Here is a 72089-nt window from a genome sequence, read left to right on the forward strand (position 1 = left end):
CACCAACAAATAAGCTAATAAAGGTTTCAAATGTGTGATTATTGTAATTGTTCAAGGATCACATGGACTCCTCTTAATTATCCATTTTAGCCATCTAATCACGGAAAAGCTTCATTTACTTTTAAATTTTCATTTGAACAATACAAATTTGGTGCAACATTCAAGATATTTTTGGTTGAAATAAACCTATCTAGTTTGCACCAATAATTAAAACCACACAGAGAGTAGGTAGTGAAAATCATCTTGCCCAAATGGATTTTAGGAACCACAATCAGCTAGGAAAAATTCTCATTTTGCTTATAATTCAGTTTATTTTCATGCCTTCATGTGCACAATTTTTCAAAGCCTTTTTCTAGATGTAACTCTACTTTAGTTTTGCCCAATTTATATTTTAATTATTATAAGCCAATGAGAAGAAGAAGAAAAATCTCAAATGGGCCAAAAATATCAAAATTAATAAAAATATGGTATATATTAAAATGTAGTAAGCAAATACGTTTAAGCTAATTAGATGATGAAAAATAACTAATTCAAAATAACACTAATTAATTTTTAAAATCACAATAAAGTAAAAGTATTATTGCAAATTCTACTTAATTTAGTTGTAAGATGTGTTTGAATACCACTTATTTTACTGAAACTGAAAAATTATTACTGAAAGTACTACAGATAAAGGTAAAAGTTAGTTGAAATAATACAGTAAGACCTATGAATAGTATCAAAAAGTACAGTGGGACCCATGAATAATAGTAAAAATAAGCTGAATAGTAAAATAATTTTAATTTTTAATCTTAACCCAATCGCACACTAAGTCAAATCTTAGTATGATAGAGAGAAGTTAAAGTCACAGCAATCAAATTCACGAAAAATTCACGACGATACCCAATTTATCTACCACCTTACACACGGTTCAATAAAAAAATTTAAAAAATTGGGTGGTGTTGTGAAATTGTGGTAAACTTTTGTTGTGGCCTAAATTTTATTGAGCATGATATTATTAAGTAATTAAAAATAAGAAAGATCTTATAAAAGAGATTAGGACTTTATTTTTAAATGCTACTCTTCCAAGAATTTGAGAAGTGCACTCTAGTTACACAACACATATTTCATAAATCTAAAAATAAAAAATTTGAGAGGGGAAATAATTAGATGGTGTATCATTGGAAGGTGTTCATCACTCTCTCCTAAAGAGAGATGGAAAAGCTGAACACATATATATCTTGTTGAGAAGTATTAAGTCTAAATCTTGACTTAGAGGTGTTGTCATCACATGCTCATTTCACTCACCTTCAAACACTAATTATTTTGTTCTCCACTTAGGGATGACCCATATATGAGAAAATTTCAAGTGGGAACAAAATTAGAACACAAGTCTAATAAATAAGAAAGATGAACCTTTATATATATATGCAATTCATTCATTCATGGCATGGGTGAATGACTGTTAAGTCAAACACTAGGAGTGCAATGCTGCAGTGTTTTCTGCAGAAAGAATTTAAAAGGATCCATTATATGGGTCCCTTTTCCAATCCCACCCAAAACTTTTTCCTTAACCAATCTTGTTCTCAAGTATGTTCAATTTTTTTCCATCATTCTCTTATGGACCCCCATAGCCCCACTCTTTTACTTTCTATTACACCATTGTTGGATCTCTCTGCTTGGTCCTTTTTCTGCTTTGGGCCTAGTTGGTTTCTAATCTTGTTTGCTTTGCACCTCAGATTATATACACATAGGACCTTAATTATTCATGTGTTTATTTGGAAACCTGTAGCATGTGAGCAATATCTCAAATATTTTAGTGATTTTTTCCCCTTGGTTTAAGAATCAAATTCTATAGTGGAATATTAATATGACCAACAATTGGCTATTTATATATGAACAAGATCAAATGGTCAGTTATCAACTTGTACACTGTCCTTATTAACTAGGTATTTTATCTATGTGGATTTCATTGATTTCATCACGATCAATCGCCAACAAAGTTATTTGATATTATAGTTAAAAAATAAAAAAACCTAATTGGATTAAATGAACCTATCTGCATATGTTGCTATACGTGGATAAAAGAATGAGGTTGCATGGGGTTGGTATAAAGAGACCCAAGTAGGGATTGAGGCTGAGAGTATCATAAAAAATAAAAAATAAAAATAAAATCCGGCAATTGGTTTAGAATTTATTTAAAGTAATGCTGGTATTAGTACCATATATATATATATATATATATATCTTAATAAAATGCTATTATTTTATCCAAGAAAAGTTAGTAATTATATATACAATGCATATTCTGAATTCAAATCCTATTTTGCTTAGCTGAAGTAAGATAATATATCATAAAACTTTAATCTATGTATCATTTAGTTGCATTAATTTGTTCTTTCTTTTAAATTTTTAATTGTTTGAGACAAATTGTAAATATGAAACATCATTTTTTTTTCTTTACACTAAAAGATGTTGGAAAGACATGGTTACTTATAAATGATAACCATCACATATTTGCAAATTGAAAATAGGCAAAAAAATTTGTACAATTTGTACATTTTCTTGAAAGAATGAATGGCTGAATGCATTTGATATGGAAGTGTCTAAATTACATTGTTCTCCCTTACCCTTTCACTCTTCATTCCGCGTTCACTTTTGTTTATAATCATTGTTCTTTTGTTTTTTATTGTGACCAAAGGTAAGAATTCAATGCAGATTTCTCTGTACCAATGTATAGGTTTTTTTTTACTGCTACAATAGAAAGTTATTAACACAGACCACTTTTGATTAGTAATAACTAAGAACACCTTTCAATATTTTCATAATGAATAAAGATATGATAGAAAGATGAAGTGTCGTATTATATTTGTAGGACAATCATTGATTAACATCAACGTAAACAACAAAAATTGAGATCCAACGGTCCTATACTGCTAATTCCTTCGTTGAAGGAATATCCTCTTTGATTTAATAGGCAATCTCCTTCAGTTCTTTTCAGTATATTTGAGATCTTAACAAGAAAACAAAGGTTAAAAGAGATATAAAGTTTGATTAAACAACAAAATTGATGGTGTCACTGCATGCATGTTAACGCGTTATATGTGGGGTATGAGAATGACTATTATGTTAAATGACAAAACTTTAGGTACTGTTCCTTAGGTTCTCCTCTTAAAATTCAGTCATATAGCTACTTAGCTTAAAAATATACTTTTATCCCATAAAAAAAAAATATATATATATATATATAACATAATCTTAAAAATGAAACTTAAGGAACAACACCTAAGTACTGTACTTAAGTCTTGCTCTATGTTAAATATGCTAACCAAAATTCATTATTGGTTTAGAATGATAATTATGCTGAATGATACCAACTAATATCAAATAACAAAGAAACAAAGATGAATGAAAACATAACATATATATGTTTTGAAATCATTCTTAGGATTTATAAATCATTAGAAATCATTCTATAGTTTGCTTATAAAAAAATTATGAATTTCTTATAACCTAATTCGTATTTTCTATTTGTTTAATGCAGACCTCTTTTTAATTTATTTAAAGATGGAAATTAATGCAGACCTCTTTGAGCATTGGATTAATTCACAAAAATGTGCAAGCCCTTGTAATTTTCTATGATTTAACTTTTAATTAAGCTACTCGAATTTAACTTGATAAAGGGTTGACTGAATAACTCATTATACAAACACATTATTTATTTAATTACCAAATTACTACCCCAATCAACTAATCATTTTGTTCTTGAAAAGATCAGCACTCAAGATCGGTTTAATCAAAGGTTTGTTCAACATTATGGTAACGAGTCCAATTGAACAACTCATTCCTGGTCTCCTAGATACATATACTAATTATCAACAATCCCTAAGATTAAAATAGTTTTACAACTTAGGTGCATTTAATATTAGAAAGTCTATGCACAAACTGCATTGCATTGTAAAGCCAAAGCCGCGGGGGATTTGGATTTTTTTTAAGTTAAAGATTATATTGACTAAGATAATTTAAATTTCTTGTGTTAACTCCACTGTGAAGTTCTTAAAATCCTAATTAGAAATGGAAGTTTACATTGAATGTTTATGTTCGTGTTTGTGTCATGTTAGAGTAGGAATATTCGACTCCATGGAACAACTGAACATGACTCATTAAATAATTGTGTCAAACCCCCCCCCCCCCAACCCTAACACGATATGTGTATTAAGTGCCTGTGGTTGATATGATATGATCCACCTAACACGCTAAATAATAAATAAGTCATGTTGAGTTAACACAATCAATGACTCATATCAACCTATTTAATAAACAAGTTGTCTTGGGTTAACATGAACACAAACCATTTCAATTTGTTTTTTTTTTTTTTTTAAATGATAGTTTTGCTAAAATAATCACAATCTAAGCTAATTCTCACATGTCTAACTAACTTCTAATTCAATGCATGGCTAAAATAGTGTTGGCAAATTTTGTGCCAAAGTTTCAAATTTATTTGCATTGTTTTCCATGTAACTTCTTCATTTGAGTTGTAATCAATTGAGTAATCAAGGAAGAAGAATTAAAAGAAAAGATTGAAGTTGATGTTGTAAAGGTCTCGCTTGAGCGAATTCTGAAGTGCTAAGTGAGCTATCAAACGAGTGAATTAAATTAAGTCACCGAGAAGCTTGCTCAACACTTGCCTATCACCTCGGTTGAGCATGCTACCCAGAAACTTGCCATATCAGAATTTCAAAGTCCAAGAGTAGTCATCCAACCCTTGATTTGTACTCACTATAAGAACAAAAACTAAATCTTAATCCCCATAGAATGAAGGTAGAAGTTTTTGTAACCTTAAAGAGAAATTTTCATATTCTCACATACCTTCATCATGTCCCATTGAACATCATCAAGAGGAGGATTTTGCCCAAACACTAATGTGGCGTTTGGTACGGAGGAATCCAAATACTCCTAGCATCCAGATTCCTAGGAATGTGATTCCTTGCAATCTGGTTGCCTAGAAATGTAACTATTCCTATGTTTGGTTTTATTCTAAATCTCTTAAGATTCTTAGGAATGTAAGATGATAATATTTGGTTTATACCCAAGAATCTTAAATGAATTATTTATTTTTCCATTCTATCCTTAAATTTGAATGTGAACTACCAAGTCCTTTAAAAAAAATATTCCTCTAAATAAATAATGAAAAACAAAACATAAACTATTAATAATTTGTTAAGCAACACATACACAACAACAAAAGTGAATACCTGGCAATAATAGAGGGTCCGCTTCAAACTTTTTTTTTTTTCCACACATGAAACCTAAATAGAACTTTGTTAAAGAATATATCAACAGAGTTGTCTATCTTGTTTATGTTATTTTGGCGGGAAAAGATATTGATGAACTGTTTTATATTTTATCTTAATTGCTTAAATGATAAGGAATAAGGGATAAAATTGTCAATATATAAAAAATACAATTTCATTTAAATTTGAAATTCTGGATACTCACCTGTTTTAAAGGGAATCTACATTTCTACTAAGAGGGTTTAAAGGGGGAATCTAGATTCCCCTGGCATCTAATTATCTGGCATGATTTGCAACCAATCATGGAAATTTTTAAACATTCCTGGGAATCTTAAAACATTACCCCGTACCAAACGCCGCATAAGGGTTTCCTTAAGTGCTTTAGTTTGCTGAAAACGATAGAGATAAGCTTAGATCCACAAGAGTCTTTGAAGTGTTTGAGTGATCAAAATTGCGGCCAGTGTCATGACTTGCATTTAGAGACTATGAAGAGATAAACAACTAGTACAGTTTGTTGCTAGCACAGGCTAGAGACTCAAGACTCAAGTACATCTACATTACAATACTTAGGGTTTTGTGAGTCATTGTGGATTATAACTATCTTCTGGTAGGGGGATAAACACCTTGGGGAGCTTCCTTAAGTAATTAATATAACATATAGAGGCACACTTTAACCCAAAAGGTCTAAACCTAATGAGTATGTGCTCAATTATGTTATATTAATTACTCATTCTTCTCATCTTTATTCAATGTGGGACTTCCCTCACATGTGTAACCCAATAATCTCCCCCTCACGTCTGTCCCCGCTGGGTAGGGACCATGGACATCTCACCACCTTTGCCACACATCACCATAGACTCTGATACCACTTGTTGGGGAGATAAATACCTTAAGGAGTTTCCTTGAATAATTAATATAACATATAGAGGCACACTTAAACCCAAAATACCTAATCCCAATGAGTATGTGCTCAATTATGTTATATTAATCACTCATTCTTCTCATCTTTATTCAAATCTTTTCACTCACACATATAACCCAACATCTTCCTAGTGGATTTTGTTTACTAGACTAGAGACCTTCGGTCCATGATGGGTTTGTGTTTATCCCCATAATCACATCTCATCTCTATGTGTGTGCTTTGTTATTATTATTATTTTTTTTAATCATCCATCAATCTTGCAAACTGAATTGGATTAATTTGAACAATTGATTTAACTAGGTTAAAATCAGTAGTAAGCTATACTATAAGTCAAAACATAGCTAACACAAAGTACAGTTAAGGTAAAAATCATAAACTCTAGAGAAACTAAATGTTTCACATTATTAGTTTCTCAGGGAAAAAAAAAATGCTTCACATTATTTTACACACCATTATTTTTCTATTTTTGGTGTTGTGGTGGACTCCAAAACAGATGAATGAGATTTTTTAATGTTGGAGCATGTGAAAGGGAAAATGTTAAAATTATTGCAAACTTTAGCATAAAAGTTTAAAAAAACAAAACAAAAATTGTGATTGATATGGTACTGGTACCATTGGTCCATTTCAATCAAAAATGAAATGAGCATTTGACATTTGACATATTTTTTTTAATAGTTGATGACCCAATAGCTAATAAAACTTATATAGTAAAATGTAGAAATAGTTGGTAAAATAGTGGGCATGGAGATAGATAAGAGTTTTGGTCGTTGAGAAAACTACGTGGGTTTTAGCGTGGGGGCTGTGTAATCATGCAAATTGCAAAGGTGGTAGGGTCAAGCCCGTCACGCGAGCTCTTTTGTGGTCTTTGGCATGAGTGCGTGACCAGGCACGTGCCTAACCTAACCCAAGTAAATGCCAAAACCAAACTACTGGAGTATTTATTTTACAATACAAGCGAGAAGCAGTGTCCGTGTGTGACTGTGAGAGAGTGACTGTAATTTCATTGGGAGAGACAAAGTAAATTGTGGGCCCCAATATACCACTCCTTCCTACAGGGGGCCCACCAAACAGGCCTGGCTCCTTTTTGTTTTTGCCTCTGCGGTTAAAAAAGAGTGAGTTACTCAGGGCCTGCCTGGCCTTTGTGTTGTGCTTGTCCCTTATGTATTTTTTTGCAGTGTCTTTGAAATATTGGGTACTTTTGGTTATTCCAAAAATCATAGACTATACATTACCTACGGTATACCAAGATATATGATAATGATCTATGGTCTTTTCTGTTACAAGTTCTTTTGCTTTTTTTTTTTTTTTTTCTCTATGTTTCGATTTTTAGACCAGATTATGCCTCGAGATTAATTTATATCTAATCCTAGTCATGTTTAGAAATTGATAATAATAATAAAAAAAATTTGTCATGTTTAAGATTTTGTCTATTATATATGTCCTTTTAACTTTGTTTTAGGACCCATTGGCTTTTTTTTTTTTTTTAGGTGATGCTCTTGGAAGAAGAATAAAGGTGAATTTAAAATTTAAATCACATTGCAATTCTGAATTTGCAAAACGTGTGTGTATATATCCAAAAAAATTATATGTTTGAATATAAATCTTGACATGTATAACAGGTTGATAATTGTTAAGATGTTTCTACTTAAAAGCATGAACTAGATTTCAGAACCCAAATTCAAATTTAAGGTACCAACTAATTATGTTGTGGCTTCTAAAACTTTAAAATTAACAAAAAGAAAAGGACCAACATGGACCCAAAAGAAGGGATGATTTTAAGGTGGTCTCTTTTCTTGTTAGTAATATTAAAGTTCACCCTAGTTTGATCTCATTACTGGATGAAATATAAGTGTTTCTTGTGAATTATCAATCATTGGGAAGCCAAGTATAGTTACAAGGAAGCAAATAGGTCCATTGATGCTTTGATAGTCTTGGGAAGATCTCAAGTGAAGGAGTTCTATTTGTATACTTCACCTTCCGCATCAGTCCAAGGACTTCGATTTGTATCAAACTTTATTTAGTTTATATAAAATTTCTTATTATCAAAATAGTCAAGAATCTTGTAACTCAATTGAAATATTTTAATGTTTCTGACAAAGACATTTAAAGTTTAAACCTCTCGCTCTAACAACGATGTATCAAAATCAAAAGCTTTGCTTATAAGAAAATCTTGACTATTCCACACGAGCTCCAGAAGAAAATGGATGAAAAAGGAATAAGTGGAATTCCCATAATGCCCTCACAGAAGGCGACTAGACATACGTGTTCTTCCTTCTAACACCGAAGAAAAACACTTTAATTCTGATTTTATTCTTTGATGTTCTTTTTGTTCCCTATTTCTTTTAGTTGTTCTTTAAAATATTTATTATTCATATTTTATATTAGACAAATAATGTTCATGATCAGTTTAACTTATTATTCATCTTTTTTTTCTTTTTCTTTTTATGGTTCTTAGAGATCTCTTACTACGAAACTGTCCCTCTCACTGTAAGAACATCCACGTGTTAATTTGGCTGGACATATAGAAAACCCCATAACACATCTTGAAGGTTCATTAAATTCTTTGGTTTGTACTTTTCTTCTTTATAGTCCTCTGATCGTGATGGTTCTTCAGTTTGTCTTTTGTCTTCTTGAGAACAAACTCTGAGATCCACCGACTAATAAGAGTTCCAAATTTATGGTCACCTGTCCTATAAAATAATTTCTTAATCAACGAAGTTTGGGTCACTCTGCAAGGTCATGTTTTCTTTGGCAAAATTTGGCATGACATGTCCCCAATTGATAGAACTGAAACTGCAAAAAAAGATAGCCAATTTTGTTGCATTTAACTATTTAAGATGTTAGAACCAACTATCTTTCTTCTCAAAAAAGATGTAAGAGCTAGCCTTGTTCAAAAAAAAAACTAAAATGTAAGAGCCACATTCTCTTCCTTTTAAGAAAAGAGATATTCTCTAATGGTTATAATAAATAATATTTGAAGTGAGGTTCAAATTATATTCCAATAATAATGATATTTATTTGTAGTACCTCATGTCTATAGTTAGAACTTAGAACCCCACCCTCTCTTCCATTATTTATCTATTTTGTAGTAATAAAAACAACAACAAATAATAATTGAAAGAATAAGCAATCTACTAAAAAAAATTTATAAGCAATTGAAACAAACTTACGTGAATTGAAGTTATTGATTTGGCTCGTTAAAAATGCATTTTGTAAAAAACACCATAATTAACATACATCAAAATCCTTTCTATTTGTCTTGAAATTGAGATTTGAAAAGATCAATTTCATGTTCCAAATATAGTTTCGATGAATTCAAAAATATATAAAATATCACGTCATTTAAAATTTTATTCTACAAGATAATAAATTGATATATAATTTTAAACAATACTATGATTTATTCATTTTTAGATCTTTTAACTACGAAATTCTTATCATGAAATTTATCTCTATATTTCAAAACAAATGTAGAAAATTATTTTTTACCATTACTATTTCATTCATCATTTGTTGTCATGACTATCATCACCCCCACATACTTATAACATGATTACCAACATGACAATACCACATAATTATCCAATAAGCTCATAGCTTCAAAATTGGGATACTTGTATAATTAGCAATACAAAAATCATTCTATAGGCAATTGATGCTCTTCCACAGTCCCACCATTGTTGGTGTAACAAAAGTTGCGTGTAACTTTAGTTTGGTTTATCTGGGGAACTTACTTTAACTTATCTAGTTATATACAGTGTTTCAAAACTTCACATTTCCATGTAAAAATTCAAATCAATAATTTAGGTAGAGGTACCAAACTACCAATTAAATGAATTCATTTCACACTTATTATGTGGGTATGTTTTGTTAGGCTTTTTAAGAATTTAAAAGAGCGTTTTTAAAATCCAAAACTCTGTTTTAAAACCATAATTTTTCATATATAACTTTTTTACAAACATTCATTTTAAACTTAAAACATAATTTTCCAACATATTGTTATATTCATATCAATCCCTCCCTAAAATATTATCTCTATGGATAATTACAATTATAATATTGGTAACAGAAGTGAATACATAGGAAATAGCATGAATAATGTAGATAGGCAAAAGATGTCGGATGGAAGCTAGTGCATAAAAAACCAAGATTTAAGTGAATAATAAAATGTGCAAAGATGATTGTGTTTGAAGCTTTATTCTTATCTGATATATACTTTAGTAACACTTAATGATACAAAGTAGATGTCCATCATTGTAAACCTTTAACTGAAGTCAAACTGAGCAGAAAAGCAACAACGATTAGTATATTCTCAGTATAATATTAGTGTAATGTAAATGTAAAGTGTAAACTATAAAAAATATGACCTTATCTTAGTTGGTGAATTTAATAAATTTTTTTTTTTTTTTTACCACTGACACTTTAATTATTGAAGAGAATTTATGAATTTTCTTGAAATTCAAACATCCGCGCCAACATCTTGAAGCTGTGTACTCCAAGAAGCATAATCACAGTGACAGGCCTGCTTGACACAGGTTGTGACAAGCCACTCATATGACTGGCCATTTTTGTTTTCTTGTTTCCTCTCCTTTTTTTTCCTTTTCCTTTTTCTTTTACGAAATCTTTGTTTTTAATGATCCTGATTCTAAAAATCTGAAAGTTCTACAATATCCTAGAATAACTTACACATTATACCCTCCCTCTTCAATCAATATCAGAATTGGTTAACCTTAACAAAAAGAATATACTCGGGGTGACTTAATATTCTTCAAGAATTATCTTTATTTTATATGGGTGATTGACCGTCGTAATCTAATATATAACCTTTCTTTCTCTTGATATATAATTGGAGGTATAGGAATATAGGAGGGTGATAGGGGTTTTAATGTTTTATCCAAGCAAAAATATTATTGATTTAAAATTTATTTACTAAATGTTTTTGTCTCTATAGTTTTAAATGAGAACTATTATTTTATGAAATCTCAGCAACAACAACAACAACAACAACAAAAAATAAGAGAGTTTCAACTTATGACATCTGCTCCTGATAATAACTCTTTATTATCAAACCAAGATACCAATTAGTTTTTGATAAATTACTTTTAGTTTTATGATATTGGTAACAGTAGTGAAAATATTAGTTACTTTTAGTTTTCTTACCAATATATCTAACAAAATAATGACATAATTTGTATTAATAAAATTTGAAGATTTATCACAAGAGAGAACCCATGAAGTGAATTCTTTAAAAAAATAGAACGGTCATAAATTCTCCTATTTATATTTCTTATTAATTTCTTAATTTTTCTTTTTCTTTTAGTAATTCATTCTTTCATATTCGGAATAATTATTTGGTAAAACATTTTAATATGACACAAAATTTGGTACTTTTTTTTTTTAGAAAAAAAAAGTGGTACTTGGAACATGGTAGTCCACCAATTAAGTGAATTCTTCAAACATAAAAAAAATAAATAAAAATAAAAATGGTCCCAATAATATTATTGTTTATATACCCATATCAATGATTTGTAAAAACAGGAAACTGGAGCGGATTAGATCCACCCAAATCGGGTGGTAATGCCAAAATTAAGAGAGTGGTCCAAATACTTACTTTCACCTGAAAATTCTTTGTGACTCGAAAAAATAAAATAAAAGGTGGAAAATAAATAGATAGAGAACAAGTTATTTAAATAAGGGGTCGGGGAATATGGTGGGAAATTGAAATGACTTTCTCGGATCCTGTGACAGACATTGGCACTGTTGGACATATTTTTATCAATTTGATAGCCTGAGATCAAGGAAACAAGGAATGATGAAAAGTAGATGCAAAAGAAAAGGAAAAAAAGAATTCCAAGAAAAAATAAAAGTATCTTGGGCTATCAGGCGAAGGTATAATACAGAAAATGAAGTGAGAGAAACAAGGGAAAAAGAAAGAAAAAGAGAGTTATAGACAGAGATAGATAGAGATAGATATAGAAATAGGAAAACAGTACTATTCTTAACAGTATAGGTATAATAATAATATTAGAAGAAGAAGAATAATGCAAATAACAACATAAAAGAGAGACAAAGACAGTGCTATTCTTATCAGTATAGGGATATTTGAAGACTGAGAAACAAGTACTACTACTACAAGTGGTAGTAGTTACTCTCTCTCTCTCTCTCTCTCTCTTTTTTACTTCATGGCCACCACCAACAAAACCCACTGAAGCAAAAAAAACATAATCATCATCATGAAACACCCTCTGCACCCAGCACTCCAAAAAAGAGCTTCTCTTTCTCATCAAAACCTCACTTCCCTTAAATCTACCACTCTCAACACAGCTCACTTCTCAACCCCAACAACACCACCACCACCACCACCACAACCATGAAAGTCCCACTCTTTTTCTCTCTAACATTCACATTAACACTCACTTCCATAGCTCTCTCTGCCCCATCGCCGCCGCTACCGCCACCGCTCCAACTCGTCTCTCTCCTCTCTCTCAAATCCAAGCTCAACGACCCGCTCAACACGTTCCAAGATTGGAACCCGAACACCAATTTCCAAGACCCAATTTGGTGCACCTGGTCAGGAATCAAATGCCACCCGAACTCGCCGCGGATCAACACGCTAGACCTCTCTCACCGAAACCTTTCCGGCACAATCCCATCCGATATCCGATACTTGACAACCTTGACCCGCTTGAACCTCAGCCGAAACAACCTCGACGGACCATTCCCAGAATCCATTTTCGAACTCTACAACCTCAGATTCCTCGACATCAGCCATAACAACTTCAACTCCACCTTCCCATTTGGGATTTCAAAGCTAAGTTTCCTACGTGGTTTCAACTCTTATAGTAACAGCTTCACCGGTCCACTCCCAGAAGACATAACAAACCTTAAATTCCTCGAAGAACTAAACCTCGGCGGAAGCTACTTCCAAGGTACAATCCCAGAAACCTACGGCAATTTTCCTAGGTTGAAGATTTTGTATTTAGCTGGGAATTTTTTGAACGGTACGATACCGTTTCAATTGGGCTCTTTGACTCAGCTCCAGCGCTTGGAAATTGGGTACAACCAGTTATCGGGTCCATTGCCTATAGAAATCGCTAAGCTATTCAATCTCACGTACTTGGACATTTCTACTGGTAATGTATCGGGCACTCTTGCACCCGAAATCGGAAACTTAACCAAGCTGGAAGGGTTGTTGCTGTTCAAGAACCAGATTTCTGGCGAAATACCGGAAAGTCTCGGGAACTTGAAGGCTTTGAAGGCTTTGGACTTGTCCGATAACCGAATTTCGGGGCCGATTCCTTCCGAGTTAGCGAATTTGAAGGAACTCACACAGTTGAGCTTGATGAATAACTATCTTATCGGTGAAATACCGGAAAAAATCGGGGATTTACCGAACCTCGAAATGTTCAAACTATGGAACAACTCGCTAAACGGCACTTTGCCTCAGAGGCTGGGATCAAACGGCAAGCTACAGTGGATGGACGTGTCGTCGAACTCAATCACCGGTCCGATACCACCAAATCTCTGTCTCGGAAACAAGCTCTTCAAGCTCATTCTCTTCGAGAACCAGCTTTTCGGCGAGTTGCCGAAATCTTTAACCGCTTGCACTTCTTTAATTCGGTTTCGGATCCAAAACAACCGGCTCAACGGTTCAATTCCTCACGGTTTCGGATCCTCACCGAACATAACTTTCATGGACTTGAGCAATAACAATTTTTCGGGTCCGATTCCTGAAGATCTCGGCAATGCAGTGAAGTTGCAGTATTTGAACATCTCGGAGAACCAATTCGACGCCGTTTTGCCCGATAATCTCTGGAACGCGACGAATTTGAATATCTTTTCGGCCGGTTCGGCGAAACTTATCGGAAAAATACCGGACTTTTTGAGTGGTTGTCCGAGTCTGTACAAGCTTGAGCTACAAGGCAATTCTCTCAACGGTTCGATTCCTTGGGATATCGGACACTGCGAAAAGCTCATTTCTTTGAATCTCAGCCGAAATTCACTGACTGGGATTATTCCATGGGAGATCTCCACCATTCCTTCTATCACAGATGTTGATCTCTCTCACAATTATCTCACTGGCACCATTCCTTCAAATTTCGGTAAACCTCATACTAAATCTCTAATCTTTGTTTTATTTTGAATTATGTTAAACGGTTAGACACACATTTTTTGAACTGCAATCGTGAGTTGAAACATGATTTTAGTTTATCATGTTTTAACTTACAATTTCAATTCAAAAAATGAAATGTATAACAGACTGTTCTATCTTGGTATACTTAATGTTTAAAGTTGTTTTCACTTTCAAATATGAGGTTTAGATTTTTCAATATGGTTCACACTTTTGAATTAGGAACTAAACCATTGAAAATGCCTACACAAAATCACAATAAACACACCACCATGCACTGTAATATTAATTATTAACCAATTTGAAAAAGAGAAAAACAAAGGTCAAATATCAACAACAAAAATAAACAAAAGAAACCGAAAATGTCCAACAATGGATCTTCATGATTTTGGATTATCCATATTTTTCAAATGCTAAGATTTTTTTTTTCTTCTAATAATAACATTTTTTTTTTTTTGTCTTAATTGTAATTGACAGGTAATGCGACCACATTGGAGAGCTTTAACGTTGCCTACAATTTGCTAACCGGACCAATTCCTACGACCGGTACGATATTCCCGAACCTCCATCCGTCGTCGTTTTCAGGCAACGAAGGACTCTGCGGTGGAATATTAGCGAAGCCCTGTGCGAGTGACACGTATGCAAATGGTGACGTGGAGGCGAATAATAAGCAACAGCCAAAACGCACAGCGGGAGCGATCGTGTGGATCATAGCTTTGGCATTTGGGATAGGCTTGTTTGTGTTGGCAGCTGGAACCCGTTGTTTCCACGCGAATTACAGCAGTCGATTTAGCAATGGGAGCAACAACGACCGTGAGATTGTTGGACCGTGGAGATTGACTGCATTTCAGAGACTGAATTTCACGGCTGATGATGTGTTGGAGTGTTTGGATGCAACTGATAAGATACTCGGGATGGGGTCCACGGGAACCGTTTACAAGGCTGAGATGCCAGGTGGCGAGATCATAGCCGTGAAGAAGTTGTGGGGCAAACACAAGGTTGAAAATGTGAGAAAAAGGAGAGGCGTGTTGGCTGAGGTGGATGTGTTGGGGAACGTGAGGCATAGAAACATAGTGAGATTGTTAGGGTGTTGTAGCAATAGGGAGTGTACCATGTTGCTCTATGAGTACATGCCTAATGGGAATTTGGATGATTTGTTGCATGCAAAGAACAAGGGTGAGAATTTAGTGGCTGATTGGGTTACAAGGTACAAGATTGCATTAGGTGTGGCTCAAGGGATTTGTTATCTTCACCATGATTGTGACCCTGTGATCGTGCACCGCGATCTTAAGCCGAGTAATATTTTGTTGGACGGTGAGATGGAGGCCAGGGTGGCAGATTTTGGTGTGGCTAAGTTGATCCAGAGCGACGAGTCCATGTCGGTGATTGCTGGGTCTTATGGATACATTGCACCAGGTGAGTTTTTCTATTAAATTTTGAATACAGCTTAGATTTTGTACTTTAATGCACTAGATCTGATGCGATTGATGCGTACATGTAACTGCTACGCGTTTGTTTCTATGTAGTAAAATCTACATGATTATTTGAAACACGAGTAATGCTAGTATCATTGAAATTGACATAATTTTGTGTCACAACTTGCTACATGATCAGTTATGACTGATGAAAGTGTATCCTCATATGACCCACTGACATACTTTCATAAATCAAAACTCGTTATATGACGAATTATAGCATAAAATTATACCAATTTTAGTGGTACTAGCATTACTCTTAAAACACGTCTCATAACAAGCCAAATACTACTAATGTTAATGTTAACACAGTCTTTTCTTTGTTTCTTTTGTTGGATGACGAAAGCTTGCTAGTTGTTATTGTGCGCCAAGGGTGTATGGGATGTTGACTTTTGACTTTTGGTGTACATTAATGAATGAGGGTTTGATAATTCTTAATTACTGTTAGTGTGAATATATATATATATATATATATTTTATTATTATTAATTCTTTGTGTGGTGAGTTTGTTGTTTTCAGAATGTTTGCTTAGTTCTTTTTGTTGGGGGACGAAATAACTGGCTAACTGGCATGCACAATAGCATGTCAAAGTGTCAACTCTGTCTATGTCATTCATAGGATTCGATGTTAAAGTGTGGGTAAAGATAAGGAGAATGTTACATCTAGAAGTGAATGTGTTAAGTTAAATAGAGATAAAGACACAAAGAAAGTAAGTTGTGTTTCCCAACTATTATTTATTACACTAGTTCACACACCAAGAAAAAAGGAAAAGAAAAAAAAAACATACTTGATTGTGTATATATATATATATATATATCCAAAGCTCAATTATTTTAAAAACAAATATCTTTTTGGTTATTATTGGATTAGACTAGTGCCCATTTCTTGTCTGTCTTTCCTACTTGTTCAGGCCCTCAATACTCAACAGAGATGACTCAAGGTCCTCTCCTTGTTTTCTTTTAGCTCCATAAAGTCAAAGTTTCTCTACGCTTATTGTAAATCTGACCTTTTTCTTTTATATGGATTACCCAAATCATGAAGGTTAATCATATACACTTTTTTTTTTGGCTGTAACACTTTCGGTTTCTTTTGTTTGTTTTTGGTTTGTTTTTGTTGCTGAATGCTGATACACACCTCCTTTATAGGCCAAGTTAGTCCAAAATGTAATCCAGTGAGCTAGTGACCCTTGTTTTTCTCTATCAAATCGTGGTTAATAGCTAATACTACAGTGCATGGTTGTGTGTTAAAGCTTTGGTTAATGCTATTTCTGACAGTGGTGCACAATTTGCATTGGCCTGTAGCTGTAAGCCTCTTTTTTTTTTAATACTATTTCTTTATACAGACGCAGAGGTTGAATTTTCTTCTTCTCTGAACTGTTTTCATGGCGCACTATTGCGCGTGGTGTGTGTCACTTTTTCTTTTTGTTTTATTTCCGCTTTTTCTTTTTCACAAGTCGTTTTTGGAAGGGTTTCCTCATAATTACTATGCCCCACCCCCACATAGAATTTTGTCTAATCTTGACTTGACCCGAATATCGTAGCAAATATTCACAAGTCAAAGTATCAATGTTTTCCTCAGGCACAAATAATGCATTTGGAAGTATTAATAGTTTAATACTCGAAGAAGTGATAAGTTATTATTAGTAATTTTCATATAACTTATTCGTTATTGATATTATTTTATTATCTATTAATTTTAAGTCTTAACTTATAATCTTAATATTTGTGAAAAATATTGTATCTATAAATTTATTGATTTGGATATTAAGAACTTTATAGTTGAGCTTAATTATTAAACTAACAATTTTTTTTTCTTGCAGAATATGCTTATACACTTCAAGTTGATGAAAAGAGTGATATCTATAGTTATGGAGTGGTGTTGATGGAGGTTTTAAGTGGTAAAAGATCAGTGGATGCCGAATTTGGTGATGGGAATAGCATTGTGGATTGGGTGAGATCTAAGATAAAGACTAAGGAAGGTGTAATTGACATTTTGGACAAAAATGCTGGGGCAGCTTGTTCACCAGTCAGGGAGGAGATGATGCAAATGCTTAGAATTGCATTGCTTTGTACTAGTAAAAACCCCGCAGACCGGCCTTCCATGAGGGATGTTGTGTTGATGCTGCAAGAAGCTAAGCCAAAGAGGAAATTGCCTGAGAGGGTGGGCGGTGGCGGTCGGGATAATGTTATTAGTTGTGGTGGTGGTGGTGAAATTCCTATGGCAGAAAAACCAGTGGTTGAATGTTAATATATGACTAATTTTACTTGGTTTTCCTCTTTTTCTTTTTTTTCTTTTTTTTTTTGTTACTTCTAAAATTGTGGGGGGATTGGTATAGGAGAAGTGATTTTTCTTTATTTTTTTGGCTTTCAATGTTCATGTTTTCTTACTCTACTTGCTACAATATTGTTATAAATATAACTTTCTGTGTGCTCGAGCTTATAATTAATATCAAGGGTGTAAAGACTTTAAGTGATGGTTACCATGGACTAATGTATGTACCAAATGTAAGAAGATTTAAAGCATTAGAAGCACCATTTGAATAGTGAAAGTAGCAAGTGAATTACATATATATATATATATATATATATATATCTGGAGGACTGGCCGTACCCTGCACTAGCTATAGATTGAACTCAAGTTACCTTCTTGTACTCTATCCTTGTTACAAAACAATGACAAATTTAAATTTCCTATCAAACTAATATGCGAAAGTGAAAGGGATGAAGAAGAAACAACAAGAGTTTGAGGAAAATAACAAAAAGTAGTACATATTTTAACATCACTGGATGCTGGGAGGTCCTAATAAGACAAAATTTAGATATAATATCTTAGGTGTTATTCCTTAGGTTCTCTCCTCTTAAAATTCAACCATGTAACTACTTAACTAAAAAATACACTTCCATTTTATGAGAAAAAATCCATATGACAGAATTTTAAAAGGTATACCTAAAGAACAACACCTAATAAATACTATACCTAAATCTTATTCTAATAATCCTATTTCGATTATTGATAAAAATTAGAGGATGTAAGCCATTGTTCCAATTATTTTATATGGTGGTCAGTCATTCCTGATCGACGTGCATGTTGTACTCGTACTTCTAGAAAGTATGCTGCAAAATTGAAGGACAGTCCTTTAAAGTTCCTACAACCCTCTATGGAAAATCAAATAAGTACCCACAGGTAATTTTATTTATATATATGAGCTGCTGTGATTTGTTCAAATGATTTGATGAATTATGCGGTTTAATACACGTGAGTGGTCTCATATCCATTACGTAATGAGTTATAGAAAATTCCTCCAGTCTGATTTAGTAGAAAACTTTATTTAAAATTAAAAAGAGAAATAAAAAAGGCAGAGTGGTTATAAAACTAACCCAATTCTTAACGAAGAACTTTTAATATGATGAATGGAAGCTGCCTACAAAACATCAATTTTCTATAATACACTTCAGCTACATATGTAAATAGATTATACACCCTTCTTTTCAGAGGCCAAGAATATCAATTTTCTATAATAAACTTCAGCTATATATGTATATAGATTATACACCCTTCTTTTCAGTGACCTTGGCCTCTCCTTGACTCCTTAGCAGCTTGGATGAGATGTACATTTACACTTTCCTCATTTGCCTGTTAAGAGAGACTCAAAAAACAGGAGTGAGACTTTTGAATACAGAAGTACTATGGTCTAAAGATTATTGGATTTTCTAATAAGTTTTGAAAATATTATTTTTAGAGTAGTGCTACTTGTACTACTTTTTTTTTTCTTTTTCTTTTTTTGGCTGAGAAGTGCTACTTGTACTACATATTTTACTACATTGAACTTAATTTAACTATTACCAATGATAAATAGACAATTTAAATATTTATTTACAAAGTGTTTTCAAAAAATATTTATTTATAAGGTGGTTGAAGCGCGCCAATTATATTCAATATTCCCCAATCCACAAGGCTTATCCACCTTTGATTGCTCTTCAAAAAATCTTTTTATAACTTTATAGAAGGACAAAATATATATATTTCAACAAGTTGATAATTAGCCCCCAAGAAAGGTTCAAACAGGTATATATGCATGTGATATTTTTACTTTATATTATTTCATTCTCTCTAGAAGTTGCCTACAGGCAATCCCAAACGCTAATCAAGGTCCTCAAACACTACTAGTGGAACTTGGGGTAATGATAATATTCTTTCATGATTCATCGCTAAGTCTCAGTCAAGCTGGGGTCTCTTGTGTCTTCATAACCCTCCATCCGGGCCATTGAAGTCCCATTTGACCCAGGCCCCAGCAGTACTTAACTTTTATTTTTTTACCCGTGGCCGACGCACACGCTTGCGTGTTTTAAATTGTGATATAATGTATAATTTATTCTTTAAATTTTATTAAAGATAATTATTCATTCTTAAAATTAAAAAAATTAGAAAAGTATTTACTATCTTTCTATTTTTATAAATATATTATTTTATTATTTTTGGAATTTTTCAATTGATATTATTCTTTTTTGAAATATACCGAAATGGACCGAAGTAGTCCGAAATGCTATCATGATGTGGCTCGGAGCTTAGGAATAATAAATACTACATTTTTGCTTTTAAATTATTATTGTATAAATTTTTATTATTATTATTATTACTACTACAAAATTTGAATTTATCTAGGAGACCTATAACTTTAGAGTTTAAACTGTCGAATCTTACTTGTTTCTTTTCATCCCAAAAAAAGAAAAAGAAAAAGAAAAAATCTAGATAACTTATTTCATAATTTTTTTTTCTTAACTTACTAAAATAACAAGTTGTGAGCGGTAGAAAATAAAAATATTTTCAATAATGAGTTTATATAAAAATAATAGTCTACTACTTACAACTTGTCACTTAACAGACGCGAGAAAGTTTGTAAAATAAATTGTTTCTATAGCAATTTTGAATTAAAATCCACATTTTTTTTTATAGTCACTTTATCTTTTTGGCGATTATGGCCTTAGCCCTTAGGTTACACGTTTCAAATGGCAAAAGCCGAGGCTGGTTGTAGGCTTGTAGCCACTCTAGCTGTGCATTATTTCCTCATTTGGGCCTTAATACTCATTTGTTTGCTTATTGATATTTTGATTGGGCCTGCCTTATTGAAATTTTAAAATCAAAAGCGGAACTGGTTGTAGCCCCTATAGCAACGTGGTTTTCCTTATTTGGGCTACAATCGTTGTGGATTTTAACTGGCCAGAACCTCAAATTTTATATCAAAGCCTAATCCAAGCTCTTATTCATTTCTGAGTTCTCTCAGATGGTGCTAAAAAAAGAGAAGAGACTAGGATATGTTTGGTGGTTTGTCTAGCATCTCTATATGGTTGGGTCATTTTATAATTTATATGTACCAAAAAAAAAAAAACCAAAAATAAAGTCTTTGTCCAAGTCTTGGAGAGGATGATTTTGGTTAAAATATCCTTCATATGAATATTAATTAGTATCTTATATAGTTGACAAATGAGTTCATTTCATTAAAAGCTCATAGACAATTATTGTTGCAAATAAAATAAAAGGTATTTTTATATGTTTCCCTATCTTTTATGAAAACTTATCTACCACAAAAAGAACACTCATTGATACCTTCATTGTGGATGGTAAGGAGTAATTATCATAAAATGAAAATAAAAGATTTTAAACCTTATTGTGTATATTAAACATAAATAAAATTGTAATAGCAAAAGTAATGCATTTCTTATGTAACTACTCCTATTTAAATGCACATAGAGACAGACACCTTTGAAAGAAAAAATAAAAAATGTTTGAAGGTAAAAGATTCTAGGCTTACCAATAATGTAGAAACCAAGGCTATAGCCATCTCCAGTTCCTCCAGAAACTCATCTTCTAGTTCAAACGTGCTTCTGAGCTCTGTAAGAATAAAAAGGACAGTCTCAATCTGCTGAAATATAACCGAAACTTATATTAGTTGACCTGTATGTCCAATATTAAACATATGCTATTGAGGATTTCACAGGACCAGTGCATAGAATTTTTTTTAAAATTTATTTGGATAAGATACCAAATTCAATTCCAATGGATTCAGCAGTTAAATTTATTCAAGAAAATATAGCCTCAAAAGATGAAGAAAGTGGGAGTATTTCATGTATTTTGGTACTTAGGATCACAAATGAAAATTGTACCTTTGAGAAGAATTTGGCAATCGTTGCTTCAATGCTGTCCAAAACTCCCACGGCTGTGCTGAAAGCTTGGTAGATAGACCCCTCTTCAGCCTACCATATGATTGGGAATGAAGAAAAGTGTTAAAATTATAATTAAATGATTAAATTTACTAATAGTTTAAATTTTTAGAAAAAATGACAATTTAATTGGAAGGGGGATTGAGGAAGGAATAAAAATAAAATTTCATCAAAAGTCTGCATAGAAATATAAAATGCCATGAGACAGAGACTTCTCCTGTTCAATTATTATTCAAATTCGAAGGAAACAATTAAAAAAAGATTTTGTTTGTAATGATAAATAGCGACACAATTAAGTTCCACGTGATAACTTTTTGTTAATACTTCACTATTCAATAATTTTTTTACTAGATTGATGTTTAAAAATTAGTACTTAGTTAGATTGCACTTTTTTATTATTCTTAACACAAAAACTAAATTTTGTATTTAATTGGATATTATTAACTATGAATCATAAATTCGAGTTTTATTTATAATTTTAAAATAAATAAAAAAATTATTTTTTATATATAATAAGGTAATTTTTGATCTTTGATCTCTTCAAATTTTTTTTGTTAAGTATGAAAGGTACAACAAGAAAATATAATCGAATAATTGGTTTGTTAAGAAATACATCAATTAAAAAATAACTTATAAAATTTTGTTAAGTATGAAAGGTGACATCATATTGGACCTCGAATTATATATTTTACAAATTAAAAAATTTTAAAAATTAAAAAAAAAAAAAATCAAGATCAAATCTTTTATGCTTATGTCAACCCTCCATTCCCCTAACAAAGATTAGAGATTATTTTATTTTTGGTTAAAAGAATGTTATATATATATATATATATATATATATGTAAAAGAAAGAAAGTAGGTGGGAGGGAGAGATGAAAAGGAATATAAATATATATACACACACATAACATATCATAGATACTACCAAAAAATATTAAATAAAAAGGAAGTACCTTAGCGCCTTCGACTAAAGGAAGCCTGACCGATATTCCTGATAATTTTCTTACCACTCTGCTAACTGATTCTTGGTTATTTTTCTCTAACTTTGCCCATTGATTGAGAAGTAAAATCTGTGGGTTGATAATTTGATGTAATTTGATCTCAAGTTTGAACTTTTGCATTTCAATTCGCTTTTCTAATATGGCTTTTCTCAATTTCAAGATTCTAATCCATACAGAAAATATTTTACCCTGAAAAGTATTTTAAAAAGACAAGCTAGTTATAAAGACGTGCCATCCTCAAATAAATTTCTCATTACAAACTGTATTGAAAATTTGAAAATAACCCAATATGATTGTTTTCTAATATGATTGTTTTCGAATTGAGTTTCTCGTATGGGCATTTGTCTTTTAACTTTTGGATCAGCTGGGAAACATTAGAATAGACAATTTCTAGAATCCAAATGATATGAAAAACAATTACAAATATTTTTACTTTGCAATAAAAGAAATATACAATAACTTGAGTTTATAGAGTTACTGATTCAACGAAGTTAAATTTTGACACTACAAAGTATACAGAGCCATTTCATCGTTATCATTGGTGAAGCTGCAATATATCATAATACGGTTGACACAGAAATGATTCAAATAAGGATAATTTTTAGTTAACATTGTACTAACAATTGTAAGATTAATTTACATTGTAGGGTAAATAATGTGTAAAATATCATATACATTTATTTTAATCTTTGATGTACATATATAAGATTTACATTAATAGTACAATATAAATTTATAATTACTTTTCAAATAAAATGGCCTCTGAAATTTTAAATCTTTTCTTGAAGTCTAGGCCTACGAGCACATAATTTAGGTATGGGTTTTTACAACTTAGAAATTGTACTTACTTTTACTCTAGAAAGAATAGTTGAAAAGAAAAGGCATTAGTAGTTTTGTACTTCAATTGGCAAATCTCTTAGTGCATGTTTTGAGCCGAACCACCCTTCCCAACCATAAAAATTAAAAATTAAAAAATAAATTAAAAAATAAAATAAAATAAAGGAGAGAGAGAGAAGCATTAGAGTTCTAATCATTTTTCTTCTGTAAATATGACCATTGACCAAAAACGCTCCAAATAATTATAGCTCGAGGCCAGTTCTAATCATTAGGCAATTGAATATTTGAATAATTATACTTAGCTTATTTTTAAACTTATTTTATTTATTTGGTTAGGTACAACTTATTTATTTATTTATTTATTTATTTTCTTCTAAATATCATTCTAGTTTACACGATATAGTTTTTAAGTACTAATAAACCAATAAAAGTAAGCTGATGCAAATAGACAGCTTACCTCTGCAACTCTCTTTACACCAGCCATGGCAGCCTCAGCTCTTGCATTCACAAACCTCCACTGCAACAATCTATTATGCATAACCCGAAACCTATGAAACTCTTCCTCTTGTAATGTTGAAACTTTCTTCTGCTTGAAGTATTTCAAAACCCCACTAAAACCACCACTTTTAACTCTCTTTCCACTGGACCCTGGTGACTCAGGCCTCATGACCGGACTCCCCAAAGTCCGTCCCGGCGATAAAGCCCACGCAGACGGAGAATTCGTGACTGACCTTGCTCCCTTTGTTGCCCCAATGATATTATTAGTGCGTGGACTAGTACTACCTGCACGCTGCAATAACAACTTATTGCCTAAACCTTCTTTGTTGTTGTTGTTATTCTCTGGCTGCTGCTTCTTTTGGGTGCTTGAAATGGTGATTGAAGAAGTGTTTATGTTCTCTTCGTTTTTGTTGAACAATGTTCTTGATTTTGATGTTGATTTGGGGCGGGGTGTGACGATTGGTAGTACTCTTGGGCTTGACTTTGGTGTGCATGAATTACTAATGTTCTGGTGTAGTGTATATGTGGTGGCTGGAATAGTTGCGGTTGTGCTTGTAGTTGTAGATGTACTTCGGCTTCGTGGAAGGCGAGGCGGAGGCGATGGTGGCAACGAGACTGAGAGGCGGCGGCGAGTTTGAGTGGTTTCCATTTTTTGTGTTTTTGTTTTGTGTTATTGTTTTTTGGTGGGGAGGTTTTGAGGTTAGATTATGTTGGAGATATTGGTAAGAGGGTTTGAAGGAGTATAAAAAGTGGTAATAAGGTCTAAGAAGTGAGAAGTTGAGAGCACGTCTTTGAGCAATTAATATATGACTAACATGTCAACACGTACGCCATGCAAAAATAGTCCCTAGTCAAGGCCTCCACGAAGAGGAAAATTCTATATTTCTTTGGCTTTGTGTTGTTGAATTTGTGAGTATGGATGGGTTCTATATTCAGCAAAAAAAAGTATGGATGGGTTCTTAAAAACAAAAAAAAATAATAGAGAGCATACATAAAAAGCGGAAATTAGCTTGTTATAACGTGTTTTAGAAAATGAGTTATTATTAAGAAAATATTTTTTTTATAAAATTATATTTTTCTTTTTTGGTTTGGTAACGATTTTAAATGAGTTGAAAAATTATCTTTTAATTTCCCTTATTTAACTTGAATTGAGATTAAATTATTTTCCTAAATATTCTATTAGAAACCAACCACTAAAAAATAAGTTATACTTTTTTCGTTGGCTATAAATAATTTTTCTTTGGCCAATTTTTTAGATACTACTAATTAATATTGAAAAATATAGAATACTATTTTTAAATAATATTTTTCATCAAAACAAATGGAGAATATTAAATTATTTTCAATTCCATAATAGGTTATTTTTTGAAGTTTCAAAGATATTAAAGAACTACATTCCCCTCTCTCTATATATATAATATTTTATTTACATATATTATATATTATATTCTTTTTATTATATATTCTATTATCATCTCTCATCACACTCACTTCTTTTACTTTCTCAACATTATCATTGCCAGCACTCCATTTTTTTTTTTTTTTCCCGACGACCCATCTCTCTATCATCAATGTTAGAGTCACCTTATTGAGAATGACAATATGTCTCCACCCAATCCTATTCCTCCCATCTCATACAGGTTTTTCCCATCTTATTAACTTTAATAAGGGAAGGGACACCATGATCTGCTTATTGCCTCACCTTTTCTTATTGTCATATATATCCTTAACTATTTGTAAGAAGGTTATAAGTAGATACAAAGATTAATACGATATGTTTTTATGATTTATCTTAGTATATATTAATTAAGTTTTGTTTGGACGAATGTAGCGGTCATTTTTCAGCCAAATTAAGGGAGAAAAATGAAACAACAGCTGACTAAACTCTGAGGGAGGTTCATGAACTAAAAGTGGCAAACTCAATTCTTTTTTCCTTTTTTTTTGGTGGTTTGCGGAGGGGTTAGGTGGGACAAACAAACAAAACAAGACTTTTTTTAATGTTAATTTAATCCTACACAATCGATAAATGAGGCTTAACAACTCTAAATTGTTATCTTATCACATCTGTGTGTCAGGATTAATTTTTTACTAAAAATTTATTTGTTGAAGATTGATAAAAGTATAGTTGTGTATAAAAAATTATTTTAAAAACTGTATAACAAAAAAAAAAAAAAAAAAAACTAATCCAAACTCATTAGAGCCATCAGTACTGTTTTGGGAATAGCTGCTTCCTTGATTGGAGCCATTCCAAGAGGTACCATCACGGCATCACCATCATGGCCAAATCATCACACTCTCTTTAAATTAAGATATGTCATGCTTATAGTCTTCACCTTGATCACTATTTCTAGGTTCAATAGTGAGGGTTCGGCAATGAGATATACATATAACAAATCAATGAACACAGAAAGAGATGAAGCTTCAATTTTACAAATTCAAGATCCTAGGGTAGTAGAAAATAGACAATGATTTGGATCCACCATATGTATGAGTATGAACCCAATATTTTGACTTGGAAAATTGAATTACTTTATAAACTTTTTTTTTAATATAGATATAATATGGTCTAAATGTGTGTCGTCGGCTCTATAATTATTATTTTTTACCCCCATCAAGTCAGGATATAGTATTTTCTCAACAACCAAAAAGAAAAAAAGAAGAAGAAGAAGTCAAGATACAGTAATTGATTTTAGGTGTAGCTAGGATTCAAACTTAGTCCCTTATTCAAAGACACCAAATTTTATTAACTGGCCCCAACTCACTAATTTAAAAACTTTTGACAACTCAAATTAATCTTTTCTTTCTACACTTTTTAGAGAATGGAAGACACATGAGTATGTATAAGATGAATAGAAAGCTTGTGTAAAGAAAAGATAGTAATAGTTGAGGCCATGTTAATTTTAAGCACTTTAATGTTAAGTAATGCCAAAATGATTATTTTTTTCCCGATAAAAGTCTTGTAACACAATTAGTTAGTGGACCATGCTCATAATGTTTTTAATAGAGATATCTGAGTTTAAATCCTTCCCTTAAGATTGCATAGTAATGAATATGTTGTAAGATTTTGTTATGTAAAAGTAGACTTCATTTTGCCAACTAACTTATAACTTCCTACTTTTGAGGGATTTTGTGATTTCGAAAAGAGATGTGTCACGTATTCAACATTTTTGTAACAAATTATAGGTGGTTAGTTATTTTTTGTTCAAATTTAAACCTAACACTAAGATTACTTTAGATTTGTTGTAAAAATATTGTGAACATATCATTTTTCTTTCAGAAATTAGAGCACGCCCACTGGTTAATAAGAAGACAGTATGTGTTCTTTACTTCTTTTCCCTTTCTTTTATTTCATGGAATACAATATATAGAATATAATCATATATAATACTGTAGTATATATCCGAAACTATTACTAAAGTCCATTAAATTTATTATCATTATTAGGTTCGATTAAAACAACTTGGCATTATCTTAAACACGCCTAGTTGCCCACGCATGAGCACTTATTAAGTCTGTGGCAAGGTCCATCCTTTATCATGTGAGGGCATGCCATGTCATTTTCTTCTGAAATTATCTTAACCCCACACACACACACATATATATATATAACACTTTTAAATTTGTTACATAAAATTTTCTCAAAAAAAAAAAAAAAAAAAATTCGTTACATAAGTCGTAACCAAAGTTTCATAACATGATAACAACAAGAAATACTTCATCTAAATTATATAGTGGTTTGGTCAAAAGCTTTATAACTTAGTGGCGTTACATGTTCTCTTTTATTAATTAGGAGAACTAAAGTTCAAACCTCCCTCTTTAGTTGTTGTAAGTAAATTTGACTAGTTGTCTTGAAAGTAAAAGGTTAGAAGCTAAGATTGAAACAAATTTCTCTCATGGATAAAGATGAACAATGATAAAGATAGTGGCCCAAACCTTCCCCACCTATGTACACCATATCACCTTTGAAGTTCTTGCAAAGGTATGTAACAGCCTTGACTCTCTCAGGAGGAGGTTTTGGTAAGAGGATATTTTTCCATAAAATGTTTTAGAATTGTGTGCATTTGAAATTAGAGTCAAAAGTTTTGTAACTTAATTGATATCTATTGAGGTTCAATAGAAATGTCTAGAGTCCAAATTAATTCTCCTTTCCCTGACTATTGAATTATTAGGAAAAAAGAAAGAAAAGGAATTTCAAATAGAGGAAGGAAGAGTATGAAAATGAGAGAAGCAAGATATGGCATACTGGAAAATCACATAAATATTGGGAAATGTATGAAGAAGGGAGTGCAGGAAAGCCTGAGTAGAGAGAGGGAGGGTTTAGTATTAGCATGGGAAACGAAGTAGAAACTTAAAAAATCAATAGAAAAGCTTTGTGAAAAAATGAACCGCAGTAGGTTATAGAAAGAGGACGGATGCTAGATTATTTTTTGAACAGCTTATAAACTATTTTTATTGTGGGCTATGGGATAATTTTGCAGCAATGATAAAGATTATATCATATAATTAAATAAAAAATATGGCAATCTTACAAAAATTGTGCTTTATGCATGTATTATATATATATATATATATATATATATATATATGTAATATGAATAAGGAAAATATTTAAGAAAAGAATGAAAAGTTGAGCTAATTGGACTATTGAGCCTAAAAAATTAGAGCTATTCTAATAGGGTTTTTTTTTTTCTCTCTCTCTCTCTCTCTCTTTATCTCTCTCTATAAGATTTGCATATTAGGTTTTTTCTTTTGCTCGCATATAATTTGAAAATTTACATATATTTATCAAGTAACAATTTTGGTAAAAGAAATTACTAGAAAACTGAAATCTACCAATTAATGTAAATCAAAGTATTAAAACGAAGAAAAAAAATAAGAAAAGAAAAAAGAAATTAAAGAGAACCCCATCCACTCTAATAAATTATGATGATGACTAATTTATGATTTCCTCCCATTCCATAAGACCATACTTTCTATAGTCATGGTTGGGATTACAGGAACATTAATGTAAGACCAATTAAAATATAGTAATTGAAAACAAATGGTCAAATACTGAAAAAAGTAATTGAAACATAACGTCAAAGTTCTTCACAAATAGATGTTACGGTTCTTATAAGAAAAACTGAAATGGAAATATAGCCATATCGTTTACTAAAATTAGGGAGAATTTGCTGGGATTAAGAAACTAAATTAGTGAGGATTTGCAGGAAAATGTGCAATTAAAGGGGAAACAAGATCAAATGGTATGACACAATTAGTTAGCCAATCTCTATATCCCACAAAATGTTATGACTGGTAGAGGAGGTGACAAAGGTAATTAATGAAAACCATGGATAACAGGTGGTTTGGAAGTACAAAATTAGTGATTCTTGAAAACTGTAGGAAATCATCTATGGGGCTCAAAGTCTCCTTTGTGAAAGGTTGGAGTCACATGAGGACTTGGATACTAGTTATATACTTATCTTATACGAAGTTATTCTATATATTTAACGTATTACACATTTATCTCACTTAAAGGTAGATTTTGTGTAAAAGTTTCATACATTGAATCCACATTTATGTGAAAAGGAAGTGACATAGGGTATAGAAAATAATTTCTAATACTTGATTAGATATATGCTTCTCCTAAACATTTATTATAGAATAATGCTTAAAAAGCATTAAGAAAATGTCTAAATTGGCCATGAGCCAATTAGCTGAATGCAATGGGTCGTGTTTAATGCCATGTTTAATAAAACAATTTAAAACGTGAAAAGCACTTTGGATGACAACACTTTGAATCAATGTTAGATTCTGACACAGATTGGACATGTATAAAAACAAAATATTGTACTCTCAAAAAACCAAAAACAAAAAAGCAAAACAGTATTGTAATATTTCAAGAGAAACATAGGGACCATCTGCTAGACATTAAAAACGGCAACAATTGAAAGGGATGTAAATCAATTTAGCCCAAAATCAATGTCAAAAATTTAGAAAGCCTAATACTCTAGTTGTTGAATAGGATTGTTTTCAAAATATTAGTGTATCAAATGCAATTATGCACATGAATTGAAGGGTGGCTTAGCAATTAGCATATCAAAAAAAGAAGTGTGGGGGTTAGCTTTTTTCTAATATTCTCCCAAGTCTGTCTCTTTCACTTCCTCCCCATAATTGAAGCAAATAAATAACATAAAAATAAAAGAGTAAGATTAATGGATAGGAGTGGGTTTGATGGGCTTGGTTGATGGTTTCTGACTGAGAATGAAATCCTTCAATTGTGATTTGTGACATGACAATATGTGATTGGTCCACAAGTCATGATTGATTGTGGCTGCACTATATAGCGTCAAATTCAGAGATAAAAGAGATAAGAAGGAAAACTAGGAAAGCATATAGAGCTTCGACCTCTTGACTTCTTCATCACCAAGACCCAACTGTACAAAACTATAAAGGGTGTGGTGACAGGTAGGAACTAATCCCATATCCAAACAAAAAACAAAAAGGTTGTCATACAGACTTTCTCTCTCTTTATCTAATAACCTTTTGTTTTTCTTTCTTTTTTTCTACGAGAAAATAATGGAAAACAGTTAGCTTAAACATCTGCACGCAAAAAACAACCGCAAACTCCTCATCTTAAAACCTCTTTCCATGAAACTCCTAAAAAACATAGAAAGTCATGATCTTTATGGCCACTTCTAGCCTTTTTCACACGAACTATCAAATTATCAACATTTTAGATGCAAAAACTTCATGCCCACATTACCAAGTAACAAAGAAATTATTCAGGAATCAAAAAAAAGTAACAAAGGAATTGATAATGGTCTAAAGCAAAACATTTAAATTAAACCAAAAGAAACCCCACTGTATGAAACTGTCAAAATGATCTAAAGAGTTTCAGATCACATATATATATGTATGTACAAACTAAAGGAAATAAAAAAGCATGAAATTATACCTCTAACTTGCTTCATGAACTTTAAACTATTACTTATGCTGCATTGGACACAATTGAGATAACTTCATGCTCATCTACAGGAGCCGGTAAATTAAGATCTATCAACTTGTTTCTAGCAGAACTTCTAGCATTAGCATTGCCATTGCCTAAGTTGGAGAAGTGCACCTTCTTATGCCCACCCAATGCTTGACCAGAATCAAACACTTTGAAACAGAATGGGCATTCAAAAACTTTCTCATCAACCACAAAATTGTCATTATCGTCTTCAAGATCATCCTCATCATTGTTCCGAATTTTCTTGTGACTAGCTCTGTGTCCGCCAAGAGCTTGATAAGATGGAAAAACTTTCCTACAAGTCTCACACCTGAACTTAGTCTGAGAGTGACTTTTCTTGCGAATCTTGGATATTGAATAATCCTCCTTCTCCTCTTCCTCAGCATCATCTTCTTCTTTATCAGTTTCAACTTTTTGTTTAACTTTTTCTTTTCCTTTTGTCCACTTATCTTTAGAGAGCTTTAAAAGCCACATAGCAACTTCTTCAGCAGAAAACTTCACTGGTTCAGTTTCAATTTTACGAGGGCGTTTGGATCTTCTGCGAGTTGTGTTTTTGAGGTGAGAGTCCGAATCACTTTCTCCATGAAAGGTAGCCTCCTCGGTAGACAGCTCAGCACCGTTGATGGATCTGTAAGACTGCATCATATTGTTTCTATGGTGAAAATTAAGAGAGGTGGATGAAGATGGTGAAAGAGTCTGAGCTGACTCAGTTTGGGCTGAGTTTTCATGCTTTGGAGGAAGGGGTAGCTTTGCCAGATGAGATCTCATGTGACCTCCCATGGCTTTCCCATTAGCAAAGCGCTTGTTGCAGATCTTGCAGATTCTATGCTTCTCCATTGTTTGACCAAAAAAAATGAAAACTTTCTCTCTATATAACTCTCACCCTTTATATATATATATATATATATATATCTCTCTCTCTCTAAATCTCAAGGAGAGCAAGTACACTCAGTGAGGGAACTTAAAAGGAGTAGGTGACAAGTATTCTATTCCATAACCAAAAGGGCAAAAAACCAGAAGGTCCCGAATGAATGTGTCAAAAGTTAAGGTGTCTTTATATGATATGGGCTATTCCTACAAAGTAGAGCGTGAACCATTGGATGAGTTTTCTGTGTTATATGATGGATGATCAAAGGGTAAGGCTCTAGAGTCATTACTATAGAAGGATTTGTGCAGATATAGGTAATCAACATAATCTCTCATTTCAGTCATTTGGTTGAAAAAGGAAAATGTATTGAGCAGCCGTTTGGTTCGGCTTTAAAAAAATAAAAATAAATAAATACAATTCATGTTTTTAAAATTCACATTAAATAGAATGTGGTAGAAAATACATGTGTTATCAAAAGCTGTTTTCAAATAATTATTTTTGTAAGAAATTAAGAATAGCCTATTTCCATAGATCAAAATTTTGTTTCTCAAAAAAAAAAAAATTTTTTTTTTTTTTTGAAATATGATTGTGCTTGTAAATTTTCTCCTATTTTTTGTTTCTCCTTTCAATGACCTCAATAGAGTTTTACTAAACAAAATTTGACTCACTATTTTAGATGGCTTGTAAATTAGGTTACCCTAATTCTTTGGTTTTTGGGATTGATTTCTCATCCTAACAAGAACTATTAAAATATAAATAAAAGTATAATGCATATTTTGCCTTGAAGTTAAAAGAAAAATAATGTAGTTATCAGTTTTACCAAACATCAAAAAAATTATACAATCTAATGGCAATTCAATTAGAACACTATCTCGGTAGTAATTCATATTATGGGACATAATTGAATCCAATTTAATAGAAACAACCTTCCCAAAAATGGAGAATAGATTGGTATAATCATTTAGTGATTTCTTGTTTCTGATTATGTGGATGTCTCTTGTTATGACCACGTTTCATTATACAATTATAATGTGACACGTCAGTTTTAACCATCCACGTCAACTGATCAGTAATATATCAACTCTGTTGAGTTGTCAACTTTAAAATATACGTCATGTTATAAAGAAACGTATTGTAACAAGAAACTTGTCATATGTTGCATTGCATTTCATTACGTCTTTGGATGTGCCTAGTCGTCACCTTTAGATTGATTTTCTCCCATTCAATGAGTTAGAGTTCTAGTTGAATTATAATTATTTTTTATAAAATTTAATTATAATTTTGAAAAGTTAATGTTGTTGTCAATTTATACTTTTTTTTTTTTATCATAAGTAATTTGCTTACAAAATTCAGGAGAGGATAGTATAAGAGATTGGTATGACCAACAAATAGTGCATAGCCAAAAAATAAAAATAAAAATTTGAAATTTATAATATGCCTTAATGGGTCACATCACAAACGAATCTTTAGTATGAAATGTAGAAAGACAAAGCATGATTTTAATGCAGGGAAGTTTACCAAAAATAAATAAATAAATAATGCAGGGAACATGGATTAAAGATAATAAATAATATCATTCTAAAAAGAAATTTCACCACAACAATACAAACATGGATCTTTTCTCGATGTAATTTCAAAGTTTACACGCTATGGTGCTAAAGAATTACCAAGATCTTATTCAAAGGAGGGACTTTCACTTACAATAAAACCTCTCTTCACTCAATTTGTGGTTAATTTTGTTGATTTAATTTTAAAGTTCACATGCAATATGGTGCCAACGAGTAACCCTTGATATGAGCACTCAAGTGATGTGTTTCCTCTTGTGGACGGTTGATGATGACTGTGGCCACTCAAGAATCAACCCTTTATGGGCAAATTTTTAATGGGACTTATGGTCAATTTATAAGCAATTAATATCCTGTTTGATGTTCAAATATTAGAGTAAATTTTAAGCTACTGATCTAATAATAATAATAATAATATACAAACGGAGAAGAAAAAATTGATTAAAGTTATATATAGGTCAATTAAATTCTATAAAGATGTGAAGTAGAACTTAAGTTTTATACGTTCTTGTGGGGCCCGGCCCAAAATAATGGGCTAATCTAACTACAGGCCCATCCGAGAAGCATCCTGTCCGAGGAGAAATCACAGATAAAGCATTATTCAGGCCCAGTAGCGCCAAAGAAACCTGTCCGAGGAGTAACTCCTCCTCGGACATTACGAAGTCCAAACGAGGAACTCGCCCCAACCATCGCAGTTCATCCTCCTAGCATATAAAAAGAATAAAATCCAAAATATCTCATGGAAAGCTGCCACCACCACATTAATTGCGCCACAACCACCCTCTTGGCCGCATTAATGAGGAAAAGACCCCTGAACAGTACTACCTTGGTCTCTGCAACTCACAAAGGGAGTGATAAGGGCATCTGATGGGACAAGTGCTCAAGTAGATGTTTAAATGATCAATAAGTGTAAGGTTGAGATGAGAACAAGAGAACTATATAATATAGTGGAGTCCCTCAAAGAAGGGGACGAAAAAACTGTACTCGGAACTGAAGAAATAGAATCATACGTGAAAGATCCATTCTTGTGTTTTTTATCTTCTGCAACAATATTGTCCATGTATCAGACCGAATAAGCTCACTGAGGCTAAGTTCTTTGACCCATCATCTACAAATATTTATTGTGGGTTGCGCCTTGGGCCAAGGTCTGATCAATAGAATTTGGGCCAGGAAAATCGTGCAACTACAATTGGCACCGTCTGTGGGAAGAACTAGGGCATCAGCTAGCACTACGGTCGAGCATGGCAGAACTAGGTCCACACCAGGAGAATCTTCACCAGGCTAACTCCCAACAGACACAACCCGCCGAGTCCCAGAGGCAAAATAACCCCGCCAACCCAGGCGGCAGGGGGAATCGTGAGGGAAGTGTGCATACTATCCGGATAAGCCAGAGCCACACTCAGATAGGTAGTCACGTGTCCCAGAGGCGAAATAGTCACCAGGCCATGCAGCGAAAGATAGATGATCTGAAAAGGAAGTTACGACGTGTGCAGCGAAAACGATCTCCTTCTGACTCAGACGAGTCCTCTAATACGGAGGATGCAAGTTACCGACGGAGGTCAAGGACCCCCCAAGTGAAACATTTTCCTACGAGAAGCAACCACGCCCTGTGCGGAAGTATAAGAGCACATCCAGCAAGGGTTCGGGAAACGATGCCATGAAGAAGGCGCTGGATCAGGTTTCAAGGTCCCCCTTCACATATAGAATTGAAGGGGCTAAGCTGCCTCGACGCTTCAACCAACTGGCATTCGCCATCTATAACGGTCGAGCAGACCCGGTAGAGCATGTGAGTCAGTTTAACCAAAAAATGGCAATCTACTCGCAAAATGAAGCCCTTATGTGCAAAATCTTCCCATCCAGCTTGGGATAAATGGCGATGAGGTGGTTCAACGGCCTGAAGACAAATTCCATAAGCTCATACAAGCAGCTCACTCGGGATTTCTGCTCCCGCTTTATCACCAACACCAGAGTCCCCAGACCCCTCGGTTCACTATTGTCCTTATCCATGCACGAAGGTGAAACTCTGAAAGCGTACTCGGATAGATATTGGGAGGTGTATAACGACCTAGATGACAACCATGATGCTGTCGCTATCAGCACGTTCAAAAGCGGACTCCCTACCGAGCATGGCTTAAGGAAATCCCTTACTGGTAAACCGGTTGCCAACGTTGATCAGTTGAGGGATAGGATCGACAAGTACAAAAGGGTGGAAGAAGATCAACTGCAAGGAAGGGGAAAGGAGAAGGTCATTCCCCCCAAAGCAAGTGATTTTAGATCGGAACGGTATAACCTCAGCCAGCCGAGGAGAGATTTTTCGCGACAGACTGGACAGAGCAACCCGCAGACAGTGAATGCCGTATTCAGGGAGCCGGTACAACAGGTGCTGGAGAAAGTAAGGAACGAGCCCTATTTCAGGAGGCCGGGAAAGATGGCTGGAGACCCTTCCAAACGTAACCAAAACCTGTACTGCCACTATCATCAGGACCATGGGCATACCACTGAGGATTGCAGAAATCTATGGAATCACTTAGATCAGTTGGTCCGAGAAGGGAAGTTGCGTCACCTTCTGCACCCCTCAAGCGGCCATCCCGGTCAAGCAGTGCAGGAGTCTCGAGAGAAGGTGTCCTTAAGACCCCCCACCGGAACGATTCATGTCATCCTCGCCGCACCAGGAAGAACTGGGCAACCCTTCCCCAGGGTACTAGCTGTTGATCGGCTCCCCTCCGGGAACAAGCAAAGGGAACCCAAAAGGTTAAGAAAGGGAAGCTCCTTGATACTGGGATTCTCGGACGAGGATAAGAGATGAACTATTCAACCTCACGACGATGCCTTGGTGGTTACGTTAAAAATTGGGGGCTTCGATGTAAAAAGGGTGTTAGTAGACTCGGGAAGTGCGGTAGAGATAATGTACCCTAATCTATACAAGGGGCTGAACTTGAAGCCAGAAGATTTGACAGCCTATGATTCCCCCCTTCTCAGCTTCGAAGGAAGGATTGTTACGCCAAAAGGGCAAATCCGACTACCCATACAAACTGGGTCGGAGGTGGTAGAGGTGAATTTTATCGTGGTCGACGCTTACTCACCCTACACCGCAATAGTTGCCAGGCCATGGATCCACGCCCTAGAAGCCGTAACCTCCACACTTCACCAAAAAGTAAAATACCCATCCAGAGGACAAGTAGATGAGATCCGAGGAGATCAGGCCGAGGCCAGGAAGTGTATGGTGACCGCCATTTTACATAGGCCCCATACCAAGTTCTCGGCCCCAGAGAGCTTATAGCAACCAGCCACCTCGACGGGGCAGGGCGATGGGCCAGCCGAGGAGATAAGATGTGAAAGTTTAGATAAGATCGCTGTCAACAACGATCCGGAGAAATTTTTCCAGATCGGCTCCGAGTTGCCTTCTCAAGAAAAAGAGGAACTGATCAGATTTCTCAGAGGGAATGTCGATGTGTTTGCATAGGACGCCTACGACGCCCCGGGAGTTGATCCTAGCCTTATTTGTCACCACCTGAACGTCAACCCCTCTTCCACTCTGAAGAAGCAGCCACCCCGACACCCTTCAAAGCAACATGTTAGTGCCGTAAGAGACGAAGTGGCAAAACTGAAAAGAGCAGGGGCAATTAAAGAGGTCTTTTACCCCGAATGGTTGGTAAACACGGTGGTGGTAAAGAAGAAGACAGGGAAGTGGAGGGTCTGCATGGACTTCACGGACCTGAACAAGGCGTGCCCAAAGGACCCATTCCCCCTGCCCTGAATCGACAGATTGGTGGATGCAACCGTGGGCCACTCTCGAATGAGTTTCCTGGATGCCTTCCAGGGCTATCATCAGATACCCCTCGCGCTAGAAGACCAGGAGAAGACAGCTTTCATGACGCCCATCGAAAATTATCACTATAAGGTAATGCCGTTTGGGCTAAAGAATGCCGGCTCAACCTACCAAAGGATGATGACCTGGATGTTCGAGCCACAGCTGGGCAAGATCATTGAGGTTTACATAGACGATATGGTTGTGAAGAGTAAAAGGGTGTCTGAGCACGTGAAAGACCTTGAAAGAATCTTCGCTATCTTAAGGGAACATCGGTTGCGGTTGAATGCTTCCAAATGTTCATTCGGGGTCGGGTCGGGAAAATTTTTAGGGTACATGGTAACCCACAGGGGAATAGAAGTAAGCCCCGACCAAATCAAGGCAATTAACAACCTGCAGGCTCCTCGGAACCCGAAGGAAGTGCAGAAGCTCACTGGTATGATTGCAGCATTAAACCAGTTCATATCGCGATCAGCGGACCGATGTCGACCTTTTTACCTCCTGATAAACAAGTGGAAAGGGTTTGAATGGTCGGAGGATTGTGTTCGGGCTTTCCAGCAACTTAAGGAATACCTGTCGCGACCACCCATCATGTCCAGCCCTGAGGCAGACGAGGTGCTGTTTGCGTACATCGCTGTAGCTCCCCATGCTGTAAGCCTGGTACTGATACGGGATGATAATAGGGTGCAGCGACCGGTTTACTATGTGAGCAAATCATTGCATGAGGCCGAGATGAGATACCTACCTCTAGAAAAGGCAATCCTGGCGATAGTACATGCCACACGGAAGCTCCTTCATTACTTTCAGGCGCATACGGTCATCGTCCTAACTCAGCTTCCCCTTCGAGCAGTGCTTCGAAGCGCCGACTACACAGGAAGGATCGCCATGTGGAGTGCGCTCTTGGGGGCCTTTGATATCAAATATATGCCCAGATCCTCCATCAAAGGTCAGGTCCTCGCAGACTTGATAGCGGAGTTTGCTGAACCCTCTATAGAAACAATAACCGAGAAGAAAGACATGGATGGAAAATCGGTCGGCGCAATTTCAACAGGGAGGACCTTGCATTGGAAGGTCTACGTGGATGGCGCGGCCAACCAAAGAGGATCTGGGGTCGGAATAGTTTTGATATCGCCGGACGGTGCTGCCATTGAAAAATCACTGAGACTTGGATTCTCGGCTACGAACAATGAAGCCAAATACAAAGCCTTACTTCAAGGGATGACGATGGTTCAAAGATTGGGCGGAAGAATGATAGAGGTGTTCTCGGACTCCAGGTTGGTCGTTGGACAAGTGATGGGTGAGCTGGAAGTCAGAGATGCTAGAATGTAGGAGTATCTAGGACAAGTCAAACGCCTGCAGACAGGTTTCGAGTCCTTCAATCTGACGCACATTTCCAGGAGTGTAAACACCCATGCAGACTCGCTGGCCACTCTAGCCACGTCCACGGCACATAATCTGCCGCGATTGATCCTTGTTGAAAATCTAGCCCAGGCAGGTCCCATCAGCAAAAACCCAGCCCAAGTCCATCAGATCAGAAAGAGTCCCAGCTGGATGGACCCCATAAGGAACTTCCTCCAAAGCGACATCTTACCAGAGGAAAAACTAGAGGCCGAGAAGATACGTAGGAACGCTCCTCGGTTCTGGCTATCAGAGGATCACAAACTATATCGGCGCTCCTATTCTGGACCGTACCTACTCTGCGTACATCCAGAAGAATCTGAGTCTCTACTTGAAGAGTTGCACGAGGGAATTTGTGGAAGTCACACCGGAGGAAAGTCGCTGGCGCACAGGGCACTCACCCAAGGATACTGGTGGCCGAACATGCAAAGAGAGGCCCAAGAATACGCTAAGAAGTGCGATCAGTGCCAAAGATTTGCCCCGAATATCCACCAACCCGGAGGGGTTCTCAACCCCCTCTCTAGCCTGTGGCCGTTCGTGTAATGGGGTCTTGATATTGTCTGACCTTTTCCCAAAGCTGCAAGGAACAAGCGATACATAATAGTTGGAACCGATTACTTCACTAAATGGGTGGAGGCTGAACCTTTGGCCAACATTAGGGACGTGGATGCCCAGAAATTCATCTGGAAGAACATTATCACCCGCTTCGGAACTCCACGTACACTCATCTCCGACAATGGTCTTCAATTCGACAGTAAAGGCTTCAGGGAGTATTGCCGCGAGTTTGGGATCATTAACCGATATTCCACCCCCGCCTGTCCCCAAGGAAATGGGCAGGTTGAGGCCGTGAATAAGGTCATAGTGAACGGACTGAAGAGAAGGCTGGATGAGGCAAAGGGGAGATGGGTAGAAGAGCTCCCGCACGTCCTATGGACCTATCGGACAACGCCACGACGGTCAACCGGTGAGACCCCTTTTTCGATGACTTATGGGGCAGAGACCGTGCTCCTAATCGAGAACAACTTTCCCACGCTAAGATCTATCTCGTTTACCCCAAACGGTAACGACGAGTTGTTGGGAAGAAGTCTAGACCTAGCCGAGGAAAGAAGGGAAAAAGCAACGATTCATATGGCCTACTATCACCAGAAGCTGAGGCAGGGATATGATGCCAATGTTAAATTGCGACCTCTGGGTCCAGGTGATCTCGTGATGAGGAAGGTTCTCGGCAGCGCAAAGAACCCCTCTTGGGGCAAGTTGGGGCCCAATTGGGAAGGACCGTACCATGTAACGTCCGTGGCCGGGATAGGTGCCTACTATCTAGAAGATTTGGATGAAAGAATTGTACCTCGACCATGGAATGTAAATAACCTCAGAAGATATTATTATTAATGAAAATGGCTTAGCCCATGTTTTGTTTCGTAATTATCCTGTGCCGACTGATCTATTTGCAACTATTCATAGTTTTAAACAGAACCTAAGTCCTGCATGGCTCCTCGGACCACAGACTTAGGGGAAATTAATACTCATGACAATTTTTATAAGTTTTAAACAAAACCTAAGTCCTGCATGGCTCCTCGGACCACAGACTTAGGGGAAATTATTACTTAAGGCAACTATTTATAAGTTTTAAACAGAACCTAAGTCTTGCATGGCTCTTCGGACCACAGACTTAGGTGAAATTATTACTTAAGGCAATTATTCATAATTTTAAACAGAACCTAAGTCCTACATGGCTCCTCGGACCACAGACTTAGGAGAAATTATTACTTAAGACAACTATTCATAGTTTTAAACAGAACCTAAGTCCTGCATGGCTCCTCGGACCACAGACTTAGGGGAAATTATTACTTAAGGCAACTATTCATAGTTTTAAACAGAACCTAAGTCCTGCATGACTCCTCGGACCACAGACTTAGGGGAAATTAATACTCATGACAATTTTTATAAGTTTTAAACAGAACCTAAGTCCTGCATGACTCCTCGGACCACAGACTTAGGGGAAATTATTACTTAAGGCAACTATTCATAGTTTTAAACAGAACCTAAGTCCTGCATGGCTCCTCGAACCACAGACTTGGGGGAAATTATTACTTAAGGCAACTATTCATAGTTTTAAACAGAACCTAAGTCCTGCATGGCTCCTCGGACCACAGACTTAGGGGAAATTAATACTCATGACAATTTTTATAAGTTTTAAACAGAACCTAAGTCCTGCATGGCTCCTCGGACCACAGACTTGGGGGAAATTATTACTTAAGGCAACTATTCATAGTTTTAAACAGAACCTAAGTCCTGCATGGCTCCTCGGACCACAGACTTAGGGGAAATTAATACTCATGACAATTTTTATAAGTTTTAAACAGAACCTAAGTCCTGCATGGCTCCTCGGACAATAGACTTAGAGGAAATTATTACTTATGATAGATTGGGAGATTATTACTTAAAGGAAATCATTTTAAGGTGTGTGCGCAGTCTAGCACCATTGCAACCCAACAAATGCACTGCCCAACAACCCTTTTTTATCTTGACCGTTTACATTTATCTATGTCGCTGCAAATGTTTATAAAAAAGGAGAAGCGATACTAGCATGCATCCACAGAAAGCAAAGCAAACATTCTATATTAATATTCCGAGGGCAATACAAAGAAAAGTCCTTACAAAAGAGCGCAAAAACAGGACGATTCTCATTGAAAAAAAAAAAAAAGCTAAGCCTCGATGGTAGAAGGGAATACAAAAATTAAAAGCCTAAAAAGCTAAGCCTTAGCAGGAGGATCTTCTTTTTGCTCGGGCTGAGGGGGAGGAACCTCGATGGTAGAGTCCGTGGCGAAATCCTTCGCCATATCAGGCACAAGGACGGCATCAGGCACCGCCAGATCCTGCTCTGAAGTCACTTGGATGTCATCAGGATTCTCTCGAATCTCCGCAGGATAGAAAATGCTCTCGGGCAGTCTTAGCATCGAATCGGCAGGAACTCCTGCAGCATCAAGGGCATGAGCCCATGAGATGCTGCAGTAGTCCCTGCACACCTCAGAGATCTCCTCGGATAGCCTGGCCTTCGTTTCTTGGGCCCCAAGCTAGCGAGCAGCACTTTTCTCAGCCTCTGCGGCCTCACGGATCAGCTGAGCCTCCTCTTTGACCCGCCGCAGCTCATCCTCGACTTTTTGCAGAGTAATCTTGAGATCCAGCACTGCCTGCTTCTCAGTAGCAAGATTGATCTGGGTCGAGTACAGCTCTTTGCGCTGGTCCTCCGCCTAGGTCTCGGCACTTTTCAAACCAGCCTCTACACTCTTGCGCCGTTGCTCCAACTCCTTGAACTTCTCCGTGAGTTCAAGGTGATCGTGCTTAAGGGACCCCAAGGTTTTCTCCATCTCCGTCTGAGTTTGGGTCTCAGCCTCAGCCCGACTGCGGTTACCACGGCAAAATTCCTCAGCCACAAATACCTGCTGAGTAATCTATGAACGAAAAAAAGATTGTCTTAAAAATCTAACGAGGTTAAATAAATCAATGAAACAGTAAAATGATTACTTACCATCGCGAGATCCCTTTTAAGGGATAGGAAGATCTCGGGCTGAGAGAACCGCCTATAGGCCTCCATGTCCCGAGGAAGGAGTAGGGGTTGCTCTAAGGCATCAGCCACGTACCCTGCCCGGCCTCGGTTATACTCTCGGACCGAAGCATTGTAGGGGATGGCAACCCCATCCAGCTCAACCTTGGGGTTCCATGCACACGGGGTAGCGCGCACTTCAGCAAGGTTCTCCTCATCCCGGCTCTCCGAGGAGTTACTCCTTCTGCTCCTTGGCGCCCGAGTGGTTTTTTGCTGCTTGGTCGGCTGGGCAACCACCTCACCCTCCTCAGGAGTGTCAACCAGCCTTTTCTTCTTCAGGTCCGGATTAACCTTAAGGCCAAGGTCCGAGGAGTCCTGAGGGACCACAGGAGGAAGGGTTTTGACCTGTGACGGGGTTGGTCCCTTTGCTGACTGACCTTTCGATGACTGACCTTTCCCTCGGGAGGCCATCAACTCCTTTAGAGTTTTTCCCTTTCCTGCCATGGGCTCTACCTCTTCGTCCAAGGGATCGTCTGAGCAGATGACGAGTGAGGGAACACCAACTGCGGAATGTTGGTCCTACTCTCCTTCAGGATCAGAAAGCTCCACCAAGGGAGTTTGCTGAACTTCCTCCTCAAAATAAAACTCGTCTATCTCTTCCTCAAGGGAAAGATGAGATGATTCAGCTTCCTCTTCAACCGGAACAGCAACGCTAGGCTCGTTTGGCGGAGGTAACTGCTCTGCTAAGTAGGGATCTCTAACGCCGGGTAGCACGACTGGTGGCAGATCACGTTGAGCTAGGAACCCGTCCTTGGACACATCAATCCTAGCCAGCCTCGGACTGCCAGCCCTTATGGCGTGACCGATAGCCTGGAAAGAGCTGCTCAGAGGTTGATAGCCCAGAACCAGATGGGCCGCACGCAACTGTCCGTCCTCGGTAACATAAATCTACGACTTAAGAAGGTAGTTCAACGTTGGCACGTTCACGAAGTTTATCCGAGGAGCGACGTGAACTTTATCTGCAAACAACCAAGAAAAGTGGGGTTAGTTCATGAAATTTTCCAATTACAAAGAAAGCGAGAAAAATAACTCCCCAATACTAAATCCTTTCCCAAAAAGGATTGGCCCTAAAGATGTCGCACCTAGGGTTCCTGCCCGAATTGGACAATGAATACCATCAAACCACTCCCCTGAAGTAATAAGGAAGTCATTCTTCACGGTCTTATTGGATATCGGGAGACAAGAGATCAACCTAACGACCTCAGATCGGGATTTAAGATAATACCCTTCATCCCCGAGGCGGTGACACTCGTACAGATAAGCCACATCGTGCCAAGTAAGGCCTAAATTCATCCGCTCGTCTAAGACATCTACACAGCCTAGTATCTTGAACATATTCGGGGCACACTGATGCGGCGTCAACCTATGATTGGACATGTATTCCCTTGTAATCCTACGCATGGGAAGTGTCATCCCTCCCTCTATGAAAGCAATCATGGAGATAACAACTTCTCCCTCGCCTCTATCTGTCAACACTCTTTCGAAAGAACAGTACTGCAGCCCCACCCCAGGGGGAATGCAGTATTTCGCCCTAAAGGCCTCCATAGTGGCCGGAGTTTTTACTAGTTTTTCGAATCTACCCATTTGAGCTGAACTGGAGGAATGAAAATAAAGACCGAGAAGAAAAGTAAAGTCCGAGGAGGGAATCGAAACGACGAAATGAACGGAATGCACTGATACCTTCACAAAACGCTCAATGGGATGCCTGGAAATCTCTCTTGGAGGAGACGCCTCACGAAAAACGGCTACGGTGGCTTAGCGGGCGCAAGTATTCGCAGATCTATGGGGTTCAACGGAGTTCTCTGGAATCCTCTGGGGTTTATGAGATGCAGATAAAAAGAAAAACTGAACCCCTCTGACGCCTTATATAGCCGGGAGGAGAGAGAAAAGATCGCTCCTGCCTAAAAATTCGAGAAAACGACGATGGCCGTTCGATCCACGCCACACCGTTGGATAAGGGAAACATAACGCCTCCAGAAGTAAATGGCCACGCCTCGTAAATTGTAGCGCATCCAACGTAACTGTCCGCACGCGCACCCCACGCTCTCCTTACTTCTAACCTCTTACTAACATCAAAACCCTGCTTTTTTCCTCGGAAGGAGATAAAAACCGGAGTTTTGAGGGGCTATTGTGGGGCTCGGCCTAAAATAATGGGCTAATCTAACTACAGGCCCGTCCGAGAAGCATCCTGTCCGAGGAGAAATCACAGATAAAACATTATTCAGGCCCAGTAGCGCCAAAGAAACCTATCCGAGGAGTAACTCCTCCTCGGACATTACGAAGTCCAAACGAGGAACTCGCCCCAACCATCGCAGTTCATCCTCCCAGCATATAAAAAGAATAAAATCCAAAATATCTCATGGAAAGCTGCCACCACCACATTAATTGCGCCACAACCACCCTCTTGGCCGCATTAATGAGGAAAATACCCCTGAACAGTACTACCTTGGCCTCTGCAACTCACAAAGGGAGTGATAAGGGCATCTGATGGGACAGGTGCTCAAGTAGATGCTTAGATGATCAACAAGTGTAAGGTTGAGATGAGAACAAGAGAACTATATAATTTAGTTGAGTCCCTCAAAGAAGGGGACGAAAAAATTGTACTCAGAACTGAAGAAATAGAATCATACGTGAAAGATCCATTCTTGTGTTTTTTATCTTCTACAACAATATTGTCCATGTATCAGACCGAATAGGCTCACTGAGACTAAGTTCTTTGACCCATCCTCTACAAATATTTATTGTGGGTTGCGCCTTGGGCCAAGGCCTGATCAATAGAATTTGGGCCAGGAAAATCGTGCAACTACAGTTCTAATTCTAATATGTCATATCATCATATCACATATTAAAGAATATGCACAATCACACTCATCTAATTTTAATACTCGTCCTAAAATCCAACCCAACTGGAAGTTTATTGAAATGTTATTAAATATGATATGATGTATTTGTAGGGAATTTAACCGAAATCCCAACATGTGAGAAACAAAAAAATAGAGAAAACACACGCCAAAGAAAACAATCACACGCACAAGACAATATTTACGTAGTTCGGCAATTTGCCTATGTCCACAGAATTGTAGGAATTTCACTATTATCAGGAAAAAAAATACAAAAGTGCGGCTACAGTTTTTTCTCTCTCCCAAAAAAACACAACAACAGCAACAAACCCTAATCACACAATTGCGTTTTATACACAAAACAGGCCAAAAAAAAAATTTCATGAGTGCTCCTCCGCTCCATGGACTAAGCCTCAGAAAATCTCTCATTAAAAACCATGCAATATTATTTGGGTCGGGTCGGATCGTCAAACCGGTTCAAACAAAATTAGGCTCCACAAAGTCCAACAATATTAAATTTTAAATAAAAACTTGATGAGGCAATCTCTTACTAAATGGTGTGTGTGTATATATATATATATGTATGTATGTATGTATATATGTATGTATACGTGGGCCGAGCCATTCATTTTATGAGCCACGTTTGTGTCATTGATTGATGGCAGGAAAAAAGTCTAATGCTAAGCTGCAAACAGTTGAGATCACGTTCAAAGCGTTTGACTATATTTATGTGCCGCTTGCATGCACTTGAAACCAAAACGATGGTTATATGATTTTCATGGGAAAATGGGGGGCATTCCTCAATCAAGGTTGAGGATGCTTCCCTCTCAATGCAAAACTCTTAGCACTTTTTTTTCATTATTATTTGTAAAGGAAAGTACACAAACCTCTCTTGTGATTTATCATACAACAAGTTATCCCACTTGAATTTTTGAGTGTTAGTTAACTACTGTTGATTGCTATCTATGTTTTCTAAATGAAATGGAAATGCTAAAAGCAAGAGGAGATTAAATCCCAAAAAAAAAAAAAAAAAAAGTGAGGGGGAAATATATATATATATATATATATATATTGTAGGGACAAAGTTTGGAACCCAAACCCGAACCGTATGGAATCTTGCTCCAAAAAGCCCGATACAATGAATTTTGTAGAGTATGGGTCAAAGAACTAGGTTTAGATGAGTTGAGCAATGGTTTGCATGAGATTAAGGAACAAACAGACAAGAATAAAAGCTATTATGATCAAAGGACCTTCTGTCCGAGGAGACTAGGATTTTATTTATGAATACAGATCACCACATTAGAGTTTTTTTACATGCTACATTATTATCTTCTTCTTTTTCGCTGTCTCCTCTTCATGGAGGCTTCTCTACATTAAATAGGCTCTTCCTGATCATCTGGGTCTTACACTTGTTGATCACCTGGACCCCCACTTGAGCATCCATCCCATTAGACATCCCTTTTAGTCCTTTGTAAGTTACGGCAGCCAAGGCAACACTGTTCATGAGTTTTCTTCACATTAATGCAGTCAGAAAAGTAGCTGTAATGCATTTAATGTGGTGGTGGTAGTTTTTCCTTAGATATTTTGAGTTTTCTTCTCTTTCACGTGTTCAGGGGGCGTATTTCAACCGCTTGAATATACACTTGGTCTGGGTTTGTCGTGTCTGAGGAGAAGTTCCTCCTCAGACTTTCTTCCTTTTGTCTCCTAATGATGAGGCTTGTAAAGTAGATCACCTAAGTCATATTTCTCTCCTCGGACTTGTTAGTGTCCTCGGACAAGGCCCAAGGCCCAATACGTTATTTTGGGTCATAGTCCCCCCCCCCCCACACACACACACATATAAACTTCCATTTAGGGGTGTTCGCAATACAATTTTGGACAATTTTTAGCACCGCACTTTGTGGTGCGGTTTAACTAAAACCATAATCGCACTGCACTTTATTTTTGTGATCACACATGTGGTGCAAAGCAGTACGGTGCGATTTAGAGTTTAGCCAAAACTATAACCGCACCACATCTTATTTTTGCGATCACATGTGCGATACGGTGTATAATATGCAATTTAAAACTGATATATTTTTCAAATTTTGGGCTTTTCCTACTTAGCCCAAAACTGATTTTTACCTTTGTTTTAGGCTAAGTTTTAAACTATTGAGTTAGTTTTTCTTTATTTTGGGCTGACTTTTCTAATCAACACTTGCTAGGTTTTTTTTTTTTTGGAAAACTAGGGTTATTAACATATTAATGATATATTCAATAAATATATATATATATATATATAGAGAGAGAGAGAGAGAGAGAGAGAGAGAGAGAGAGAGAGTGAGTGAGTGAGTGAGTGTGTGGTGTGGTGTGGTTTGTGCAGTTTTTTTATTATAAAACCGCAAACTGCACTTTACCATGTAATGCGGTGCACTGTTACTTGTGGTGTAGTGCAATTATATCATTTTACAGACAGTTTTGGTGCAATTTTTACAATTTGTACGGTTTTTTCGGTTTGGTAAACACTCCTACTTCCATTCATTGCAGAAGACGTGGTAAAAATACAAAATAAGGTAAACTAATTGGCCAAAATGAGCTTTTACTCATTTCTCATAAACTTTTCAGCAAAATGCCCAATGTCTGAAACTAATTAGGGAAATACCCCTATTTTGAAACTCGATAGCGAACGTGGACTTAGAATATTTTTTTTTATTTTTTTTTTTGGAACTCGAGTTCCATGTAAAGTACTCGAGTTCATGGGACTTGAGTTCCACTTGAATTTTTTCAAGGAACTTGAGTTCCATGAACTCGAGGAACTCCAAAAATTTTTATTTTTATTTTTAAAATTTTCAGTTCGTTATAACTTGATTGTCCAAAAATCGAGTTTTAAATTGAAACTCAATTTTTAGAAAATCGAATATCAAAATAGGGGCATTTCCCTAAATAATTTTAGATATGTGACATTTTGCTGAAAAGTTTTGGCGAAATGGGCAAATGCCTATTTTCTCCTAAACTAATTGGTAGCATGTGCAATGCATGGAAAGGTTTGATATAATATGATTTTTTTTTACCATTCATTTACTTCTTTTTATTTAAATATAAAATTTGATAACTATAGTACGTCATTGATATAATAGACATTTATCTGCGATAGTGTTTATATTTAGACTTATATATTCTAGTATTATTAGAAAATTATTATGTTTATGTTTGTATATGAACTTATATGTCATACCATTCAAGAAATTTGGATATGCCAAAATTATAATGGAAGGATAAAAAATATAGAATATAATTTAATTCAATTTTTTAATATATATTTATATTAAAATAATGACGTGTAAAATTAAAGTCTTAAAAGTTTATGTATGTAGCATAATATTTATATATGAGATCAACAAAAAGTCTACTTCAAGCTATATTTATTATGATTATAAATTATAAATTACAAATTGAATAGATGAAAACCAAATAAAAAGGGACAAAACAAATGGAAATATGTATATTTTTTTGTTAGAGCAATTTCTCTTGATCCACATGACCATTCACCTTTAGCTTTTAACTACTGCATGATTTATCTAAACAAATTAGATTAATATTAACTTTTAATTGCGATTGATATCATAGATTATAATAATTTAAAAAAAAATCAATTTAAAGTGAAATTATCAAATTAATTAATGAATTATGCTGGCAAAGTATTAGATAGAGAAAAGAAAAAGAAATGACTAACGCTCAAAGTCTAATTAAGTGATGCTATTAGAGTATTTATTAATAAATCAATTTCAGAAAGTTTGGAATAATTTTTATGAAAAAATATATAAAAAACTATAAAAAATTATTTTTTAAATTTCTCATAAAAAAGTTTTTATAAAAATATTCACATCAATTCATGCTAAAAATTATGTCTATTTTAAATTAAGAGCGGAGTACTTAATTATATATATATATATATATTTACTTTTCAAAACATCCCACCATTTATTTTACACTACATTATATTAAAATATCAAATTTTCTAAATTTTTTTACTTTATTTATCTTTCTTCATACACAATAACCACACTATTCAATGTATTCATTATCTTCATTTAGTCTTGAAATACCTAAAAAAAGAATAAAATATGTAAATTGAATAATATCGATATAAATTTACATATTTATTATAATAACTTTGTAAATTTACATATTTTTACCTTGGCTGATGGAGCGATTTTAGGAGTTAAACAGTAAAATTCATACATTTTTCAATGTTGCATTCTATAAATATTTTTTTACTGCATCGGTTAACGTTTTTTTTAGGTAACTTGTACTCCTCAGTCACACACAGCAAAACCCTCTTCCCGCCATATACACTCTCTCCATCTCTAAACCTTCGTTCGTACTCGATCACTCCCAAACCTCAAAATCAAATCTTCGTCTCTATTAGGGTTCGCAGAGAAAACCCTAAATCCAAGCCTTAGCCATGGCCGATTCTAGGGTTTCCTCCCGCTCCATTCCCATCCTTCATCGTCGTTCGAGCGCAGGCATTATCAAGAACGTCCGAATGGAGAACTTCATGTGCCATAGCCATCTCCAAATCGAGCTCGGCGAGTGGGTCAATTTCATCACCGGTCAAAATGGAAGTAAGCCTCTCTCTCTCTCTCTCTCTCTCTCTCAGTGTTTGTATGTGTTTGTTTCAATTGCGAACTTTCTAGTAAATTATCGTTCTTTGGTTCTGAATTGGGGTTTTTGAATTTTATGTAGTATAATAGCGATAACTATTACTTGTTTGAGTTTTACTTGTTTTTAATGGATTATTCATACAACAACAACAATAATGTGCCTCTGTTTGTTTCGACGGAAAACGTTTTCTGGAAAAATGAAACCTTTTTTTTTTTTCTGGAAAGCTATGTCATTTTTCCTGTGTTTGGTAGTGACCGTGAAAATGAGCTGGAAAATGTTTTCTAGTGTTTGGGGGGTGCAGCAAATTATTAGTATTTTTTGTATAATTCAAAACATGTAACTATGAGAATTAGATTGTTTTCTGGAAAATAAAAAGTGGTAAACAACCTCTTGAAAATGAGACAACTTTTATGTTTTCATTTGACCCACATTTACTGACGCTACCAAACACTGGAAAACTGTCTTTAAAAAAGGCTTTCTGTTGGAAAAAAAAAACCCAAAATTTTAGAGTCATAACTGTGGATCATTAATAGACTAGTTAGAGTTGGCCACATGATTCTGTTAATTTATTCTATCCGGAGTCATAACTCTATTATCATTTGGGCAAAACTTAGGTATAGTATTTAGGTGTTGTTCCTTAGTTTTTCCTCTTAAGATTCTGCCATGTGGATTTTTTTTTATGGAATGGAAGTGTATTTTTTAGTTAAGGAGCCACATGATTGAATTTTAAGAGGGGAACTTAAGGAACATCATTTAAGGTATTGTACCTAAGTTTTATTCATATATTAATTAATTTTTGAGTTTATTAGTGTATGGTTATGTACTAGTTAGGTTGGGGATATGAATGTTGAGTAAGTGGTGGCATATTATTGGGTTAATTTATGTGTGAAATGTTGTTTGGTTTTTGGGGTTTACAGGTGGTAAGAGTGCAATTTTGACTGCTTTATGTGTTGCATTTGGGTGCCGAGCGAAAGGAACCCAGAGAGCATCCACCTTGAAGGATTTTATAAAAACTGGTTGCAGGTTTGTGAGTTCTGAATTTTTATTTTTGCTTTTCCGTATTAATTTTTGTTTGGGGTCTTTTTTTGCACAATAAAATGAAATATATTCCTTTACTTATTGGAAGTTTAAATCAATGCTATAAAATCTGATGTGGATGCTGAAATGGAGAAGGTGATTGATGTTCTACTTGTTACCATTCCTTTGTAACCTCGTTGGGGTTTAATAAGCTCAAAGAGAGATTATAACACCTAATTATACATAATTTTCCAAATTTAGCATACACTCATATACTTGTATATAATACGCATATACACATATACTAAAATGTTTTGATAATGGTATTGAATGGTCACTTGGTTTCACTTTATGTAAAAGGTGATTAAAATGTATGCAGCCACCTTTAAATGGTGATCATTTATTTGTGGAGATGCTAAAAGTCTGAAAAGGAAGGAAAAAGAGAGCCTTTAGAGTCAACAAATGGATCTATGATGTGTTGATTTGATTTCCATATTGAGACTAAATTATTTTATCAAGTTCTTAGTTTATCTTCTATTTTTTCTTTGCAGTTACGCTGTTGTTTGCGTGGAAATAAAAAATGAAGGTGAAGATGCCTTTAAGCCAGAAATATATGGCGATACCATAATTTTAGAGCGCAGAATAACTGAATCTACCAGCACCACTGTTTTAAAGGATCACCAAGGTTTCAATTTTCGGCTTATGCTATGTATTTTATGTTATGTAATACTTCCTTTTTTTTTTTTTTTTTTTTTTTTTTTTTTTTTTTTCAATAAATAGGAAGTTTATTTATCTCATGATATATGTTTGATTGGTTGAAAACTTTTATTTATTTCATAATATTGTGAGAACCTTTTTTGATAAGTTGAATTCTGAACTGGTTAGATAAATATCTTTGATCACGTGCTTTAGATAGATAATTTGGTGACAATGCCCTTGGTTGGAACAAATTACGCAAAAGTAGACAAAGTTTATTAAAAGGGGCAGAGTAATTTAAATGATAAATAGAAGACTGTTGAAAGGGAAACTTTTGAATGTAATCCATGAGAGTTGCATTAATGTGGCTTGCAGATGCTTTTGATTTTGCTTTTCTATTAGTTTGTAGCTTTGTATGTTCTCTATTGCCCAAAATAGACAAGGTTTATTTAACATTTTTGGTTATAGCATCTTATGGAAGTTTTAGTTTACCTTGCTTTGTTTTTAACACATTTAACACCTAGAAGTTGATTATATGAGAAGATTGTTATGATGTGTGACTGTTGCTAATTTTCTTTCCAACTGCCTGTCTCTCTCTCACTTTTTTTTTTTTTAATAATATTTTAGAAAATGAAGTTTTAGTATAATCATGCAATTTGTCACTGCTAAGAAGAGATCTGTGATCTTGCATGTCCCTAATTAATTTACTTCATTGAATAAAACATGATTCTAGCTTCCAACACTTTTGAAATTTGATGGTGTAATTTATGTTGCAGTACAAATTTAGAATAGCATTTATGGAATCAAAGTGTCAAGTTGTTTATGTTAAAAAATGTATTAATCTTTAACCCACAAATGAAACCATTTTATGTGATGTCTTCTGCAAAGAAATTGTGTTGGTTACTTTCATACTTCTTTCTGATGAAATTTATTTCTTTCTAATAATCTCTTCTGATTATATTTATTAAAATGATTGTTTGGTGAGGTTGTGGTACTTATTTGATTTTGTTTTCCTTTGGAGGAATTTTGCAGGAAGAAAGGTTGCTAGTCGGAAAGATGACCTTCGTGAGATTGTTGAACATTTTAATGTGAGCATATTAAGAACTCAGAAAAGCGATTTTCATTTTCATTTTTATTTTTTAATGGGTTACTATGCATATACATTGCCCCACCAGGTATTTAAATCAGCATTATTTGATAATTAGTTAATGTTATGCCTTTGCTTTCTAGGTATTTATACATGAGGGACTTTAGTTTTGATTGCTTAGTTGATGAAAGTAATTAGTAAATACATAATGCACCCGACGCAAAAATTTTCGGGTAAAAAAATTACGCTTCTTTCATATGAATATGTAGAGATTTGAGGTTCGAACCTTGCCTACACCCAAAACCAATTGGTGCTAATGATAAAGAGTAATTATCATGGAGCAAATGTCAGAGGTTCAAATTCTATTGTATTAATATTAAAAAAAGTTAGGAATTATAAACTTTGAACCTCATAGTTTCCATTTTTTGACCGAGAATTAATTAATTCATTTATATATTTTGATAATTTAGTGTATTTTATTCTTTGCTATGTCCTTATGATTTGGGGAGTGGCTATGTCCGACTTAAGTTGTCATAGAAGCTTGATATTAAATAAGTTTGGATCACCATAAATTGGAAGAATCAGTGGCTAGGATGGAGTATATATCTTGGGAGAGTTCCTTGTTAAGGTAATGTGTGTTGGGAGACGTTAAAAAAAAGAAAAGAAGAAGCTTGTGATGGAAGCCCTTTTGTATCCTCTTCCCCATATATCCCACTTCATCCCTCTTTATTTACTTTGGCTTCTTCTACACTTGACTTTCCAATATGTAGCTGTTTAGAAGTTTGAAAGTCTTTATGATCAAAATTTGCATGTCTGTTTGTTAATGGAAGTCTACATCAAAGTTGGTGATATCTAGCCTTTATTTTATCGTATCCAAACACTTTCACCTCTTATGTTTGTTTTCCTTCCTTCTTTCCCCCCACCTTTTCTTTGATAGGTTTTTTTCCCTCTTTTCTTTTCTTCCTTCCCTCTAATCTTTTCTTTGAATCTTTATCATATTGTATCACATATTAGTGTTTCTTTATCATTCTGTTGTTTCTAGATTCTCTTATCATTTGTACATAGTTTGGTTTTTTACTTTTTTATTCGGGTCCATTTGGGATTTATTTATTTTGCTGAATCTGAACACTTTTTGTTGAAAATACTATAAATAAAGGTAAAAGTTAGCTGAAATAGTACAGTGGGACCCATGAATAGTACTAAAAAGTGCAATGGAACCTATAAATAGTAGTAAAAATAAGCTGAATAGTAAAATAAGTTAATAAAATAATGTTTGCCAAACAGACACTTCTTTTGGTTTTTTTTTTTGGTATATAGGTTTTCTTTTGCTACTTCATTCTCCTTGCATGAAGCAGCCTTGTTTAATAAAATTTTTCTTACTACTCAAAAAAAAAAAAAAAAAATGAAGATTCACATTGATATTTAGTATTTACAAAAAAATTATTGAAGTACTAGGTTTTTTTTTTGGGGGGGGGTGTTGTGAACGTATAGTGGTCTTGGTGTGCATAGTGGATGATTAGTGTTTTCTGTACTTATTTGAACTAAAGGCTCATGGTTGCAGATCTGATCTTTGTACCACTTTCTTGATTTCCTATATATATGGCTTGTAATAACAAGCTTTTGGGCCTAAATACAAGCCTTCATATAGGGATGGAAAAAATCCCTTGCCCTACTCTATCCTGCACAGGTTTTCCTCATTTTGCCTTGTCTGGAATGTTTGTACGTATGTTTTTATTTTATTTTTTTATAAAGTTTGTACACAGTGCTCCTATTTTATATATTTTGTTAATAAGTAATTGAATGTTATTATTCAACGTATACAGGAAGTATACAAAGCTTAAGAAAACAAAAGAAACAATAAAAAAGAAAAGAAAACTATGAGATTAGCAGCATAAGTGCAATGAGTCTAGGAACTTTATCAGAGAAGGTGTTGAGAGCGTAAAAGAAAGCGATGCCCACTCGAAAAGGGTTTTAGAAAGAAAAACTTGAGATGTGGCAAAGATAAGTCCTTCCCCTCAAACGTCCGCTGATTTCTTTCTCCAAACGCACCATAGAATACAAGCTGGACCTGCCCCCCAAATTGCTCCATAACTACATTATCTCAACGCTCCAGTGCAAGACTCCAGCACAGTGTTGACAGAATTTGGCATAACCCAAGCAAACCCAATTGAGCAGAAGAAAAAGTCCACAAATCATAAGCAACAGGACAGGGTACAACAGATGACCTACTGTTTCACCATCTGATTTTCACGTATAGCACCAATCCACCATGACAATACCCCTTTTATGGAGATTATTTGTTGTCTGAATTTTTCTCACAGCCGCCTCCCAAACAAAGTAAACTCTAGGAGGGGATCCATACACACTTCCAATGGAATTGGGGATGCATGGGCTTCTCTAGTACGGAGCACTATAATAGCTTTTGATTTGAAACCCTTTATTGGGGAAAGTGAGACAAACCAATTTATCACAACCAGAAGAAGAATCTATGTAGCATACAAATCGTCCAAAAAAACCGAGCCATAGACTCCTAGTCTTGAGCTTCTCTATTAAAAATAGGTTTCCAGTGCACCTTACCATGTATTCATTCCATATAATCATTGAGCATCTTTGTTTCTCGCAAACCTGAAGAGCTTCAGTTATTTATCTTGAAAGGTGCTACTGCCATCCCAATGATTCTTCCAAAACAGCACTTGGGAGCCTTCCCTACCTCATACTGGATGTATGATGCAAAATGATCCCATACCTTTCTAATATGTTTCCAAAGTCCTGCCCCATATGTCCCATTCACCTCTTTGGAGTACCCCACATATATTTCTGTACCTCCAACCTACCTGCTCCTGCACCATGTGGGTTTTCCTTGACTCAAAGAGGGGACAGGGCACGCTTGATCCAACCTGCCCTGTTACATTGCCATTCCCACTTTCATAGGGTAAAATATAAAGAGTTTTTAGACAAAAATATTCATTCTCCCCCCCCCCCCCCCGCTCTCTCGTGAATTTTTTTTTCTTCTATAATAGCAAATACCTAAACCAATGTAACCCATGCCAACTAACTTGGATCTTTTGTTAATTCAAAACTGAATTGAGCCCAGCCAATAAACCTTTGAAATAGAACCCGATAAGCTGGTTCGATTGTAGAATTAATAGAGATTCCTGAAGTATCTCTACCTAAAAATATAGGAAAACGTAAATAAACTCTGAATCTGAAAAAGTCTGGCAAGATGGCCTTTTTGGGACTGGCCGGATGGCAGGTGGTTTCTAAGTGTTAGTTTCAATCTGTTTTTTGTATGAACTTGATGTGTGCAGACTATAGTTTAGTGAAATGCAGTTATATATGTTAATTTTTTCCCCTTCCCTTATTTATCAAAAAAAAAAAATTCCCCCTTCCCTTGAATCAGAAGTTGTATGTGTTTTTCTTGGAACTTAAACTTTTTCCATAGGTACTTATTGATATCTGCTGTATACTGCAGATTGATGTTGAAAATCCCTGTGTTATAATGAGTCAAGACAAAAGCAGAGAGTTTTTGCATTCGGGGAATGACAAAGACAAATTTAAGGTAATTTTTGCAACTGGGTGGATGTTTAGTACTTTATGGATGCAATACTGACACTTGATACTCAGTTTTTTTACAAGGCCTCACTTCTTCAGCAAGTGAGTGACCTTTTACAAAACATTGATGAACACTTGAAGTCTGCAAATGCCCTTGTTCATGAACTGGAGGAATCAATAAAACCTATGCTAAAGGAGCTTGATGAGCTGCAAGGAAAGATTAAAAACATGGAGCATGTGGAAGAAATCTCTCAACGGGTACAGCAGTTGAAGAAGAAGCTTGCTTGGTCATGGGTATATGATGTAGATAAGCAACTCGAGGAACAAAGAACAAAGATTGGGAGGCTGAAGGATCGTATACCTGCATGCCAAGCTAAAATTGATTTGCAACTAGTGAGTAATGAAGTCTTGCTAAGTTAAAAGTTGTTGGCTGATTTTTAATATGATGCTAATTTGTTTCACATCATGTTATTTTCTATTTTGGTGAAAAAGTGTCTTACTACTTCTTGAAGAGATGCTTGAAGAACTAGTGATTATTTGGGAATTTAGGTGGGAAGTTCTGAATTTTAAATGGTCTATACAAAGTTACAAACTTGGTTGGCTGTTTTGAAACTTTTTTTTTTTGGCTTCAAAAGAATGCTGATTTATATTCAAAGTGTGTCACTTTCCCAAAAATTATGTTGCTTTTGAAAGTATCGACCACAAAATGATTGGTCAGCATCTAGTGAGTTTTGTCACTTTTCAAATAAACATAAAGAACAAGTTTAAATTCTATTTTCCTAAAATGCAACAAAAGGACCAAACATGATTTAATTTTAGTTTTTTGATTTAGTGAATTTGGCCCCAAGGGGAAAAGAGAGGGGTCAATGACTTCATTACATAGGGTGTGGTTCTCAGCTGATTGGGCTACCTTTTGAAACGTGACTAAATATGATTTTATTACGGTTAAGTTAGGTTTATTTTTTCTTGGAATCCTTCAAGTCCTGCTTCCTTTTATGTTATGTAAAACCTGATCAGGTGAACTATGTTATAACATTATGTATGTGTATTGACATCTATTGACTTTTACAGAGTGTAGTTGAGGAGCTGATGGAACGGATATCTAAGAAGAAAGCTCAAATTGCATGCATGATGGAAAATACATCAGAAGTGAGAAGAATGAAGGATGAATTGCAGCAGACACTTTCCTTGGTAAATTGAAATTTTGATATCTATTCTTTTTGTAAAAGGTATAGGACTAGTGGCTTGCTGAAATTATATTATGTGAACTATAAACATGATTAATATTTCTGTATTTTGTTCCCCCCTTTTTTTTAATGTCTCCATATTTTCTCTGGAGTTGTAATATGTAAAAGAATGAGGAAAAGAAAGGGAAGATGTCTCACAGATAGAGACCAATTCAATCTTTGTGGAACCTACTATGCTTGTGGTAAATGGTAACAAGTAAAGTGAAATTTGGCTTTACAATGAAATGCTTTGCTTCTAAGCATTGCAGTTGGGAAGTATGCACACTTTGCCAATTACTTTACTCATATAAAAAACACTAATTAGTTTTACCTTGAGAGTTGTTCGTTTATATTAATTTTTTGCATTGCTGTTATCATCCATATTTCTTTGTTTTTTGGCCAGCTTTTGCCTTTATAATAGTCATTTTATTTGCTCTTCAACAATTGCCCTTAATTTGATTATGATAGTTATAGTTGATTTGTTTAAATTTCTTTATATCATCTCTTCTTGATGAATTTTTTTTTTCTTTCTTTCATAGGCAACAAAAGAGAAGCTTGAGCTAGAAGAAGAATATGGCCGCAAGGGTAACCAACTCCAGAAGATGGTGAAGCATGTTAGATTACTTGAACAACAAATTGAGGATATTCATGAGCAGCATGTTAAAAATACACAGGTTTCTGTTCTTCCGGCTATAAATAATAGGTTTCTTGTATTGGTCTTTCCTTTTTCTGTTTTCTCTATCCTGTGTTTTCTGGCTATTACTGTGATAACCCTTGTAAAAAAAATTAAAGATGCTCCTCTTATTTTGTTACTAAAGTGACACTTCTTTTGCCATCCACCTGCTTTGTTCTTTCTACGATTTTATTTTCCTGTCCAGAATTCTTGCTTTGAATATAACATGCCACATAACAAGGATCCTTATTTTGATGTCTTTGTTTGACAAGCATGAGTTGTCATACGTGACCATCTCTGAAAATGCGGTTGGCAGTATAACCAATGTGGAATGTTTAAATTTGTGGTTACTCCAATATGATATGGGCTTTATGCCTATTTTGATATACTGCAGGCTGAGGAATCTGAAATAGAGGAAAAGTTGAAGGGACTTCAATGTGAGGTTGACGCTACTGCTTCAAGTCTTGCAAGGTTTTGAAAATTTTCATTTTATCAGTTTGCATTTTTTATTTATTTTTTACCTTGCTTTCAAGGTAGATTCCACTCACTCCCAGTAAAATCAACAATCTTTCAGTTTGAAGGAAGAAGAGAGTGCCTTATTAGAAAGCCTAAACGAGGGATCAAGTGAAATTCGAAGAATTGCTGATGAGGTGTGGTGATATTTACCATCATTGGATAAATTGATTGTGTAGCACAATTTTTTCCTGTCAACTTTTATCTTTTCATTTCTCTCTCTCCCCCCTCTAAGATTTTTATTGTTGAATCTGAATCTCTGCTGGCCGTTATTTTTACAAACCTTCGACGTTCTGCAGTACAAATTGTCTTGGACTTAGGCTGTTGGATGTAGTGCCCCCTGAAGTTTGGGCATGCGGATGTGACCATATATGGACGTGTGTAAATTTAGTGAATTGAAAATGATGTTGGTTTTGTTTTGTTGGTTTTTCTTTTTTTAACATGCACCCAGCTGATCTTTATTTTTTTTGATAAGTAAGAAATTTTTTGTTAAACAAGGCTACTTCATGCAAGGAGAATGAACTAGCAAAAGAAAACATATATAAAAAAATAAAAACAGAAGAAAAAACCAAACTTTGTACAAAATTGCTTATGGCTGATCTTGAACCCATGACCTCATCCGCCATCCCATTATTATGGGAGGACGGAGTGGCAGCTGAGCTATAGCTCATTGGCACTGTATATAAAATTTCTTATGGCTGTGTTTATGAATTCCAAGAATTTTGCTTTATGCTTGTTCCATCTCTTAAACCTCTTTCCTAGGTTGGTTATTGAGTCAAATAAATACACTGATATCTCTTCTTTTCACATGTTATGATTATGTATGTCCCTCTAACTGATTATATGGATTCCTGTTTTTTTTTTTTTTGGAAAAAGTAGGCCTTACTAGTATTCTTGCGCTTTGTTTTCTCCAATACTTTGTTAGTATTCTTGCGCTTTGTATTCTCCAATACTTTGACTTATGTTCTTGTTCTGCCCTGTCTTGATTTCTATCAATTAGGGAATTGACAATGAAATAAGTATTTGTCACATCCACCACTCATCCTAGTTGATCATAGTTTTTATTCATCACAAAAGAAGAAAAAGCTTGTTCTGTTTGATTGGATGACCAATGAGATAAAAGACGTAGAAACTTTTGAAGTGGATCAATTATGTCTACAGATTAATGTTTGTTGTTTGAATCTAAACAAGACCGAGCAAAATTGTATCTTAAATTCCATCACCAATTCCTTTCATTATTTTGTTGAAATGGTGACCCTTTTCACCCCATTGTTGACAGAAATTTATTTTTTGGGATGCACCAGGAGACAAAAAGAAGGGGTGGGGGTGTTTCAAAAATTTCTAAAATGCATTTCTGTAAAAGTTAGCTCCATTTTTTTGAAAGCTTACTGTGCTGGTCACTTAAAACTTCAAGCGAAATTTTCTCTCATGTTTTCCTGAACTAATATCTTCTAATTCGTGAATGTATTCATACACTTTGGTTTCCTTTAGATTGAAGATTTTGAACGGAAACGTCGTGAAATCGAGCATTCCATCCGCGAGATCAATCAACATCAAATCAACAAGGTGCGGAGTACTCTTTGTCTTGCAGTCCTAGATGCATGTAATATTGACAGGGCCTTAAAAGGCATATGCAGTTGTAGATCCATGTTTACTCCAACCTTCATTTAAAAAAAAAAAAACAATATGATTGGGTTCATTTTGAGAGCTGACTGTATTGACAATTTTTTCTTTTCTTTACAGGTTACGGCTTTTGGTGGAGATAAAGTTATTAACCTATTACGTGCAATTGAGAGACATCAAGACAGGTTCAAGAAGCCGCCTATTGGTCCAATTGGAGCCCATTTGGTGAGTAACAGATGATTGTGTGTCCAAATTTCAATAATTTCATGGTACTTATATAAATAAATAAATAAATAACGTGTTGAAAATTTCATAATGTTTTCTAGAAAATTATTATTGTGTGTGGGCATGCACACATGTTTCTAAGGAAGTTTGTTCTTTTGGGGATATGCAGTTCTGATTCTTTGTGCATCTCTCTTTTTTAAGTTTTTATATGAAATTTTAGTAAAATGGCATTGAAAATTCTTCCTGATCTGTTATTTGAGATATTATCTTTTTGTGCTTCAAAGTATCTTTTAAATTATAATATACATTATGATACTTTTGCATGCCTTTCTGATTTGTTGTATGGTAGTAGTGCTCATTTTGTGATATATCTTCCATGATTGTCTTCTTCATAATTGGCATCTGCTAAGCTTTTAATCAAAATATTAGTTAGGCTTTGGTCATAGCTGAAGCTGTCTTTTTTGTATGTCTGATCATTGGGGTCTTTGGTTTTGAAATGAATGCTTATCAAACCTTGGGCACAGGATATTGTGAGATAGAAGTTGTTTGGATAATACTGGTGAAGTCTCTCAATTGTGCACACCTTTTGCTGTTTTCCCTTTCCTCTATGTGAGAGTTTTGTTCTCCAAAATATTGAAAACCTAACCACCTGTTTTAAGAATTCTTTTGATAAAGATATGGTTTTACAGTTGGGAGCAAGATCTATGATTTTTTTGTTGTTTATATCTTGTATATATTTTGATTCTTGAGCTCAATTTTTTTCCCTGCATAATTGTGATAGTATCTTTGCTCTCAAACACTTTTAATTGTATGACTATGTACTTCAGACTTTGGTTAATGGTGATACGTGGGCTTTTGCTGTTGAAAATGCCATTGGGAGGTTGCTTAATACATTCATCGTTGCTAATCATAAAGATGCTCTGGTTCTGAGAGGATGTGCTAGGGAAGCAAGTTATGGCCATGTTCCAATTGTCATATATGACTTTGCAAGACCAAGGTGGATGCATGCCTATTTATTTCGAGTCTCTTCAGGTGCATGCTATCTTGTGTTTGACTGTGTTAGTTCTCTCTTTGATGTACTTCTTACTTTGTGTAGGTTAGATATACGACCTCACATGCTTCCTCAAACAAATCACCCAACCACTCTCTCTGTTCTACACACAGAAAACCACATTGTCTATAATGTGTTGGTCGATATGGTAACACTTCATGCATCTTCCTCCGCTCTTTATGATGTCTATTGATTACTTATTAATTCTTGATCTCATTTCCTATTTTCATTAGCATTTTTTGTTTGTCTTTTAAAAAACTTCCCCCCTTATGCTATACTTTAAAATGGTGCTATTCTACACCTTGTTACAAGTTTGCTTGCATTTCCAGGGTGATGCTGAGAGGCAAGTTCTTGTTAGAGATTATGACATGGGAAAAGCAGTTGCTTTTGAGCAAAGGATCCTGAATTTGAAGGAGGTTCACACTTTAGATGGATATAAAATGTAAGTCAAAATTAGATTATTTATCTCTTTATCATTTTTTTCCTGGTTGATTTTTCACATTTACTCTAAGTAGGCAGTTTTACGAGGAGAATGCAAGGGTGCCAAAGTGTGTCTTATCAACATAAATTAGTAAAATAGATAACAAGTTGTCTGTGGGACTGTTGGAATATAGAAGAGTATAGATGCATCTGTTTGAAATATATTGATTCTGCTACTTGCGGAATTTCATCACCAATTAGTTGATTTTGGTCAATGGATATTTACGAAATAAGTTTGAAACAATATTTATTATTTGTAGAAGTCTATCATTTCTCTGTTGTCTTGGTGCAAACATAAAGCACTTATTCTGAAGAATATGGGGTGTGTATGTTATAATGGTAGTTTATGAAAAATATGGGGTTTATAAGTGTTGTTAAAGGCATACTTAAAGCTCAAAGCTTGAAGCCTCAAGGTCTCAACCTGGTCAAAAAAAGCTCATTTAATGAAGCTTGCCTTAGGCACGCTTTTATGGCGCTTTTTGAAGAAGTACAAAGCATGCCTAGGCACGCTTTTTTATTTTTATTTTTGCTAAAAAAGATATGAATCATGAAAATTAATTGCTTGATCGTGAAGGAACTGGCATGGACTAACACACATTTTTTAATTACATTTTTTTGGTATTTGATTTTTAGATTTTTTTTTTTTTGATAAGTAATAAGGATTTATTGATAATGAAAAGAGAGAGACACCCAAGTACACAGGAAGTATACAGGGGTGTACTTATCAAATATAGAAATTACATAAATCAAGAAAATCCAAAAAAGAAGATAAAGGATGGTTTCTCCACACTGAGAACCAGTCCAATAAGGTTCTGAAAAAAAGAATCTTGAGATTAGGCATAGAACGCTTATTTTCTTCAAAACCCCTACTATTTCTTTCCTTCCAAATACACCACATCAAACAATGAGGAACAACCATCCATATATCTCCATTGCGATGGCGACCAAATTGACCTTGCCAGCAAGCAAAAAGCTCAACAACAGGCATTGGCATAACCCAACAAATTCCAAATAAACCAAAAACCATATCCCATAACTCCAGAGCAACCAGACAATGAAGGAATAGATGGTCAACGGTTTCACTATTACACTTGCACGTATAACATCAATCCAAAATGCAAACCTTTCTTTTCCTTAAATTGTCAATTGTTAGACATTTCCCCAAGGCAGCGGTCTAAACAAAGAAAGCCACTCTAGAGGGAATCTTCTGCTTCCAAATGCTTTTCCAAGGGAAAAACTGATCACTGTGGCCAACTAGAAGATGGTAGTGCGCACCAACTGTAAACCCCTTACTCTTACAAGGTAGCCAACATTTCTTGTCCTCTCCAGTGCCCCTTACAGGAGTGCTATAAATGGTAATAATGAAGCTCCGGAAGGCTTCCAATTCCTGATTATGAACATCCCTACAAAAATGTATCTCCCAATGAAGGACTCCATTGGAGTACCTCATTAGATTAGCCACACTTGTTTCTTTGTTTTGACAGATCCTATATAAATCAAGATAGCAGTCAGCAAGAGGAGATGATCCACACCATCTATCTAGCCAAAACCACACTTTTGATCCATCTCCAATTTCATACAAAAAAAAAACCGAGATAAAGAGGGCCACCCCTTGGTTGGAAGACAAAGCCCCATCAATCATAAGATTTTCAATAGAATTATTTCTTCTATTAGAATTGGCCATCCTATGAAAAAACCTCGCGTTGGAGTCGCTTTTAGATGTATGTTGAATGAATCATATACATCATTTGATCATAGCTATCATGATTATATATTTTTATAAAGCACAAGAGAATTATATAAAATGTTATGTTTAAACTTTTAATGACTAGATTACTATGATATTGTCCATTGATACTTGCTTTCAATTTACTATATTAAAATCTTAGGGGGTGTTTGGTTTAAAAAATGATGTATTCACTTTTCTGTATCCATTTTTAGAATTTGAATACAGAAAAAAGGACCAATTTTCACATTTATGTTTGTTTGGGGATCTGTTTTGATTACAAAAAACACCCTTATTCAGTTTGGCAATTGTTCCCTATTTTAGGAAAAAGCACCTTTAACCTTTTTTCACTTAATTGAGCAGGACATGTTAGTTGGTGGGTTGCAACCATTTTCAACATTATAACAAAAATGCCACTATATTCATTTTCACTGAAAATGAAAACACAAAAAGATGTATTCATTTTTTGTATTCAAATTCACTTTTTTGGATACTGAAAACGAAAATTGAATACAAATAACAAAACCAAACCAGTTTTTTAGTGGTGGGTCCCACTAAAAACTGAAAATAAAAACAAAATACACCACTTTCTTAACTAAACCAAACAACCCCTTGGTAACTAAAGTAACTTACATAGAATTTGAACTTACAAACACTATACAATTGCACTTACCTAATAAGTAAAATATACAAAATTTGAGTTTATTTTATTTTATTTTGAATGTTACAAAATATTTCTATTAGAGGTTATTAGATATTGTATGTGAAAAATGTGCGTTTTACTTCAATCAGGCGTGCGCTTGCGCTTTGTGTTTTGTGCCTAGGCTCTAATAGGCATGTGCACATAAGCGCACTTGATGCTTTTACTAACACTGGGTTTATTTGACTGCTGCTTCTATTTATTATGTTTGTTTTTTTATTGGTGAGGGTGTGGTTAAAAAAATTGAAGGACTAAATTTAGTTATGCAGGATTCCAAAGGGCAGTGGCCCTTTTAAATAAGCAGAAGTTCATTGGAATAATTCATGTTGCTGTTTTTATATATATATTTTATAAGTAAATAATTCATTAGAAAAGGGGTGCTTTCCAAGTACATGGGGTGAATACAAGGAACAAAAAAAATAAACATTCATAGCATTAAAAAAAGAATTAATGAAAGCTCAAGGAATCCAGGAACACTAGAGGGTTGCAACAGAAAATGTAGGAGATATTGAACTCCATTCACTTGGAAGGCTTGTCTTTTTGAAGGGATTTACTCCAACTTATTTACCTCCCCATGTCAAAACTTTATTTCATAAATATAATTCTTTAATTTTGCCATAGATTCTACTTCTCAATCATGTTCTTCTCTTCTCTAATAAATAGAGGATTCTAATAATAATGGTCTTTTTGTACTCTATATAGTTTGCCACTTTAGCTTCTCTATCTCTTGCAATTAGAAAAAGATTGGGATATCTCTCATTTAAAGTATTCTCACCATTCCACAAATTATGTCAAAAACAAATTTTAGAGCCATCACTAACATCATATTTGATAATCACGGAAAGCTGTCCCACCCACTTATAATATGCTTCCACAAACCCACCCCAAACGGTCCCCTGACCTTGCCCAACACTAATGGCCTGTTTGGATGGAGGGGGGAAGGAGGGGGAGTAGAGTAGAGTTGGCTTAAAATAAGCTAATTTTGTACTAAATTTACTCTACTCCTCTTCCCTCCCTGTCAATCCAAACGGACCATAATTCCCCTAAGTAGTGCCATGCTTTAAATCTATTACCCTCCTTCAACTTTCTTCTAACACATATCGCCACAACCACTTTCCCAATAAAGCTTGATTTAAGAGCAATAACTTCTTAATTCCCAATCCTCCATGGCAAACAGGAGTACACGTATTTCATTAACTGAATTGAATCTAAATTTATCACCCAAACTGCCAACCTATTTGCCCCTCCCACAGGCAATGGGAAAATAGATAGAGATGGATGAGCTGTTTTGTATATAATGACAAAGAGGAATTAGATGCATTTAGTTATGAAAGTAGTAACATTTTGTGTTTTTGTTTTTGGTTGTTTAGTCAGGTATCAGGTATTGGGTTGGGCCTTGAGTGTGCCACTCAAACTCTATTATCTGCAACTGTTAATTGTCAAGTTCTGCTTTTGGATTGTTCACTTCTGTTTGTGCAGTTTCCATGCACCCTGTAATCTAATCCCTGTATTACTAGTAAAATGTAAGAATGACTTCTGGAGTAATAGTTTGTAATGATTCCTTTCTAGGTTTTCTCGTGGTTCAGTCCAGACGATTCTTCCTCCTAATAGGAAGTTTAGACGCGGCCGTCTTTGTAGTTCTTTTGATGGTCAAATTAACGATCTTCAAAGGGATGCATCACACGTAAATGAAGAAGCTCAACAGCGCAGGAGGAGAAAAAGAGATGCAGAGGGAAGGCTTCAGGATCTTCAGGAGGATCTACAAAGTGTAAAGGTAATAATAGTTTGCAATCTGTTTAGCATTAATGTATGCTGTATACCTTTAATGTTAGTTTTTTGCTAGGTAAAGCTGTTGAGGCAATTTGACCCCCAAACATGCCTCTCCACTAGGGAGAGAAGTGCCAGTTGGCCTAAAGGCTGTTGGCATGTCAGTTTAATTACTTGTCCAAAATTTTATTAGCTTGACATTTTGATACTATATATTTATTACTCTCTTCACTTTGTTCATTTACAATCTTCTACTTTTAGCTTTTGTGATTGAGGAGACTTCTTTTGTAATTGGGTTGTGCCTTGGCATTTATTATTCATTAGCATTGTCTAAAGGCTTCCATTGTAGTTTACTGAGAATTATAGATTTTTTCGATAAATTTTCATTAAAAGCTTGAAGTTTTGTATAGGAGCTCAATGGACTTGGGCTTTGCGGGTCAGGATTTAGACTTGGCTTAGAAACTTGAATCACATTGCATGTTCATCTATCAATTTTCTTTTGAAATATCCATGTTATAGAAAAACTCAAAAATTTAAATATGAAACTTTGACTGAAGATGACACCTATCAAAAAAAAAACTTTGACTGAAGATGACCTTTGTTCTCTTCCTTTGTTGGACATGGTCATCAGGCATATGTCATGTCTGGCATTGTCACACATGTTGAAGCTTCCCTGTGACAGACTAATTTATAACATTTTAACATGTAATGTTTGAGACTAGGGTTGATTAATCCCTAGGTACAGAAAAGCTTAAAAGTTTTTGTACATGGAAACTCAAATGCTAGGGAAGTGGAAACAATTTCCAAAAAAGATTATATTTTTCAGGTATTCTCATGGACTGAATTTTCTGAATGAAAACTCAATTAGGGAGCATGATCCTACCATTCATGTTGGCTCCAAACCATCTCTCTCTCTCACACACACACACACACACATTGTCATTCATCACTAGTAAGGGTTATATATATATATATATATATATATGATAAAGTAGTGAACCTTTTTAAAGAAGAGCCCTTTGGACTTGCCTCAGCCCAAACCTATGGGCAAATAAAGAGCTACATATTCTACTTTTACTGGAATGTTCGTCATCTGTTGCTTCTGCTGTTTGTGTAGAGGCGGCGTCTGAATGCAGAGCGTAACTTAATGTCAAAGAAACTAGCACTGCAAGATGTAAAGAATGCATATGGTGCTGAAGCAAATGCATCTTCTGCATCGAATGTTGGCGAGCTTCATCAAGAAATCTCAGTTTGTTCACTAATACTCATAATTCCATTGATTATTGTGTGGACACACACACACACACACACACACACACACATCAGTGTGTGTTCTGATCCATTTTCCATTGGAGTATTTTCTAGAAAGTCCATGAGGAGGTACAAGAGAGGAAGATGTTGCTGGAAAAGCTACAAGACAGAATGAATGAAGCAGAAGCAAAGGCCAACAAGCTTAAAGTGTCATTTGAGAATCTATGTGGTATGGTAACAAGGTTTTTACATTTCATATTTGGTTTTTATTATAAATAATTCCAATTATACATTTTTTTTTTTTGTCTATAATAATATTTTAGAGTCAGCAAAAGGGGAAATTGATGCATTTGACAAAGCAGAAAATGATCTGATAAAGCTTGAACAAGCACTGCATGATGAAGAAGCGGTCTGCCTTCTTTTCCTGGAATTTTCACTTTCCAATGCTTCACTACATTTGATGTAATGTTGTTTCTGCAACTGTTTTTAATATTTTAAATTATACTTTTATCACAGAAAAAGGCCCACTATGAAGTCATAATGAGTAACAAGGTCCTTTCTCTTATTAAAGAGGCAGAGGGATATTATCAAGAGCTTGAGAAAAACCGTTTGGTATGTTTGATGCCCTTCCAAAGATATAGTGGTAAATGATTTTAATGATGCTGTGATCATTCTAAACCCAACCCCCCCCACACCCCCCCCCCCCAAAAAAAAAAAAAAAATGGAAGAAAAAAAAAGATATTAGATTTTTAGCACCTACTGTTGCTGGTTACTTGTGTCATGTGTTTTGTAAATGACTAAATGCCAATGGGCAATAGGAATTTTTCTAATGAATTTTAGATAAATGGGTTATTAGAGGATGTGTATCTCTCTCTTAATTTATAAGAATTTTTTTTAATAGAAATAGGAAGATTTCTATTTTTCTTAATTTATGTTCACTCACAATTTAGGAGTGCTAGAAGCTAAAAATGGAATGCCAATATCATTGGCCTTTCTGTTACAGTTACTAATAGCATTTATGCTTTTCTGTATCCTTCTTGCTTTGTGGAAACAATTGTTTAAGACTGTCTGGCATAAATGGATTCGCATAGCTGATCTGTTATGCACTGGGTGAAACTACAGGAAAGTTGTAGAAAGGCTTCTATTATTTGTCCTGAGAGCGAAATTGAAGCATTAGGAGGTTGTGAGGGGAGCAACCCAGAGCAACTTAGTGCCCAACTAACTAGACTAAATCAGAGACTTCAGCATGAGAGCCAGCGGTGAGGAAATTGTCATCTGTCTTTGTATCACTTGAGAACAGTAAAGTGCAATTTTTTAGTAAAATATCTTAGTTCTTTTTTTTTTTTTTTTCAATGTGCAGATATTCTGAATCGATTGATGACCTTAGGATGTTGTATGAGAAAAAAGAACGTAAGATTTCGAAAAAAAAGAAAACTTACAAAGCATTTCGAGAAAAATTGCATGTAAGTATTATTTCCCTGTATATTAATAATGTTGGGAACAGCAAGCACATTCCATTATTTTAAGCTTATCACGATCTGTTCCTCATATTTGTTTCAGCTTTATTTTATTGGGACCTGTTTCCATTATGTATTCTCATGGCTCCCCCCCATCTTCGCCCTATGGGGGTTTTTTATTTATTTATATTTTTTAAATGTTCATTTGCAGGCTTGTGAGACAGCATTAGGATTGCGCCGGGATAAATTTGATCGGAATGCATCATATTTGAAGCGCCAATTAACTTGGCAGTATGAATTGCACTGTTTCCAATATAGTCACTTTCTTTAGGAGTGTTTTGTTCTCTCTCTCTCTCTCTAAAGAACTAGTTTTTTAATATATTTGAATATTTCCATTAATTTGTCCATCTCTTGAATTAGATTTAATCGCCATTTGGGAAAAAAGGGGATCAGTGGAAATATTAAACTTAGTTATGAGGAAAAGACCCTCTCAGTTGAGGTAAGAAATTTACTTTGGATTACTCCTTTCAGATCCATTAATTTTTTTTTCATTCACGAAACTTCTTTAATTAAACTATTTTCAAATAGTTTGCTTCTGGATATCTAGACAATTTTGAGACAACCCTTTTCTCTTTATGCTGTGTATTCTCTTTTTAGGTTAAAATGCCTCAAGATGCTTCAAGCAGCACTGTTCGTGACACTAGAGGACTATCAGGTTTTTTTTTTTTTTTTTTTTCCCTGCATTGATTTAAAAAATCGATTGTCTAACTTGTTTGTGCTTTTGAAACCATCGTAGCTCTACAGATTTCTTTTAACTACAAATAGTTTCGTGAATTAATAGAAATGATTTGTTTTGTATTTACTCAGAATAATTTGGGACTTCTCAGTATTTTCTATCTGATATAGGGCTCTTTTTCACTTTATTTGGGGTATCTTATTAATTTTTTAAGTCAAAGTCAGGTATACCTCAATCCTTTATATAAGAGTAATTTTCCTGATGTTGGTAGTTGATTGATAATTAGGTGGCGAACGCTCTTTTTCAACATTATGCTTTGCATTAGCTCTTCATGAATTGACAGAAGCCCCCTTTCGAGCGATGGATGAGTTTGATGTGTTTATGGTAAGGATTCCTTTTCCTTTCTTTATAAGAACATAGGTCTCTTCTCTTTTTCTGCCTATGGGCATGTAAAATTTGATAATTTTACCTGGCCAGAAATGCAGAAAATGAGTTGTGTAGGTTCTCTCTCTTTCCTTTATTTTATTTTATATGTATATATAAGCACCTGGTGAGTCTTGGACCAATGACCTCATCCTCCACCTTTCTAATTGTTGTATTTGAAATGGGAATGAATGCTATTCCCTGTGGAATGTTGACAATTTGGAGAGGAATAGGATTTATGATGGTTTGAGCTTTCTTAGCATGTAATCAAGTCATAATTTTTGAAATCATTGTATGATTGGATGCTGCTTTAGGTAGTGTCCATTTTCTTCTTTGAAGTTTTAGATCTTTCAAAATTTGATTCTAATTCTTTTGGAGTAGTTTTAATACACTCCTCTAAGTTTTCTCCTTTTTATTTTATTAAAAATATTATTGCGAATGAGAATGGGTCACTCTTAAAATTTTAGTGCTTTGCATCTGGTCTTCAGGATGCTGTAAGTCGGAAAATCAGCTTGGACACCCTTGTGGATTTCGCATTGGCACTGGGATCACAGTGGATACTTATCACCCCTCATGATATCAGGTATTGTATTTGATGTTTGTTTGATGATATAAAAACCATTTGGTGTTACTCTGCACTTTAGATACTAATAATGGGTGTTCTTGCATCCTTGATATCACGTACAGGTTAACAATAAATTATATATTTGGGTCAAATTATCTTTATAGTAAGACCTTGGTTCAAGGCTACTGCTAGTGTGGTTCAGAAAGTTATAGTCTTGAATGACACACACGAACATGTTATTTGTTTGAGTGGTGGTGTTGCAATTTTGCTTGCACTTAACGGTCATATCAATCATGGAGATGGATGGAAGGACCATTTTGAAAACATGATCAAACCTTTTTTTGATACATAAAGAACAAGATCAAACTTGGTGAACCAAAATGAATACAACCCCAAACTTTAAGGGACTAAGTGTAATTTAGTATATTTATGAGAGATGACTAGAGATGCATTTTCTCTGCCTTCAACTTTGGTGCACTGCTAAACCAAAAAATGTATGAACATTCAGTTTCATATTATATTTGAGATAACTAGGTGCACTTAAACCACCTAATTGTTGCTCTCTTTGTTTCCTGTTCTGGTTTGATCTTGGGTTTCATTTGAAGTTTGCATGGTAAATCTTTTGGTAATTCTCGAGGTTTTTATTTCCTTCTGATTGTGTCTTCAGTCAATTTGGATGGGTTAGATCATGGTTCATGCTTGTGTTGATGTTTCCAACACCATAAATGGCCATTAGCTGCTTGAATACAAGACAATGGTACAATCACCATCTCAGCTTTTGATTTAAAGGGCTTTTAATTGGGAATATACTGTTCTGTGACATACTAATTTGTCACCAGTATTGATGACTAAATGATATTTGAGTAATGTCTTTAATGATATATGCCTGGTTTTAAACACTAAACTAGACAGAGAATCGAAAAAGGGACTGGTTTCTAGTTTTTGGTCCAACTGGGGTCAGACCAGTCATTAATAGGGGAAAAACACAACAAAAAATGAGAGATGATTTACTAGTGCTAGCATAAGTTCCTTGAAGAATTATTCTTTAAATTTCCCTTTTTATAAATAAAATTAACCAATATAAAAGCTGGTTCATGGTTGAACCACTTGGTCCAGTCTGATTTTTAAATCCATAATTTATGAGACCTTTGGACCATGCCACACCTGGCAGAAACGGTTTTGATGCTGGTTGATTTAAGTTTGTATCTAATATTTGGTGGTGGTTATCTAGAAGGCACATCGCCGCAC

General features: G+C 35.1%; 4 protein-coding genes across 4 annotated transcripts in view; 2 read left to right on the plus strand and 2 right to left on the minus strand.

Moving 5' to 3' along the window:
* The first annotated feature begins 12312 nt into the window (after positions 1 to 12312).
* LOC115960312 (leucine-rich repeat receptor-like protein kinase TDR) lies at positions 12313 to 18301 on the plus strand. Its single transcript, XM_031079135.1, has 3 exons — positions 12313 to 14297; positions 14804 to 15742; positions 17621 to 18301. The coding sequence occupies exons 1-3, from the start codon at positions 12566 to 12568 to the stop codon at positions 18046 to 18048; spliced, it is 3099 nt and encodes a 1032-aa protein (XP_030934995.1). The 5' UTR covers positions 12313 to 12565; the 3' UTR covers positions 18049 to 18301.
* Positions 18302 to 19362: 1061 nt separating this feature from the next.
* Positions 19363 to 25004, minus strand: LOC115961102 (QWRF motif-containing protein 7). Its single transcript, XM_031080142.1, has 5 exons — positions 24315 to 25004; positions 22973 to 23209; positions 21963 to 22052; positions 21611 to 21718; positions 19363 to 19434 (listed from the first exon to the last, which is right to left on the minus strand). Exons 1-5 carry the CDS (start codon positions 25002 to 25004, stop codon positions 19363 to 19365), a joined length of 1197 nt encoding a protein of 398 aa, XP_030936002.1.
* A 6203-nt stretch (positions 25005 to 31207) lies between these two features.
* LOC115962151 (zinc finger protein ZAT4-like) lies at positions 31208 to 32195 on the minus strand. Its single transcript, XM_031081038.1, has one exon. The coding sequence runs from the start codon at positions 32181 to 32183 to the stop codon at positions 31326 to 31328; it is 858 nt and encodes a 285-aa protein (XP_030936898.1). The 5' UTR covers positions 32184 to 32195; the 3' UTR covers positions 31208 to 31325.
* Positions 32196 to 49728: 17533 nt separating this feature from the next.
* The window catches only part of LOC115960232 (structural maintenance of chromosomes protein 6B-like), a 23387-nt gene continuing 1026 nt past the window's right edge, over positions 49729 to 72089 (plus strand). The window contains exons 1-27 of the mRNA XM_031079020.1: positions 49729 to 50033; positions 50991 to 51096; positions 51642 to 51775; positions 52819 to 52874; positions 56346 to 56432; positions 56498 to 56818; positions 57497 to 57616; positions 58191 to 58325; positions 58719 to 58795; positions 58899 to 58974; positions 60329 to 60403; positions 60581 to 60685; positions 61513 to 61682; positions 61782 to 61884; positions 62066 to 62178; positions 66212 to 66416; positions 67527 to 67658; positions 67775 to 67889; positions 67984 to 68069; positions 68177 to 68272; positions 68783 to 68919; positions 69021 to 69123; positions 69329 to 69408; positions 69538 to 69616; positions 69775 to 69832; positions 70140 to 70237; positions 70765 to 70859. Of these exons, the coding sequence (XP_030934880.1) occupies positions 49874 to 50033; positions 50991 to 51096; positions 51642 to 51775; positions 52819 to 52874; positions 56346 to 56432; positions 56498 to 56818; positions 57497 to 57616; positions 58191 to 58325; positions 58719 to 58795; positions 58899 to 58974; positions 60329 to 60403; positions 60581 to 60685; positions 61513 to 61682; positions 61782 to 61884; positions 62066 to 62178; positions 66212 to 66416; positions 67527 to 67658; positions 67775 to 67889; positions 67984 to 68069; positions 68177 to 68272; positions 68783 to 68919; positions 69021 to 69123; positions 69329 to 69408; positions 69538 to 69616; positions 69775 to 69832; positions 70140 to 70237; positions 70765 to 70859 (3122 nt within the window). The 5' untranslated portion in view covers positions 49729 to 49873. The remainder of the gene's footprint in view (positions 50034 to 50990; positions 51097 to 51641; positions 51776 to 52818; positions 52875 to 56345; positions 56433 to 56497; positions 56819 to 57496; positions 57617 to 58190; positions 58326 to 58718; positions 58796 to 58898; positions 58975 to 60328; positions 60404 to 60580; positions 60686 to 61512; positions 61683 to 61781; positions 61885 to 62065; positions 62179 to 66211; positions 66417 to 67526; positions 67659 to 67774; positions 67890 to 67983; positions 68070 to 68176; positions 68273 to 68782; positions 68920 to 69020; positions 69124 to 69328; positions 69409 to 69537; positions 69617 to 69774; positions 69833 to 70139; positions 70238 to 70764; positions 70860 to 72089) is intronic.

Source organism: Quercus lobata, chromosome 9 (assembly GCF_001633185.2).
Source record: "Quercus lobata isolate SW786 chromosome 9, ValleyOak3.0 Primary Assembly, whole genome shotgun sequence".
In the NCBI taxonomy this organism is placed as follows: domain Eukaryota; kingdom Viridiplantae; phylum Streptophyta; class Magnoliopsida; order Fagales; family Fagaceae; genus Quercus; species Quercus lobata.

Bases quoted from the DNA above. Each gene is read 5' to 3' on its own strand.
- LOC115960312 (XM_031079135.1), top strand. From the start codon at position 12,566: ATGAAAGTCCCACTCTTTTTCTCTCTAACATTCACATTAACACTCACT. The intron at 14,298-14,803 runs GTAAACCTCATA...TGTAATTGACAG, and splicing joins CACCATTCCTTCAAATTTCG to GTAATGCGACCACATTGGAG. The intron at 15,743-17,620 runs GTGAGTTTTTCT...TTTTTCTTGCAG, and splicing joins TTATGGATACATTGCACCAG to AATATGCTTATACACTTCAA.
- LOC115962151 (XM_031081038.1), bottom strand. From the start codon at position 32,183: ATGGAGAAGCATAGAATCTGCAAGATCTGCAACAAGCGCTTTGCTAAT.
- LOC115961102 (XM_031080142.1), bottom strand. From the start codon at position 25,004: ATGGAAACCACTCAAACTCGCCGCCGCCTCTCAGTCTCGTTGCCACCA. The intron at 23,210-24,314 runs GTAAGCTGTCTA...AATACTTTTCAG, and splicing joins GTGTAAAGAGAGTTGCAGAG to GGTAAAATATTTTCTGTATG. The intron at 22,053-22,972 runs GTACTTCCTTTT...ATCATATGGTAG, and splicing joins CTTTAGTCGAAGGCGCTAAG to GCTGAAGAGGGGTCTATCTA.